Genomic DNA, 72089 nt, shown 5'->3' with positions numbered 1-72089 from the left:
GAGAACAATGGTGTAGGTTACATAATTGCCGAATGTTCTAGAGAAAGTTAAAACTCATGGAATAAGTTGAATATTCAAATACCAGAGGATTTTAAATATGCTAAAGATAATTATTTTATTATAGAAAAAAGTTTATATTCTAAATATTTAATATTTATGGTCAAGAAGAGGACATAATTATAATATACCATAATGATTTTAAGAGCGTAAACTAGGCATTATAATATTCAATTTTTAAAAGAATGTTAACATCATATAGCGTGAGAGAACGGGCGACACTAATTTATTAGCTAAACTATTTATTTTTGTGATCATTATCAATTTTAGCATACTGAGCCGATTATCTATACAATTATTTGAGCATACTATTTTTATACTGTTGCTACTTTGTTTAATTTGAATACATGTTTAATTTGGGTACATGTTTAATTTGAATACATGTTTAATTTAAGTACATGTTTAATTTGAGTACGTATTTGAGTACATGTTGGATTTGAGTACATATTTAATTTGAGCGCGTGTTTAATTTGAATACATGTTTAATTTGAGTAAATATTTAATTTGAGTATATCTTTAATTAGAGTATATCTTTAATTTGAGTACATGTGTAATTTGAGTACAAGCTTAATTTGAGTGTCTTTAGAGTACATGTTTAATTTGAGTACACGCTTAATTTGAGTGTCTTTAATTAGAGTACATGTTTAATGTGAGAACATCTTTAATTAGAGTACATGTTTAATTTAAGTACATGTTCAGGAAATGTGGTATTGTTTTCTTCTTGTTCATGTGATATGTGTATATATGTAACAATCTTCCTCAGCTCGCGTTCTAATGTAGGCTAATCAGAGATGGTTTAACTTGCCTCCGTTTAGCAAAATGTAGTGGTTTGTGTGCTATCTTTGCTATTTCTTGTAGCTTTATTTGCTACCGTAGATGGGGGAAGGGGGGGGGCTGCTACTGTTTGCTGTGTGCTACCGTAACGAGTGGGGGGGGGGGGGGCGTTGGCTACTATTTGCTGTGTGTGACCGTTGGGTTGGTGTGGAGGGGAGGGGGGTCGTTGGCTACTATTAGCTGTGTGCTACCATTGGTGGGGGGTCTCCTACTGTTTGCATATGTGCTACCGTCGATAGGACATGTAGCCATAGGTAGCGACAGATATTACTTCTTTCAGAAAAAAAAAGATGAAGCGGGCTCGATATGCTGGCACATGATAAGAGGTAAGTTGATTCGTGGAGGGGGGGGGGGGTGTGACATGGTTCAGAAAAGTTGGGGTGTCAGAGATCTTTGACCTAACAGGAGGGTATGTCAGTGACATCAGACATCACAGGAGGGAGGAGCTGTTGGAGAACTTTAACGTCACATGAGGGAGGGGGTGTCAGACCCCCCCCTCCCCCCCCCCCCCCCCCACACACACAGCATTAATATTCGTGAGTTACAACTTAGCTAATTACCTGAACATTTACACCAATTAAGCATCCAATCATTCTCGAATAAAGCTATAGCCACGACTAATCATGTCAAATGGCAAATACCCAGTTAAGAAACATCGTGACGTAGTTAAATAGAAACAATGAAATGAGATGACCCGAACACACGTCTTTATAAAAAAAAAAAGTAAACCATTCCACTTTATACAAACTATTTCTATCAGAAAATACCTACATTGCATGCACATTAGAAATCGGCTAAGAACGATGTTTTAAAACGCTACAAGAATATTGATTAGTTTAAAGACATAATTTCCTAATTGCTAACCACCCTAATAGAACCCAGTCTTCTCATCTGCGGTCATTAGCCTTTGAGTAACTGGAATTAAATGTCTTGCGCTTAAATGTTTTTGTATTGCTAGCATTTCTTCACTAAATACACATACATAAACATAACATAATTTCTTCACTAAATACACATACATAAGTTTATCATAATGTCCTCCCTAAATACACTTCTGATATGCCCCTCCCCCCAACCCCAAAATAAAAAAGACCAACGTCAATGACCCAAGAAAACGTATTTAAAACAGAGATAAGTCAGTTTACTGAGAAAGGAATAGACATTTTTAAAACTGTTTAATTTAGTTCTTCTAATAAGAAATTCATTTTATATTTTAGTTTCTTTTAACTGTAGTAATTTTACTCATAAATTAATATGTATTAACATTTAATTAACTGTAGTATTTTTACTCATAAATTAATATGTATTAAGTAACATTTAACTTAATATGTATTAAGTAACATTTAATTAACTGAAGTATTTGACGAAAAAATTAATGAATACTTTTAAATGTAGTAAATTAACAAAAAGCTACTCCGGAAGGACAATACACCTCATACATGAAAAATTACACATAGGCCTACGTATGTCACTAGTCACCATAAATCACTCATAGTCGTAACATATGTGTACACGTTCTAAATTGCTAGAATCTACATTACGCTATGTTAAAGTGAGTTTTTGTATGTCCGAAACATTTATTTTACTAATTATTAATTAACTCAATTAAATAACTCATTCATTAGTAAATATAGTATCCTAATCTCCCCCGTCCACCCAATTGCCAACATTGTAAAGTGAAGTAAAGATATTATTTTGAATGATTCGATTTATTTAAAAAGAAATATTTTTTTGGAACTTTTTTGCATGTAGATCTATCAGAGATATTGTGTAAACAATGTGACGCACAGAATCATTGCGCTAATGAAATGGGTTGCCATATAGCAATGTAATACCACTATGAGTTGTTCTACCACACCATGAGCTACCACACCATGGACTACCACACAGTGAACTACCACACCATTAGCTACCACACCATTAACTACCACACCATCAACTACCACACCATCAACTACCACACCATCAACTACCACACCATCAACTACCACACCATCAACTACCACACCATCAACTACCACACCATCAACTACCACACCATCAGTAGTACAACTAGCCTGTGAATAAGTGTTGTTGCTGTGTAATCGTTTGTCTCTAACGACACGCCAGCCGTCTCCAGCTCCCAGCACAGAACTGATCAACGCTAACCCTAACCATCTAATTACAGTCTTCATCCCCGGGTTAATCACTACCCACCCCCTCCCCCGGGTTAATCACTACCCCCGCTGGTGGGGTCTGTGACGTATCGAGCCGAAAGTCGAGCCGCTCCAATCGATGGTGACGTGACGACACGCGGCTATTTTTAGCTTTCTCGATGTGCACAGAGGCTGGGGAGATGATATCTAAAGTACTTACACGCCAACACACATATACACACATAATCACACTAACACACACATAAACACACTAGCATAACATAAATACAATAACACACATACACATACAAACACAAACTTTAAACAACTCAACATATTCATACAGAGAATCACAGGTATACTGATCCTCATAGTAACATTAGTAAATACTCACTCGTACGCATACACATAATCATTTACTAACACACATACAAGTTCATACTTTTATAAATACTCACAATGTATCCTATACAAACATATACATACAAACATACACACTCTAACCAATACTGTTACACATCATCAACTAGGCAAAATATACACCTATTTAAGCTATACAGCAACTAACCTAACCACTTACCAAACTACACACCAACTAACCCAACCACTATCCAATCTACACACCAACTAACCCAACCACTATCCAAGCTACACACCAACTACATCATCGCCTTAGCTACACACTAGATAGCATGCATCAAACAGATAAACTCTCCATAAACTTTGGAAAATTACCTAATTCTCCGTGTTACGCTATAGCCTACGGCGTCACAACCTACCGTTAACATATTAGCGCCCCCCACCAACCTTACCCCCCACCCCCCCACCGTTTTACCTTGATACGCCTCTGGCTCCGTGATAACCTTACCTACTGAAAACCAACACGACACAAAAAAAAAACGAAACATTTTTTTTTCCGACGAATACCCTATTTGCTACTAATCGATGACATTTGAATCAACACGCTGTCATTACAATGTCATGTCCTGACATTCCGTGTGGATGTCGAACCTACACACGAAACTTAGTCAACTTTTCTCAAACAATTTTACAATTACAAATCCCCGCCTACGTTCATTAGATTGGTATATAGATGAACTATGATATACAAAAAATTATTCTATTTCGATTAAAAAAAAACACATGGAAATTGCTTGATGTTTTTTAGGGAGAAAATTGTGGTAGAAATTACTTGCTAATCGGTGGTTGTACTAGATTGTTTTCAAGAGTGACGCAAGATTAAAAAATGAACTGTTGTTATGTTCACTGTGTATAGTTCACTTTTAGATTACTCGCTATGTTTCACTTCGATGAAGCACGTTCTTAATTTAATGTAAAGTTATTTTTAGATGGTATCCGTTGGGAAAGTGGGCTAACCCACCCCCACCACATCCCATAGTGACGCCACTGGTTCCATTTTAAATTTAATGTTGGCGTCACACAAGTGGGGCGCGGGACCACACCAGGCGACTCCAGCAATGGACGACGTCAAAAGTCTGCCGTTTGACAGACAAGACTAATGTCTGTCGAGTTGGTTACGTGGCGGGTTGGAAATGAAATAACGTATGCCCCACCAACCCCCGGCGTCAGGTGGTTTATGAATGGGGTTCATGTGGTACAGGGTTTATGAATGGGGTTCATGTGGTACAGGGTTTATGAATGGGGTTCATGTGGTACAGGGTTTATGAATGGGGTTCATGTGGTACAGGGTTTATGAATGGGGTTCATGTGGTACAGGGTTTATGAATGGGGTTCATGTGGTACAGGGTTTATGAATGGGGTTCATGTGGTACAGGGTTTATGAATGGGGTTCATGTGGTACAGGGTTTATGAATGGGGTTCATGTGGTACAGGGTTTATGAATGGGGTTCATGTGGTACAGGGTTTATGAATGGGGTTCATGTGGTACAGGGTTTATGAATGGGGTTCATGTGGTACAGGGTTTATGAATGGGGTTCATGTGGTACTGGGTTTATTTCTGGGGGAAGCAGCTGGCGCTCTGTCATTGAATAGGCGTCAGTGATTGTCTATGCGTCAGTGATTGTCTATGCGTCAGTGATTGTCTATGTGTCAATGATTGTCTAAGTGTCTAGAATTGTCTACATGATAATAACTAAACCAATGACGGGCTTAGTGTCGATGATTCTCTATGGATGATAAAGCTCAATAAACAATTTATTCGTACCCAATGTACCCCACCCCACCTAATAAACTATTTGTACCTAATTCACTCCACTCCACTCCCCTCCCTCCCCCTCCCCCCACAAGTTTTTTTTATTATTGCCCCCCCCCCCCCCCTCGTCACTCTTCCACATATACCAATGAAACATGTTATAAATTCTACTTTTATTACATAAACTGTCACTTTCGTTAACTGGTTCTTGTATATCTATCTGCAGTGTTTCTTCTTGAATTTTTTCTCAGGGGGAGTAGGGGTACTTGATATTTCCGGGGGGGGGGGGGGGGGACACTAGTAAAAGTATATGTTTACATCTCGTTCGGGGTGGATGATGGGGCGGTAGACTTTCTTCGCGGGGGGGGGGGGGGGGGACGAGCCAAGAGATGCCTGGAAGAAACTCTGTCTATCTGTCACCTATTTTACCCTTTTAAGCTTGAGTTGTATGCTTTTTAGTAAACTTTATGAGAATTAACTGGGTATGATGCTAAACTTCATGAGAATTAACTGGTATGATGCTAAACTTTAGGGCAACAAGTTGTATATGGTACTAAACTTTAGGAGAACTGTGTATGCTGCTAAACTTTAGAATTAACTGTGCATAATACTAACCTTTAGGAGAACTAACTGTGTGTGATGCTAAACTTTAAAATAACTAACTGTGTGTGATGCTAAACTTTAGGTCAGTTTAGGAGAACTAACTGTGTTTGATACTAAACTTTAGGAGAACTGTGTATGATGTTAAACTTTAGGAGAACTAACTGTGTACGCTTGCCATTCATCAGAAGACAGCTCATCCCATATACCCATTGTGTGCTGATGTGCCTAAGAACATCACCAAAGCGGTGATGTTGTCAACGACGCCGACATGATATCTCATTACATCGGCCACCGACTGCCGAGTTCATTACAACCCTGACTCATTTAACTAATTAACTGCTCTTCAAATCGATTAGTCGCTCGTGTAATCTATTTTTTAAGCCACGAAACAATTCACATTTCGTTGTTTGATTTCGTTGCCAATTTAAAAGATCGAAATTCAGTAAAATAATTTTTTTAGATAATTTAATTGTTTGATTTTTTAAACGTTATATTAACGTTTTTTATATGTTGAACAAAATTTAGAATGATTAGCTTTATTTATATCGTAGGACTTTCAGTAATATCGTTAGTTATAAGTTAATGCCATTATGTTTGAATGTCTAAAAACATTGTAATAAGATTAATTACTATTTTTCTGTTTCAGTTTTAGTGTTGAATAATACTTCTGCCAAATTTTTGCAGATACAAAAGTATTTTGTTTTTAATGTCGACTTGATTTATTAAATTAATTACTTAATTAAATTAGATCTAGACTTGCTGAAAATATGTTGCCGTATTATGTACTATGTCCGCTGACCGTTCGAGTTTATACCCCCATCGCCATGGGATGGCTTAGTTTTAGTATTCTTATCTTGGTTAGCATTCGAAACTATAGTAGTTAAAAGTTGAGACAAAATTAATTAAAAGTAATTAGGACGATATAATTGTAGAGATTGATTTTGAAAGATCGGTCAAAGATTTTAATGACACCTCAATGTCTTAGTGTAGGTCTATATCAAACTGGGATTAGTACTAATTGAATTATTGAAAGTTACTGACGTCTATACGTACATGTTATATCAAACTGTGATTTTTAATATTGTAATTAAAAGTTAATGGCATCTCAATGTCTATTTATATTTAACTGTAATATGTTAATTGAAAGTTAATTAATATATTTTTGTCTCTGTTATAGATGCACACTTAAATGTGTAATAATTTAATTATAAATTAATAACATTTGACTGTTTTTTTTACATAAAATTGCAATTTAATTAAAAGTTAATGACATTTCAATGTCTCCCTGAAAGTTAGTGACATCTTAATGTCTTTTTATATTAAACTGTAATAATTTAATTGAAAGTTAATGACATCTATATATGGCCTACCTGTATAATCTCGTGCTGTGTTTAAATATGTAAATTTAATGATAATGATAATTCAATGTCTGTATTGTTTGAAAGTGTAATAATCAAATTAAATGATAAGGATTTTCAATGTCTGTGGTATATGAAAGTGTAATAATTAAATTACAAGTTAATGAGATCTATGTAACGAAGCTGTCTTGTAGGCCTATATCATATCGTGGTTTTAGCACAGTGACAACATTATGTTTTATTTCTAGTGATATTCAAGTGTTATTGCTGTATTTAGTAGGTACCCTGCAACTTTCTCCAGTAAGAAGCTGGTCAGATGATCAAATATTGTAATCGTAGAATAATCAGCTATGAAGAAAAGTAAATGGTGGTAAATCTATTTTTTTTAATGGTGGGGTAACCTGTTATAATAATTAATTAGTGAGATAATGAGTTCTATTTAAAGTCACAAAATGCTGTATTAATTATCTGTGGTCAGGTACTGGCGGTGGTCTTCTAACGGTTTGGTAAGGTCTAAGTTCATTGAATTAAAATGGTGGGATTCATCAATGTAATTTTAAAAAATCATTACGGTACATTGCTGAAATTCGTTACATTTAAATTATAAAAACCTTTACGCTTACACCACGGTATCAATTCCACTGTTTACTAGAACTTTACCAAAGTCTGGGGTCATGGGATATTTAATTGAGGAGATTCCACAAAAGTCATGTAGTGAGTAACATTTAACTTAAGGGGTGGTGGGGGCTATAGAACTGCGGTTTGTCCTCAAAATGTGGGATTTAAAGATGGTGTTGTAGGCTTGGGATGTTCAATGGCATATCCGTGTCTCATTTTGTGATGTGTCTCATATATCCGTGCCGCATATATATCTGTGTCGCATTTGTATAGGTATCATCTGTGTCGCATATTTGTCTGTGTCTCATATGTGATTGTCTCATGATATATCTGTGTCGCATTTGTATCTGTATCTTATTATAAATGTCTCTCGCATGTGTCTTTGTCTCATAATATATCTGTCACATATGTGTCTTTATCTCAAAATATATGTGTCGCATATGTGTCTCCATCTCATATGTGTCGCATTATAAATGTGTCGCATATGTGTCTATGTCTCATGATATATCTGTGTCGCATTTGTATTAGTATTTCATCTGTGTCGCCAAAGTGTTTGTGTCTCATTGTAAATGTGTCTCGCATGTGTCTTTGTCTCATTATGTATCGCGTCACATGTGTCTGTCTGATTTTATATATATATATATATATATATATATATATATATATATATATATATATATATATATATATATATATCATTATGTATCTTGGTGGCGAGTGTCTCTCATTATGTGTTGTCTTCATTGATGTTTAGTTAAAATATGTTTTACTAATAGTGAATACGTTAAAACAGTTTTATTTCCAAATTATGTCAACTTTAAAAAGCATAGAAATATACAAACACACAAATCGACAGACAAACCTACAAAAGAAAACATACCTTCGGTGTAATCTAATTATCCGTGGCGAGAATAGTTAGTGTAGTTACAGGGTGCATTTTCTGATCATTAAATTAAAATCCACGATAATTAGCAGCAATTGACAATCAAATTTCTTGAAATATTTCTTGAATTTTTTTTCACGGATTTCGAAAAAGATAAACGCATCTAAAACCTGGCGCTTAAACACAACTTAAACACAACACAATTTATAAGTTATCCGTCCGTGTCTTGACTGAAACACGAATCAATTAAAATTTAATCAAACACGTACTATGCTATAGCACAGACTCCGATCTCCGCCCCTCCTCCTGTGGTTATAAGTTCCGACCGTCCCGATAGCCGAATAATTGAATTAGCCGGGTGGTTTACCCTGGGTGGGTATTGTACCAGCCCGTGGGGCACGGAATCAGGAGCGTGCCCGCGCGCCGAATGGCTGGGGGTCCACCCCGTGGGTAGGCTGTGGTCGTGGACGGTATCCAGGCGCCGTCAAGCTTGTAGCAGACGTCTGCTACACTGGACGCCGCTGGTGATGTCGTCTGCACGTTCTAAATATAACACAAATCTCGGTACGGAAATTATGAAAAAAAAACTATACCGACGATAAAACTGTTTCTGTAGTGGTCGTTTAAAAAATGAAGAATATCCCGATGATAAGTGAAAGTGTATTGTTCTATTTTAATATATATTTTTTTCCTTTAACAAACAGATAGTATCGTGTTCGCGAGGTTGAAAAAAAGTCCGACTGAAAAATTTTCCGACGCCATTATTTCGCGTCGAAGGCGGCCATTCTTGTCTGCTTTTTATAAACCTGTCGGTGATTGGCTGCGCGGGGGCTTTGTGACCAATCAGGCGCGAAGTGGGCGGGGATTTCTTTGCCTTCACCGCGAGCCCGACCGCTGAAGGTGTTTGTGAACGGTGAAGTCTTAGGTTGTGGGGAGGATTGACGGTGGGGGTGGTGTCGGGGGGAGGGTGGGGGTGTAATACTTGAGGGAGGAGACACGTTCGGCAATGTACGGAGGGGGGGGGGGGGGGGAGTTAGGGAAGGAGGGGGAGGGGGAAGGGGAGGTAAAAAAAATTAAGACTGATTAAGCCACGGGGCATAAGGAAGTATGACAGAGCTAATGATATGGAAATATGGGGGGGGGGGGGGGGACAGCGAGGAAATATGGGGGGGGGGGGGGGGGGACAGCGAGGATTGCCTGGGTGATCGAAGACGGGGGTTGAACGGGGGGTTGAACGGGTAGCTTGAGCAAAAGCGAGGGCCGCGCCGTCGTCTGCTGCGTGGTCGCAAATCTGTCGACAGGCAGGGAAACGATCCCCTATCTTGCCGTGTTTGCCCGGGAGGGTGGGGGAAGGTGGGGGTGTCAGTAGCGAAAGTAGGCAAATCGATAGCCAAGCTAGTCGAAAAGATTTGGTCGTGTTCTTCTACTTTCTCTTTACAGTATTTCTCTCCGGCTGATTTAGAACGGTTCGTGATTCGTGAACAGTTGGTTGGTTCTTTTCCGTAAGGGGTACCAAAATGGCCGTTGCTGTATACCGATAGGTTTCAGTTAACATTAGTGGCACCTTTGAGAGAGTAGAAATGACATGCCGAGGTTGGTGTTTTTCTAGCTTTCACTGTTTAAACCCAGCCCTAGCCCTAGCCCTAGCCCTGGATAACCATAACCATAACCCAAACTTTATTCCACTATCCCTAGAACTATCCTTAACCAAGAGATTTGTAATCTTAATTCTAATCCAGACCCTAGCCATACATACATTACACCTAAACGAAATCTCAATAATGTGTGTGTAGTTTTCCACACAATGTTCATAGAACAACTTCATTTGTTTCAAGTTTTTGATTGGTTGACCACCATACAGCGATCGATGTGTATGATGGGGAGCAATGGCCGACTGGTCCCCTCTAACGGAAAAGTTGTGTTTCAAGCTGGTCGTGTCGGGTTGTAGATTTAATCAGGCCATTAAAGTGTAGCATAAACATGGGTGACTTTAAAAAATGGGCAGATTAGATGTAGGCAGGGGCAGATGAATGGATAGTGTGATTGTAGGTAGACTCTGGATTCCATCCGTTGACACGCTATCCACTACGTCCATCCATCCAAAGGGCCCGGATGATAAACGCCCAAGTTACGCCGGTAGGTCGCGATATGCGCCCTGTTAGATGAATGGCGAACTTATGAAGTGGGAATTCCCGCTCATTTCATGGAAAGCGGGGTCAAGACCTGCGGTAGTTTATGGCCACTTTTACTTGGTGGGGGGGGGGGGGGGGGGCATTGGTACTATTGCACGTAACAGGGTTATGGTCGGATTCAAGTGTTTAAATTTGGTTAAGGGTTAAAATAAAATTATAATTTGATGTTATTGCTTTGAGGGTTGCTTGATAGATGTGATATGTGATAGTTTGGTTCAGAATAAAGGATTTTAGCTTTTTTTATATTTTAAACTGTTTTTTTAATCATTAACGACGAAATAATTTTAAAAATTCGTTTAGATAATGTATCCCTATTCCAATCTTGCACTAGTTATAGCACTATTACAATCTTGCACTATTAATAGCACTATTTCAATCTTGCACTAGTTATAGCACTAGTCCAATCTTGCACTAGTTATTGCACTAGTCAAATCGTGCACTAGTTATTGCACTAGTCAAATCGTGCACTAGTTATTGCACTAGTCAAATCGTGCACTAGTTATTGCACTAGTCAAATCGTGCACTAGTTATTGCACTAGTCAAATCGTGCACTAGTTATAACACTATTCCAATCTTGCACTAGTTATAACACTAGCCCAATCTTGCACTAGTTATAACACTAGCCCAATCTTGCACTAGTTATAACACTATTCCAATCTCGCATTAGACCTTGACCTATTCCGATATTGCACTAGACCCAGCCATGGTCTAATATTGCATTCGTGAGTAACGTACCTATCAGAGCTGGGTGGACTCAGGGATGACCTAAATCCCAACTCGAGGCTTTTGAGTTAGTAGTCGAAAGCTCTAGCACACTGCCCAGCCTAATTAAATTAATTAATAATCTTCACACATGTCAGATAATTGTATTTAAATAGTAACATCAAGACAGCTCCAAGAATATAAAAATTTAGCAATTATAAGCAATTGAAGAACTGTATGTTAATATGGCGAAAAATAAAATTCTTCTACGCAAAATCGTATAGATAAGCATACAATAAAATTACAACTAAAGTTATTTAAATATTTCGTAATCGTTACTTTACCTGTTCAGAACATTTAAAGTCTGACTTTATTCCTAGCTACTCTCTAACCCTAAACCTAACATAAAACCAGTAATTTTCCAAGCCCAAACTTTATGTTGAGATAATCGAATCAGTGAGTAGAGTTATCCTAACAGCAACAAGTTGTCTACCTTTGTTTAAAAGTTCTCTTTATACAAGACATGATCACCTCCACCCAAGTATACCCGCAGTTACCCCTCTTTAATTGGCGACACCTAGTTGCCGCCCCTGATTAACTCGGCCATTATGTCTTACTCTACTGACCGTTAATGATACGAATGAGGTCTTAACCTGTGAGGAAGAAATCATACAGTACTGATAGTTATTGTATGGGTGTGGTGGGATTTGGCGCTCGTGGGGTGTATGGAGGTGGTGGGAGGTGTAGAGAGGTGTAGGGGGTGTCAGTGAGTGTAGAGAGGTGTAAGGAGGTGTCGGTGAGTGTAGAGAGGTGTAGGGAGGTGGTGGGCGGTTAGGGAAGTTTAGGGAGGTGCAGGGAGGTGAAGGGAGGTGTCGATGGGTGTATGGAGGTGGAATGAGGTTGGGGGGGGGGTGTTGGGAAATTCCATGACTACGTAGCTAATATCGTCCATATTTTTAGCCTCATTTTCTTGAGAGATTTATCCAACGGAATCGAACGGAAAACGATTGTAGGAAAAAAAGTCACAGGAAAAAAAAACACAGGAAAAAAAAACACAGAAAAAAAGTCACAGGAAAAAAAGTCACAGGAAAAAAAGTCACAGGAAAAAAAGTCACAAATATATATTTGCATGATATTTGTTAATTCTTTTATGTATTAAATATTTAGAGAGTGCAAATTAACTTAGGATTAATTAAATGTAATGTAATGTGTGTAGGCTGTATACGCATAGGAATTTTTATAATTCATATACAAATATTTATTATGAAGCATGTAGATAGTAATTATTTTAAACTTAAGATTAGTAGCATTTAATAGAATGCTCCAAAGTCCACGTTTTTCATCGTGTTTTTTTTTTTTAAATACCAATATTAAATTAACGTGAAATTGTAAGTTCATCTGACTTGCTGCCCTCAACTCATGGCAACAATAGTTATGTTTAGTTCAACCACCTTTACTGCCCACATTTATCACGCTCATTACATAACAAAACTTAGGATCAAAACAGAAAGCCGACAAGGTTCAAAGGCTGTCATTGACGCATAACGTCAGCAACACAAAATATGTTCGGACAATGCCTACTGAGGAGAGGCCGACCAGAGAATAGCCTACGGCAAAATGTGCCAAAATTTCTTTTATAATTAACTTTTCTACCGCGTATTTAACTAAATATGTAACAAAAGTTGAGATTGTTGTGTTAATTATCTTAGAGTATTTTTACTTACAATTGTTATAAATCATAATGCTTTTAACGTCTATAAATATTTATGCCATCAAAAAATACAACCCACAACAATAAACATACAAAATTTTACAATTCTTAACAAATTAATAAAAATATTTCTAAACAGATTTTTGTGACTTTTTTTCTGTGACTTAATTTCTGTGACTTTTTTTCCGATAAAATTTTTCCACTGTGACTTTTTTTCTGTGACTTTTTTTCCTAGCAAAAACTGTGACTTTTTTTCTGTGTTTTTTTTTCCTGTGACTTTTTTTCCGTTTACCCGGAAAACATCGGGTTAAAACTGGGTCTCTCAAACACTCGACCACACCCCACATTAAACAACATTGACAGTTACAAAATCTTGGTGAAAAGTAATGACTACAAATATAGCGATACTGAGGCTTAAAGATAGTTTCCTGTTAATATATTTACAAGATCATAATTTCTGTGATTTGACTATAAATATAATTTTGTGCTAGTCACATGGCCAGACTGTGTCATGATTTAGTCACATAACTGTATGTAGGCCTATATGATGTGCTAGTCACGTGATTAGATCGTGTATGTGGTGAGTCAAATGGCCAGACTGCGTCGTGATTTAGTCACATAGCTGTATGTAGGCCTATATGATGTGCTAGTCACGTGATTACATCGTGTATGTTGTGAGTCACGTGACCTGCTATCCCACACAGAATGTCGGCGTCGGTACAACAACTGTCAGACACCATCAGCTGTGTGTTCACATTACTACACATTACTACACATATGTATGGCCAGATTAAGGACGCCATTGCACGCATGTACCACATACAGCATACACATGCATACACACACCCGTGCATACAACTATTGACACACGCATTCAAGAACACATGCATGCTCACACTAAGTGAACCCTCAATATGAACAAACATACACAACCAAGTGTTGTTTATAAATGCTAAACCACAAACAAAGCACTCAATCTAATATACACACGTTTAAATAATTCATCAAATTTTGAATAAAAACATCTTTAAGGAACAAAGTATCAATTTTTTTAGATTAAGATTTCTAAAAAGAATAAATGAGACGGCGGTAGAGCGCTAGACTGCTAACCCATAAGGTCTCGAGTTCGAATTCGGGCTCAGATCCGTAGAACGTCCCTGAGTCCACCCAGCTCTGATGGGTACCTAATTCATATTAGGGAAAATGAAGTGCATAGTGCTGACCACATTATCCCTATGCTGTAGTAAAATTAAAACATGAACTTTACTTGCCCCATGAACCGTACGGTTCGAAAATGGCACTTTACATTTATAAGAATTAACATTGAAATTGGTTTTCGATTTTAAAAAAACAAATTCGACAAATGAAACAAAGCTAACACCAACATTAGTTTACCGGGATAAGGCTTAATTTAGCACAAGTTTAGAATAAAATACTTACATAGGTTTGTTAATTCCAACAAATCCTTCAAGTCGGCTGGGTTGCGTGTTGTAGTGTTTTCTGCTAGAGATGGCACAAGACATAGACTGGTACCGTCATGATACGTCGAACAATCAGTCGGACAGTCAGACAGTACTCGACATCCAGCACTGTCCAGCAGTACAGTACCAACCCGCGGCTCACAGAAACAATAAAGTGCCAGACTTCAGTACCAGTGACGTCAGCTTTATGGCTCTACTCAAACGGGGAATCATATCAGTGGCGCTGGGCCGGACCCCCACTGGCAGACGATATACTTTATTCCCACGCCGGGTCGGGCCTACCCAGCGGTCTGACGACACGATTATAACCCTAACCCGACGCCCTCACCCTAACCCCTGCAGTCTATCAACGTGGAGTCAACTACGCCCCAAAAAATGACGCGATGGTCTAGTATTGGCCAATGCTGAGAGAGAAAAACAGGAAAAATGAAAGGAAAAAAAACAACAGAAATACTTGAGGCGCCAGGGGTTGCAAAACATTGGCTTGCGTGTGGGGTTGGGGACAGTGGGTGTGGGGGTGGGGAGGGGTGGGGGAGGGGTGTCCCACTGCCCCCTTTTGTACGAGAGTAGGTTGTTGGTATTGTCACGCCACAGCCAAGTAGTTGTTACATGGGCGACGGCTGGTTCGCTGTCGGGATGTCGTGGTAGCCATTGTGGTTGGTGTGGGCAACCCGGTCTTTAGTCCCCCGTCCCCACTCCTCCAACCCATCATAAACAAGTCTAGACTTCTGTCAAGATATGGCGAAAGGTGGGTCACCAGGTAAGTGAACTAGAGAAGATAACTGCTCATAACATAGTGAATGTTTGGGGTCAATATTTTACTTACTCGTTATTTTTCTTTGTTTTGTGCAGATTAAGTTATTTGAAAGTTTAGCTGTACTTCTTTTGTTCTTATATTTGTGTCTCTGTTTGCAGCCAAAAGCTTTTTAAAAAGTTATATTCGTACAATTATTCGTACTTTTATTCGTACTTGTATTCGTACTTTTATTCGTACTTTTATTCGTACTTTTATTCGTACTTTTATTGTACCATTATAAATGTATTTTTCCCCCTTTAAATTTGAATCAAAGTGTTTCATTATTGTCCTGAACACAATTATTTTTAGCTTATGAGCAGTTCAACTCCCCTTCTCTACCCTCCCACACTTATTCAGCCCCCCCCCCCCTCCCCCGACCCCCTAACCAATAAGCCCTCGACTGCAAGCACTTAGTGTCGTAGACATGCAGTATTGCTCCCGTCTGTGTCTAGGTCTAGAGTCAACACAGGGGTCACAGGTCAAGACATCAGGCACTGCCTACGTCACAACTGACGAGTCGGAAATTATGACCAACCATTTGCAACAGACGTCGTCTGTCGCCATTGCTGCAAGACTTTGACAAAACCCCGTAAATAACAAAACGTGAAGTCAAGATGGCGCCGAGTGTTTGAAGTTTACAGCAGCAACTGGTTCTCTTTGATGTGGATGAAAGACTTTTTTTCTGCTCATCAATTTCAAATGGGAGGTTTTTAAAATCATGGGCATAGAATAAATTTGTTCGTTTAAATCCCCATTGATTTTTACAAGCAACGCTTTTTTTAAACTGTCTGTCCCTCTGTCTGCTTGCCTAAATCTGTCTCTCCGTCTCTGTGTCTGCCTGTCTGCCTGCCTGCCTGCCTGCCCGCCCGCCAGACCGTCCGTCCGTCCATCTGCCTGCCTGCCTGCCTGCCTGCCTGCCTGCCTGCCTGCCTGCCTGTCTGCCTGCCTGCCTGCCTGCCTGCCTGCCTGCCTGTCTGCCTGTCTGCCTGTCTGTCTGTCTGTCTGTCTGTCTGTCTGTCTGTCTGTCTGTCTGTCTGTCTGTCTGTCTGTCTGTCTGTCTGTCTGTCTGTCTGTCTGTCTGTCTGTCTGTCTGTCTGTCTGTCTGTCTGTCTGTCTGTCTGTCTGTCTGTCTGTCTGTCTGTCTGTCTGTCTGTCTGTCTGTCTGTCTGTCTGTCTGTCTGTCTGTCTGTCTGTCTGTCTGTCTGTCTGTCTGTCTGTCTGTCTGTCTGTCTGTCTGTCTGTCTGTCTGTCTGTCTGTCTGTCTGTCTGTCTGTTGGTCTGTCTGTCTGTTGGTCTGTCTGTCTGTTGGTCTGTCGGTCGGTCTGTTTATTTGCTGAACATCAAACCCCACACAGATCCCTTTAAATGAAAGCGACCAAATGGGAGGGTCGCAATTTTGAAGCATCAACCAAAACCCACTACACCGACTCTTTCCAGCGGTAACCACGCCCCTCTTTGTCTACATGCAACAACGAATAAAATAAATAAAAGCCTGATTTGTATTCAAAGACGGTTTATTTAAATTGCTCCAAGAATCTAAACTGCAATGGTTTAGCTCCACCCCCACCCCCATATCCCCCAGCTCCCAACCCACCCCTTCTTGCCCCAAACAAGAACATGAACAAACATCTGATTGACTTGTATTGTCTTTAAATGGCCTGGCACACAACCACGCCGATTCTACTCCACCTACAAAACGTCACCTTAAACACACACACACCAGTTATTTCATTTACTCCCCCCCCACCCCTGTCCCCATCAGCCACTACAACCCTTAACAGGCAACTTATATTGATACCACCCCCATCTCCCACACCACATTCCCAACCCCCACCCTAACCCCGTCTTACACCCCCACCCCCCAACCCCCGTCTCACACCCCCACCCCACCCCCTCTTCCCCCCCCTCACACACGCCCATGTAAACTCGGCAATAGACACCTCCACCCCAACCCCCATCTCCAACCTCCCCCCCACCTCCCCAACCCCCACCCCACACACGCCCATGTAAACTCGGCAATAGACACCTCCACCCCAACCCCCACCTCACACCCCCACCCCCCATCCCCTCTCCCCACCCCACACACGCCCATGTAAACTCAGCAATAGACACCTCCGCCACAGCGATGCTGACGTTAACTGACGTGTTGAATTTGGCACCGGCTCCTTAGAACACAACATTCCATACCAGCCTCAAACAGCCCACAAAGACCCCGTCCATTCCACAGACAACCCACCGACCCCCGGGGGATTCGGGATGGAAGACATTTTAAGGACTGGAATAAAATGAAATATTAGTCCGGCCTTAACATCACGGATGTCTCCTAAACATCGCTCACCTTCCAAGGTCGCTCTATCTGTCTCAACGTTTTCTTTACCATCTAAAAGTGAGTACCGCTTTATGTGACAATAGCAAACACACACGAACATTTATGTTGTCATTTTCGTGTTCGGTCTCAATAGGGATACAAAAAAAAATGTTCACGTAGGATACTTGTTGATGTATGTTACAAAGTATTTGTATCTTATAAGTAATGGTCATGGCCAATGTTCCATCTGGGAAACGTTAATGTGCAACGTGTATTTTGTGTGCGCGGTGTTCTAAAAGTTTAATACAAGGATATGTGTATTTAACAAAACTAATGCGCGGCAGGATTAAAACTGATGTGCGGCCGCGCAAACGCGTAGCTCAGAGTGAACATGGCGAGTTTAACGAAACACGTAAAGTCTACTGCATCTTTGCTATGGAGCGTCACAACTGAAACGGTACTAATGTGATGATGGGAAGAAGTGGTCGTGTGATAGAGCACATAACTGCGTACATGGATATCACCAGTTCGAAACCAACATTGCGTCTTACACGACCAGATGTTTGTCTAATTCACGGGGAGATGTAATGGGGCTCTGGTAGTCAACGTGGAACACCGTCTTTACAGGAGAGGGGGATGGAAGTATGCTTGTCGGAATAATATCGCAATATTTGACTGATGTTCTACATACATGTATTTGAAAACTTTGAAAAGTTAATAATGAAACCTACATTATAACACTATACTGAAAAATTACTGAAATGAAATGTTTCATTTGCTTTATTTAAATTATTTCTTTAAAATTACATACAAGTGTGTTTGTATCGAAACAAAATGAATTTTATTACAAAATTTTATTTAACTCACTGTCTCTGTCTGTCTGTCTAGATAGAAACGGCCGAGCGAAATTGCAGGCAATTCCGACAGATACGGTTCGTAATTGGTACGTTGGTCAAGACATGAAGACAATGCATCGTGACGTTAAATTTGACTTAATTGGTCGCCTGATTAATTTTTTATGAATTAATTAAAATTGAGTTTATTTGCCGTTGGTTTCTTCTTCTTTCTTAATCGTACTGTTAGACGATAGTCCCTCCAACACAAATAAGTATTACATGACAAGCCGTCATGCGCCATTGGTTTCTAATTATAGGATGTAGTCGATAGAACATTTGACTGGCTTTGGGTGAATCGCTTTGGGGAAATCATGGTAGAGAGACTCTACTTCATCTGCTCTTCAACCTCCAAGTTCGATAAGGTAAATTACTTTCTGATAGAATCTTTTTCCAGGTTAATTCACGACAACTGCCCATCAATTAGCGGGTAGATCACAAGCAACAGGACGGCATATGACGATACAGTGCTAGTTTGTGCATCGCTCTACTAACTAAAACATGACAACACCATAACGTTAAGAATTTGCTTTCAGTTATACAGTACGGGCGTGTTAAGACCCAGACAGTTTAATTTTGTCAGACTTGGCTTCCAATCCTAGACTTTGTTTTAGTGTAGGCCAGTCGCCAGTAGTCCACTTGTTTATTGCTGTATTTGTTTATTCAAGGAATACGTTTCAATTGAATTAACATAATTTATGACGTACATATATATGTGAATAATAGTTGTGTAAATGTCTTGATTTCTGTGACATATCTGGATTGAGAGGTTTGATATGGAGGTTATACGTTGTGAGGCTAGGTTTTAATGTCAAAACATATAATAGTGTGAGGCTAGATTTGTTGGTCAAAACGGTGGATAGTGTCAGTCTGAGGCTAGGTTTGTTGGTCAAAACATATAATAGTGTGAGGTTAATTAACGTATTTTTACTTAAGCAATACGAATAACAATAACAGAAGAAGATGGTGGTAATGGTCGTGGTATTTGTGTTCCTGATAAAACCCAGGTATTATGGTTTGATTATTTCATTAATATCATAACTTAAACTTCTTTTCTTCATCTTTTTTTAATTGTAACATTTGAAGGGATCTCTTCCATTGACTTCGTCATTAGCATGATTTTCTTTCTTCATTTAATTCGATGACGTATGTCCGCCCAAGAAAAGTCTACAAGGCAGAAGTAATGTTTATGTTGGAATTTTATTTAATAGATGAGTTGCTGTTCCCAGCTCGCAAGCCTCATCTGCCCGAGGTTGGAACTCGGAACTTTCCAGTTGGCAAACATGGACTCCGAGGCAACAAGAAAAATGAGATTAGACAAAGAGAGTGGTGCATCGGTGGTTGCTAGATAAAGAGAATGGTGGTTGCAGTGGTTGCTGGATGAACAAAATGTTGGTTGCAGTGTTTAGTAGATGAAGAGAATGGTGGTTGCAGTGGTTGCTAGATGAAGAGAATGTGTGTGCAGTGGTTGGTAGATGAAGAGAATGTGTTTGCAGTGGTTTCTATGTGTGCTTGTGTTATAACTCTGATAGTATGGTTTCATTAATTCATTGATATAACGACGGTATTCGAGTCGTGTAATGATTTAACGACGTTGTTAGAGTAATGATTTAACGACGCTGTTCGAGTAATGATTTAAGGCAAGGAAGCCCCGCCTTCGTGATGTTGGTTTTTGATGGGTATGGGGGAGGGATGTGAATTAGATTTATAGATGTAGACCCCCCCCCCCTGAGGGTAGCGGAATAAAATGTTTGTCAACAAGACTCAATGATGTGAGCCGGGGGTTTACGGCCAGTTCTGTAGTTTTTAGATTCGCCTAACGGACCTGCTGAGAGGTAAATTACAACCGTGGAATTACAGGTAACCTGCCCAGATTGTCACGTGATGAGGCAGTGGTCGCACGGAGGGGGGGGGGGGGGGGGTTCGTGGGGTCTACCGGTATAGGTAATCACGAGGACAGGGGTCTGAGGTCTACTGGAATGGATAGACATGCAACTCCGAAATGTGGACGTGGATGTACATTGGTCAAATTAAACAAAAGTCTTGAATTATCTGATACGACCGATACAATTCTAAGAGTCATGCGTAATTTTTTAAATGGTAACATGAAATCAAATAAACCATAACTTGAGCCATTTTTTTTTTAGTTTTTACATTTGGAGAATTTAAAAAAAAAAATGGTTATTTCTTAAGAAGTAGCCTATGTCTTAGTTTGGAAAAAAAAAAAAAACATTAGATATCAATACAGTAGATGGAAGAAGCATAAGATTGTTTAATTTTAACTCCGTTCATTGAGTATAACCCTTTTCTGGACTATATTAAACGTAATTTAAAACAAGACATGATTCCAAGTTGGAGAGAAGCAAAAACAAACAACCCAGTCGCCTCCCTTTCTACTTGATCCAACGGAAAATTAGACTGCCAAGTATAAGGGAGGGGGGGGGGGGGGCTTGACATTGAATAGCACTTGAGTCTTCTCTTGTTATCAAGAGGTAGTTTAAGTATGAAGACAGCTGACAATACAATCGTCAGTTGGGGAAAAACCCAGGTCTGTCTAACCTTGAGTCATCGGCTGTCTGCTAAAACAATGCACGAAATCTGTATCAAGGATCTAGTCTAAGCCAAGTTTAATACACGTGGAACGATAGTTTAAGCATAGATGGTAAAATGCTATCAAGTTAACCAATAATGGCTTTACTTAACCGAACCGATAGTGTTCAAAAATAAGGATTTAATTGACCTCCGACCTATTAAGATGAAGGATAAAACCTTTGTTTTGCCGTGATACACCTGTAAGATGTAGTATTGTTCAGGTAGAATAGAATAAAGACGATGACTGTCTAGACAATTTTGTTTCTCCACAACAGACCAGCGCTATCCATTGTATGGCAGATCAAACCATTGTACATATCTTTAAGTCACAGACACAATGCTAACAACCAGACATGATTCGTTTCAACAGTGCAGGTTTTACATGTTATAACTACCTTAACGGCTCCTCGTTAACCATTGATTGTAATCAGCAAACCAACCTTGACCTTTGATTGTAATCAGCGAACCAACCTTGACCTGTCACCTTCATGACCATCCCGTCATGCTGTGTGCCTAAGAATGGCCATTCACTTTTCCATGTTGTTCACTTAATTACCTATTATCGATATCCCCCCCCCCCGTTGTTGAAAGGCTGCCATGGAGCATAGCGGCGCCACTAAGCTTACACTGTTAGGGTTTAGGACACTTGGGTCATGATTACACCCCCTTACATTGGCTAGGGTCATGATAACATCCCCTTACAGTGACTAGGGTCATGATTACACCCCCTTACATTGGCTAGGGTCATGATTACACCCCCTTACATTAGCTAGGGTCATGATTACACCCCCTTACATTAGCTAGGGTCATGATTACACCCACTTACAGTGACTATGGTCATGATTACATCCCCTTACATTGACATGATTACGTAATAAAAAGTGGATATGGAGTAGACAGTGAGTGGATACTAGGTGGATATCGTTTACATGCATCCACAATTCACCAACAAAAAGTTGATTTGTAAAAAAAAAATGTTCTGGATAAAAGGATGCACGCTTATGTCCTCAATTAATTAGGTCTCGCTAATTCAGCCAGTAATTAACCTATTTATACCAGAGGATTGGTAGCCTGGCAACGGTTGAGCCCGCTTTTAGCGGTTCCAATTTTATGGTCCGTGGTGTAAGCAGACGTCAGGTATTGTAGGTCGGTGGCATGCACGGTAGGGGATGGGGGTGGCAGGGGGGTCGTGTTACACGTCACGTGATACGTCATGGATGGTTGGGTCACGGCATCACAGATCTGCTAGTCCTAGCAGTTAACTCTGTGGTGCAGTTTTCTGTTAAGAGATGGTTTACACCCATGTGTATATATATATATATATATATATATATATATATATATATATATATATATATATATATATATATATATATATATATATATATATATATATATATATATATATATATATATATATATATATATATATATATATATATATATATGTATATATATGTACAGGGCATTACCCCCCCCCGTCCCCCCTGACATATTACCCCCCGGAGTAATTACATTTATTTATTTATATACTTCCCAATGTGACAAGGTATTTTTTACGCACTATACATTTCCGTATTACTTGAACGCAAATAAAACCACTGCACTAAACATGCTTCAAATTGAACGGATTAGGTCTGTGTTCTTTCTTTCTTTAGTTAATGTTGACAGAATCTTCGGATATAGAAATCACCAGTGTGAGATCTAGATTTTATTCTGCATAGAGCTAATAATTACATCTAAAAACTGGAAATATTTAATTATAGAGTTAATAATTACATCTAAAAATTGGAAATCTTTAATTATAGTGTTAATAATTAGAGTCTATATTTTAAAAACTAAGAAAGTTTTTTATGTATCTTGGCGGAACTGTGTAGGAAGTATTCTACACACTGTAGAATCTAGTTACACACCTCGGTAGATTCTCACTGCCATAGTAGTATCTGTTCTGTTTTGTTCTATTTACTTACTCGAGTAGACTTTAGAAACTAGTAGGAATTAGTTAAGTGTAGAATCTGCTTATGCACCTATATAGATTCTCAGTTCTATTTGATTATAATCTACTCACTCAAATAGACTTTAGAATCCAGTAGGGATTAGTGAGGTGGAAGTAGAGCAAGGCTTAGATGTAAGTTAGGGGTAATGTGTAAGTAAAGCATAGGTTCAGTTAGGTAATTCGTAAGGGGTAGGTGTAAGTAAAACCAGGTACGTTTGGTGGTCTGTAGTGTAGTAAAAGTAGATTTGAGCTCACTCTTTTTATCTTTGCGTAGTGTACAATATGCGGCCAGAGCTATTTTTAGCCAGGTACGCATTATTGCTGAGTTCACACTGGAACTTCAACTTTCTTGTGCAGTTATCAAGTCCTTTATTCTTCACAATAGGAAACAAAAATAAGCTAATAACTACTTAACCAAAATTTAATCCGATTTTTAATTAGGTTTTTATCTACAGACCGTATTGAGCATGTCGCTAGAGATCGGAATAAACTTAACTAGTGGTCATATATAAGGGCTGGGATTAATTTTAGACTTCTAAGTTTTAGACGATGATTAGGATAGCAATAAAGCACAAAAATTTAGCATTGATAACTTAACTTCATTTTCTTCACTCTGCTTGCGGAGCAGAAAACCTCAAACATTCTCTTCCAATTTATCTGGTCCATGGCTGTGATGTTTACCTAACGTTTTGATATACCTCACCTTAACTCATCTCAACCAAACGTTTTATATTTTCAGCTCAGTATATAACACGATCAGATTATAACCAGAAATCTTCACCAAAAGTACACGGATCAAATGAACGTCTTCTCATTTCGATGTCTAGAGACTGGTCAGTCTTCTTGCGTATCATAGCGCAAGCCACGCTACTATTGGTTGTCGGGTCGACCCCCGAACCCAACCCCTGCAGCGACAGGGCAGGGGTCAAGACCTGGGGGTGGGGATGTACGAACTTGTGCCGGTGCCTCAACAGCACGGGGTGTTACTACGACGGTCACTGTCCTGCAGGCTGTGAGCCAGGGTACACTCCCCGTACCCCGGGAGGTCCGTGTTCGAATCCCAGCGAGGACGAGCAGTCGATTCAGCTTAGAACCGCGACCCATGAGTCTGGTACCGATGACGAAAACACACTTTCAAATTCACATAAGTATGTGTTTTTTCCGACAGGGCAATGCATTCACACAGCGAGAAACACCACCTTCATAAAGTGGTCAATCCAGTCGAAAATTCACGTGTTAATTCACAGAATTTATATTCATTTAGTCAGTGGAAATGGTTCGATAATTCATTTCTATGTCACTTTTCAAGGTGGAGATAAACATGAAGAAAAAACATTAAGAAAAGCGACATTTGTCGATGTGTTAAAAAGTAAATTATTTTCTCTACCCGCGGGCCAGTCGACTGTTTATGATTCGGTTACCTTAGAAACGGAAACTCAGAACTGCTCTGACGTCAACATCAGCGCTGTTTTCATCCACGGGGTCCCCGTCTGTGAGTACCGCAAGTGGGGCAGTAACTGTAACAAAGTTTGCGCCTGTCCGTGCGAGGTCAAAGAGTGCCACCCCATTTCCGGTGAATGCGACATGCCAGGTTTTAGCTGCCCTTCTGGGAAACACGGCCCGTCTTGCCAGAAAAACTGCTCGCAGTCTTGTTCCGGAGACCCACGTGACTGCCACGTCATTTCCGCTGTTTGTAAACAATGCCCGGACCTGAACCACACCGGCGTGAACTGTGAAACGGAGTTGTCGCCAGTGGAACTCGAACTCCGGTCCACGGCGTGTGAGGATTTTACAGGCGGTTTTGGCCAGGTACGTGTCAGTAACAGACGACATGACAGGCGGACGGCGCGAGACGCCAAGCTGCCGGACGGGAACGACAACCAGCGCCACGGCACCACCAACTACATGTTCATCGTGGCAGTCGTTGTTGTGGTCGTCGCCTTTCTCTTCGCGTGCAGCATCTACGTCATGATCATACGTCACTGCATCCGGGAGAAGCGGAAGAAGCTGGTGGAGATAGAGAAGGAGAGGATTAGGAGGATCAGCATGATGTCATACACAGAACTGCAGGGGGAGTATGATGTAAGAGCCAACATTTTATCAACTTTTTATGACGTCATTTATTTGTGTGTACTTTTCATGTATCTAAAATGTGCCTTGCGGCGTTTTTTGCTAAAGAGATGCTATCAAAACACGCATCGCCGCTTAGCAAAGATGACAGACGTCAATTAAAATCATATTTGAAGATTGGGATTGTGTGTAAAAATATTAAAGTACATGTTGATAAACCATACCTAAACTATAACTTGCCAAATGAGATGCTGAATATCTCAAGGTTATTCTATATTGGTGTAGAATTAGGTTATGAAGTATAGTTATGAAGAATGGTTATGAAGTATGGTTATGAAGTATAATTATCAAATATAATGCCTGTAGGCAAAACTTATGCTAATGAGTAATTATTAAGAAATAGTGTGATAGTGTGGAACGTTCCACTGATTTGAACCCGGATTCGATCTCGCGACTCTCGGGTTAGCAGTTTAGCTCTCTACCGCTAGACCATGCCGTCCCTAATGGTTCAATTAAGTTGTATTATTAATCAACTATGTGTGTTTTTAGACTTTGAAACATGTACTGAATATATTTTTTATATCTTTAATTCTATTTAATTAATTAATTAATTAATTTTTCTGTCAGGAAAGGGCAGCTAACTGGGACGTGCACAGTCTGGGCGCCAATAGGGACAAGAGCCACAGTGGGCCATCAGAGAGGAGCCGTCACAGCTCCGTCAAGTCGGAGAAGGTCAAGCAGGCCACCACATTCCACTTTTAGCTGGGGGTAAATCCACAATCCACTTTTAGCTGGGGGTAAATCCACAATCCACTTTTAGCTGGGGGTAAATCCAAAATCCACTTTTAGCTGGGGGTAAATCCAAAATCCACTTTTAGCTGGGGGTAAATCCACAATCCACTTTTAGCTGGGGTAAATCCACAATCCACTTTTAGCTGGGGGTAAATCCACAATCCACTTTTAGCTGGGGGTAAATCCACAATCCACAATCCACTTTTATCATTTTGTATCCGGTGTTAAATCCTCCTAATAGCTGATACTAATCCTAGATCACTCTCCACTGGTTGGTAAATCCCTACAATTGATTACATAGAGAATTAAACCACCACTGACCACTCATTAGAGAAAATCACCCAAGGGTCAGACAATAAGGCATACAAAAACCACCGACCACTTAGAAAAATGGTGACACCACCACATTTCACACCGGACTGTCTAAAACTGACATCGGCTGAAGTTCAGATGACATTGTCATGAGACTGACATTAGATGTCAAGACATATAGGGCCACTTATAAGATATACATTGACCGTTATTTCTACTGACTAATTATAATTATAGATTAGACGTTTTAATGTATTTAGTTCTATTGGTAAATTGAAATTGGCATTTTTTGTATGATTGTTAAAATTACGACTCCGTTGGTTAAAATTTACACAATTTAATTTTCTGGTTTTTATTAATAAAATCAAAATTTAAATTAAATTAAAATAAATTCATATTATATTTCCGTCAAAATTTGCTTCGTTGATTGTATTTGTGATTTTCTCTTTGTATAGCAGTTGCTTTATCAAGTGGCCTGAATGTGGCTCCTGAGCCGTGTATAATATACCCTACCTCTTCAACAAGTCTTATGAGGTGTATGTTAATTATTCCTACTGTACGGACATACCTGTAACGTAATCAGCCAGATTTTGACGGGGTTGTGTTTTATCATGTTTTTGGTATCACCTATCCTGGGCGAGTATCACAGATCAGAAGGTCAAGGAGCCAGGGCCGACGGCTCTGAGACGACATCCGTGAGCGGCCATTAGCGAGAGAGCGCGGGCAAGGAGCTGTGAAGCAGTTATCTGCCCTTGTGTCGTGCCGTGTTTACAAACTTTCCAGCGCGGCTCCAGACATGAAAGGGGTAGCGTCCCTTGCTGATGATATTTTGAACTTTCAGCGCCCACGGGAAGTGATGACAGTGATGGGGAGGAAAGAGAGTGGGGGGGGGGGGGGGGTTCCCCGTGTAGCGAGTGACGTCATTGCCGCTACATTTCCTGACACGGCAAAAAAGGCGGGTCTGGTTTTTTTTATGATGGTGCTGTACATTTATGTAAGGTTGTGCTGCAATGTAGGGGTGCTGGTACTGATGAGGTGTACTGCAGGGAAGTGCTAGCAGAGGTGTGCGAGTACTACAGGGGTGTGCGGGTACTATAGAGGTGTGATGGTACTACAGAGATGTGATGGTACTACAGAGGTGTGTGAGTACTACAGGGGTGTGATGGTACTACAGAGGTGTTATGGTACTATAGGGGTGTGATGTCAGTGGTGTGCGGGTGCCAACAGAGGTGTGGTACTCATGAGTTGTGCTAAAAAGGGGCGTAGTGGCGCTAAAAACTGTACTGGGAATACCCAGAATTTCGCCTAAAACATAGGTTGCGACGATGCACAAATAAAATATTCCGTCTACTCCACTCTCAGGCTTTTTATAATAACACTCACTAAATACTTGAATCAGAACCTTTTTTTTTCTGTGTTAATCTCTAATTGTTTATTAACCAGTTTTGAAAAATGATATGATTTGAAGAATTTCGCAATCGAATTACTTTACAAGTAATTATTGTCAAGAATCCGTTTAGCTCCTGGGGGCAGCAAGAATGATTAAAATGTAATTAAAATTGTGTAGTATTACATTTGTGTAGACTATAGCTTTCAATGCTGCTCATTACACGTGAAATAAACTATACAATGGTTCGTCACTCAAAAGATACAGCGGTCCTAAGATACGGATGTGTCAGTAAATGTTTGAACCTTGGGTTAAGTTGATCTCTAATTGACAGGCAGTTGTCGGTGTCAAGTCAAAACTTTGACAAGGTGTGTCATCTCAAACTGACAGCTTCTAGATGTGTCACCACATCCCCTATATACATAAACATGTCACAACCACGTACTACCGCCACATAGATGTGTCACCACTCCAATATATACCTAAACATGTCACCACGCGTCACCTAGATGTGTCACCACTTGTACGAAGGGTGGATCACAAAAAAAAACAGTAGCACACAAACATTAGTAAGCAATCAATTATCAAGACAATTATCGTTATCAAATTTTTAAATAAAACCTTTGACAAACAACAATAAAGAAAAATAATAACAGATTTCATCAATTATTGAACTGGAATGTACTTTTCCAATTTAAAATGCAAATTAAATAAAATTATATATATATATATATATATATATATATATATATATATATATATATATATATATATATATATATATATATATATATATGTAGGATAAAATGAGTAGATAGTTCCTTTTCTTTGTCGGTTTTCATCCTTTTGAACCTCAATTGCTACTTAAAACATTATGAATCAACCAACAGCTATCCCCATGCTTTCTATCCCAGCGTACCTCACATTGCATGTAACAATCACAACATGCTATTAATAGTTGTTTTGTTACGCGCCAGCTAGACAAATGTAATGCGCACCATCGGTGCCTCAAGAGGTGCGCAGCGTCGCGTTTTTGAGTCGCTGCTAGCCCAAGTTTTTGTCATCCTCGGCTGCATACGGTGCAATTTTCACCTTTTTTGTCCAATCGCGAATTCACACACTAGACAAAAGACAAGACAGCGCCAAGCTAAGTCGACATGTAACAAAAAAAAATAATCTTTTGTTCCGAAGAATATTGAATATTTTTCTCAATCTAAAACTTACACAAATGTAATTTCGCTAATTGTCGGTGGGGATAAAAAGATGGCGACATGCACGCAGTGGGGGAACATAAAGAACGCGCGCCATGAAGAAAAAAGCATTCATGACTTCAAATACATACTAAGTACGGAAACAGGTGCAACATTTGGGTGAAGCACAATGATTACTTTTTAACGCAAGAGTTCTCTATCCATGTTTATTAATAGTTATCTTCCCTTGCCAAGCGCATTAACCTTGTAATCAGTTTTTTTATGTTGATAAAAAATGTTGGAGATTGAAACATGTGAAAATATATAATCATAACTATTACCACACTAATTGTGTGAAATTGGGGGATTGAAAGAAAGCACGAGCGAGGCTAATTGATAGATTTCTATTGGCTAGGTGTGCGCATGTCGAGAAGAATGCAATGCTTGTCTCACTGTTACTGGCGTCAGTCAACCGGAACGAAAGATAATTTTTTTTTCTGCGTTAATTTTTGTAGTAATATTTTTTTTACTTCCCTGAAAGATGTGTGGTAAAAAGTAGTGTTTTTATTATTTTTTTTTTAAATTTTATTAGCCATCTTGCTTTGTCTTTATTTAGCATCAGTCTTTTGACCATTAGAGAAAAGCGCTCTACATACCGCAGGCGGTAAGCTTTTTGTACAAAACCTCTGCTGTGCCGGTAAACGGAAAAAAAGTCACAGGAAAAAAAAACACAGAAAAAAAGTCACAGTTTTTGCTAGGAAAAAAAGTCACAGAAAAAAAGTCACAGTGGAAAAATTTTATCGGAAAAAAAGCCACAGAAATAAAGTCACAGAAAAAAAGTCACAAAAATATTTTTAAAATATTTTTATTTATTTGTTTAGAATTGTAAAATTGTGTATGTTTATTGTTGTGGGTTGTATTTTTTATAGCATAAATTATTTATAGACGTTAAAAGCATTATGGTTTATAACAATTGTAAGTAAAAATATTCTAATATAATTTACACAACAATCTCAACATTTGTTACGTATTTAGTTAAAAACGCGGTAGAAAATTTAATTATAAAAGAAATTTAGGCAAATTTTGCCGTAGGCTATTCTCTGGTCGGCCTCTCCTCAGTAGGCATTGTCCGAACATATTTTGTGTTGTTGTCGTCATGCGTCAATGACAGCCTTTCAACCTTGCCGGCTTTCTGTTTTGATCCTAAGTTTTGTTATGTAATGACTCTGAAAAATGTGGGCAGTAAAGGTGGTTGAACTAAACATCTAAACATAACTATTGTTGCCATGAGTTGAGGGCAGCAAGTCAGATGAACTTACCATTTCACGGTAATTTAATGTTGGTAAAAAAAAAACAGGATTAAAACCGTGGACTTTGGAGCATTCTATTAAACGCTACTAATCTTAGGTTTAACATAATTACAATCTACATACTTCATACTAAATATTTTTAGATGAATTATAAAAATTACTATGCGTATACAGCCTACACACATTACATTTAATTAATCCTAAGTTAATTTGCACTCTCTAAATATTTAATATACATAAAAGTATTAACAAGTATCATGCAAATATATATTTGTGACTTTTTTTCCTGTGACTTTTTTTCCTGTGACTTTTTTTCCTGTGACTTTTTTTCTGTGTTTTTTTTTCCTGTGTTTTTTTTTCCTGTGACTTTTTTTCCTACAATCGCTGTGCCAGCTCATATACAGGGGACTGTATCAGTCTATCTACAGAGGACTGTACCAGTACATATACAGGGGACTGTACCAGTCCATCTACAGGGGACTGTACTAGTCCATCTACAGGGGACAGGAGACTGTACCAGTCATATACAGGGGACTGTACTAGTCTATCTACAGGGGACTGTATTAGCAATGAATAATGCAAACTTTTGGTACTTTCTGTTCATACGTTGTAAAACTAAATAAAAATTTTTCACTTTTCTTCTACATAGAATGAATTTTTAAAATTACACACTGCTCTTAAAAACATACTCACTTAACACTCCCTTCTCTTAAAAACATACTCACTGCATGTGATTTATAACGTACTATTGGTCAGCATTTAAAAATACCCCCCCCCCCCCCGCCCCAGGTGACAGGTGCAAGGTGTGCCCCCCCCCCCCCCCCCTGAAAACTCCGGCGCTTCTCCAACAGTCCGCCGGCGTCAGCGTGTCCAGCGGGGGTACAGTTCTTCATATCAAAGGGCCCGGGATTAGGGACCTTAGGCCAGCAAAAAGGACCCGGATTAACGTTAAACAAACTCCGGGAGCACTTAGGCAGCAGGACGGGGGGGGGGGGGGGGGTGAATGCTGACGGAAAACGTGGTCGGCGCGACTGGCGACGGTCGGAAGGGGGGGGGGAGTTGTGTTTGGTTTTCTTACGGTGGGGAGTCAAGGATCTGGAGACACTGGCAGGGCTAGACAGTTGGGTGACTGTAGGAGTGACGACAGTTGGGTGACTGTAGGAGTGACGACAGTTTTGCCGGATCTAGGTACATCATGTAACATGAATTAGGTGGTCTAGGACGACGGCGACACATTGAAAGAGTTGGCAAGGGCATGAGGGTCGGGGATTACAGCTGACGTAAGAAGTCAAGCACTTCTACTTTATAGTCAAGCAGTCCTACTTTATAGTCAAAAGATTGTTTTAAGTTGTTTAGGGTTTTCTTCAATTTCAACCCCCCCCCCCCCCCCCCCTAACGAACGAAGAGATCTAAAGATGTACCAGCATGTACCAATGTAGTATTGTCACCACCACACACCAATATACGTGTGTCACCACTACGCCCCATTGCAATATTGTCACCTATACACTCCAATTCGTTTATCAACGAACATAAATCAGTAAATTATTGAATTTCTTCAAAAGGTTTTGAAGGAGACAGTTTCTTATATATTTTTTATAACCAAGCCAAATTAGAGTTGGACGTTAGCATTCGAATGCTACTAATCGATCTTCTAGGTGTGGATCTTATCACAGTGTTCGAACCCACGCCGCTCAGGCTATAGACGACACCTTTTACCATACGACCATACTGCACCCCCCTCCCTCCACCTCCTGTCAGTGTGTCGTCACCTGGAGAGTTTCTTTGTTTGCCCACTCCGTACTTCAATCACTCGGTCTAAGACAAAGTTAAACATCGGTTTCCATAGCATCAAGCGTCAAAGACGCGGCTAGTTTATGGGCCTAGACAGACCCCAGCCTCAGTACTGTGTCCAGTTAATTACCGACTCAGGAACTGTTGGCAACAATAACTTGAAAGCTCGCGCCGTATGGACACGCGCTGGACAGCCCCGACTGACCAGTACCTTGGTCAAATACAGCGTGGGGGTGTGGGGAGGTGGCGTGCTGGAAGAATGGGGCTGGGTAAGGAGCTGGCTCATTGCGGGATTAGAGTCTTACTATTAGATGATATCTGTGTTAAGCCGGGCGTGGACAGGAGGTGTGCCGCGACGGTCAGCGGCGTACCCCCCCCCCCCCGGGGATGGCTTAATTTGTGGCCGCTGTTGTCAGGGTCAAATCCCCCGGGGTCATCAAAGTCTGCATACCTTGTGTGGCGGGGGTCAGCGGGGTGCTGTCGTCATACGACACCGGGGTGTGGGGATTAGGGGTCGGGCGACGTATGCTGGACGGTTGTTGGACGCTGCTGGACGGTTGCTGGACGCTGGTTGGCTTATGTTAGACGGTTCATTTACTGACCCTGGTCAGGTTTCACGTTTAGATATACATTTATGGAGGGGCTAAGAAGGGCTAAAAACAAAGACTATATCAAGATTATATTTTTAAAGGTAATACGGAGCAGTATACTGATCTTAAAAATAAAAGAAAGCTATGCAATTCTAAGTTCGTGGTTGATATAAAATCAAGCTACAAAATGTAGATAAACTAAGAGAATAAAAGATGAGTTCGTTACTTTTTTAAAAATGCTCCTGATTAATCCAAATATAAATAGTAACGTTTAAGTCTGCAATCAAACTGAAGGAGTAGTCTATACACCTCAAGTAAGTAAAGTAAATGCAACCGCGCAGTTTAGAGTATAGTAGCAAACGTCGAAAAGACTGGACTTAGACCGAGGCATTTAAAGCACATAAGATCTACACAGCTATCATAATCACGTAACACAGAGGGGGAAAATTATAATATCCACATGGATAATTAAGGAAAACAGAAGTGACAAACCGACATCGTGAAATACAAATGTACAAGAAGCAAGCGATTCATATGGATCACACAAGGGCAGACTTATAATAGGTGGACAAATATATAGGAGATCTAGAACATACAGAAGACTGTGAGAACACACATAAGACACGCAGAACACGGAAAGAACACGTAAAGAAGACAGAAAGAACACAAACATGACTCACAAAGAACCCAAACAGAACATACAAAGAACCCACAAAGAAGACAGAAAGAGCACAGAGAACACGCAAAGAACACAAGCAAGACTCACAAAGAACCCACAAAGAACCCACAAAGAACCCACAAAGAAGACAGAAAGAGCACAGAGAACACGCAAAGAACACAAGCAAGACTCACAAATAACCCACAAAGAACCCACAAAGAACCCACAAAGAAGACAGAAAGAGCACAGAGAACACGCAAAGAACACAAGCAAGATTCACAAAGAACCCACAAAGAACCCACAAAGAACCCACAAAGAACCCAAAAAGAACCCACAAAGAACCCACAAAGAACCTACAAAGAACCCACAAAGAACCCACAAAGAACCCACAAAGAACCCACAAAGAACCCACAAAGAACCCACAAAGAACCCACAAAGAACCCACAAAGAACCCAGAAGAACGCTGTAGAAGAGACCAGTAACAACCCCACCCAGCGCTACAGTGCTACTCTATCCACGGGAAAATTGAAATATGTCCAGGACGGAGTGAGGAAGGTTTGGGAGGAAACACAGACATTACTCTCTATACCCGTCACGTGACTAAGCCATATTCCACGAGCAGGGGCGATCCTGTTACCCTCCACTCCCCCCCTCCCCCCGTCCCCTAAACATATGTCCCGGGCCGGGGCGTAATACGACTCAATTAGCGCTGAGACACGGGCGTATCGAATACTACTCAATTAGACGACTCGCTCGTATCGAATACGCTGTTTGCTATATGGCAGTATCTAATACAAGCCAGGGTTAGAATTATTAGTTGTATCGATACCATTGAAACAACCCTAGTTATATATACACACATTTAGAAATAAATAAACGGTGTTTTTTTTTTTTAATTTGAAGCAATATTAAAGGTAAAAATGATCGATTCTGTAAAAGAAAAGTATCGAAAGAGTCCAGCGTAGTCTGAAATCCCCTCACCGTTAAGAAAGGTCATATTAAAAAAACTTTTTTTTTTTACGGAGCGCCACTCAACAACAGCTTCTGCAGCCAGGCGGCACGTGCCGGGGTGAGCTCTTCTTCACGAGCAAGAAATTGATGCCCCACACGCGAAGCCTCTATCCTGTTTCACTCGCGGCTCCGCGTTTTTCCCGCAAGATTTCGTCCCTGGCACCGGCACCGAACGTGGGAGATTTGAGAGAGCAGGCGGTTCGGGGTGAACCATAATCTACCGTTTCCTCCACGGCGCATGCGTGATGTTGTCCTGTCAGGTGATGCCAACATTTAAGGCCAAGCTAAGATATGGAGCCTGTGATCGTATCCCCCCACCCCCGGTCTCTGTGTATCATGTCCCCCCCCCCCCTCCTGGAGTTGGCGGTGTTCATTAAGGGCCATAACACGGGCTTAATGCGCCCCTCCAACGACATATCAGCGTCATCAGACGCCATCGACCTGATCACGCGCTGCGCTGATCGCATGGCGTCAAATTAACGCCTGTTGGGGACAATGCGAGTCACCTTTGTCTGACCTTGATATCCATCTCACCCCTAGCATCCAGTGGCAGATTAATCCAGTTTCTTTGTTGCGTTCTTGATCCACTGGACAATTTATTTGAAAATTTGTTGTATTAGTGATGTCGTGTAAAATTGAGTACCTTTCGTTGTTGGATGGCTAATCCACTGGATACTTTATTGCTTCGTTGTTGTATCGCTAATCTAGTGTTCATTGATTAACAATTTGCTCTCAATATGGGATCTTTGCTTGACTGTGAACATAAATTTAGGAATGAAATACATGCGGTTTTGATCTAATGGAAAGCTTAAGACTGTTGCTGTTTTTGAACAAGGTCTTCTTTAGCAGCAGAAATTGTGTTAACCCATTTTCTAGATGACTACAAGTATTAAGAGACAATAGATTTGTTAATGTATGTATGTGTATGTACGTATGTTTATGTATGTGTGTGTATATTTGTATGTGTATGTATGTGTGTATGTATATCTCAGTATGTATGTATGTGTATATGTGTATTTGTGTGTATCAGTACAATACTAAAAGAACGTCTTTTTTATCGTGATTGCCATTTTGAACCTATCATTTTCCTGTGTGTTTTCCTGTGTGTACACCAGAAGACTCATCAGAATCTGAGGTCTAAATATAATGTGATACATACTGTTCATCAAAAAATTACCAATTTTATAATGTGATACAAACTAAACATCATAAAACTAACAATTTTATAATCTGATACACACTGTTCATCATAAAGCTACCGACTGTAGCAAATGATTTGAAAACATGCTGATGTTTTCTCGATTGTAGGAAAAAAAGTCACAGGAAAAAAAAACACAGGAAAAAAAAACACAGAAAAAAAGTCACAGGAAAAAAAGTCACAGGAAAAAAAGTCACAGGAAAAAAAGTCACAAATATATATTTGCATGATACTTGTTAATACTTTTATGTATTAAATATTCAGAGAGTGCAAATTAACTTAGGATTAATTAAATGTAATGTAATGCGTGTAGGCTGTATATGCATAGGAATTTTTATAATTCATCTAAAAATATTTAGTATGAAGTATGTAGATTGTAATTATTTTAAACTTAAGATTAGTAGCGTTTAATAGAATGCTCCAAACTCCACGGTTTTAATACTGTTTTTTTTTAAATACCAACATTAAATTACCGTGAAATGGTAAGTTCGTCTGACTTGCTGCCCTCAACTCAAGGCCACAATAGTTATGTTTAGATGTTTAGTTCAACCACCTTTACTGCCCACATTTATCACGCTCATTACATAACAACACTTAGGATCAAAAAAGAAAGCCGACAAGGTTCAAATGCTGTCATTGACGCATGACGTCAACAACACAAAATATGTTCGGACAATGCCTACTGAGGAGAGGCCGACCAGAGAATAGCCTACGGCAAAATGTGCCTAAATTTTTTTTATAGTTAAATTTTCTACCGCGTTTTTAACTAAATACGTAACAAAAGTTGAGATTGTTGTGTAAATTATATTAGAGTATTTTTACTTACAATTGTTATAAACCATAATGCTTTTAACGTCTATAAATAATTTATGCTATAAAAAAAATACAACCCACAACAAGAAACATACAAAATTTTACAATTCTAAACAAATAAAAAAAATATTTCTAAAAATATTTTTGTGACTTTTTTTCTGTGACTTTATTTCTGTGACTTTTTTTCCAAAAATTTTTTTCCACTGTGACTTTTTTTCTGTGACTTTTTTTCCTAGCAAAAACTGTGACTTTTTTTCTGTGTTTTTTTTTCCTGTGACTTTTTTTCCGTTTACCGTTTTCTCACATAGCAAAATAAATTTTGTGTTTCCTTCTGTAAAACGCGGCCAATGATAAAGAAGAAATTATTCCCTGGGCCTTCGTGTGACGGTGGGGAGGGGACGGGTGTGTGAGATAGGAGGTAGGGGGTGGGGGTGGAGGGGGGGGGGGGTGAATCTTCCTGAAATAAACGGTGACAAAACGGTTGAGGGTCAAGTTTACACGGCGTTGAGTGGATAGTTTGGTAGTTTCAACGTGAATGGCGGTCTGGCACCAAGTGATTGATCGTCTGCTGGCACCCATAGACGGAGGTCACGGAACGGACGGTCCCCGCGGAGTCTCCGGACTTGGAGGAGACGTTTAGGGTTTCCCCGCCCGGGACTGTGGGGCTGGTCTTGTACCGAGGGTAGGAGTTTGGGATATGGACGGTGGTTGTTCTTCAACACACAAGGGACGCAACCTCTTGATGGTAAAATGGGGGGATAATCGTGGCTGGGAGTGGTCTCGCCTGTCGGAGGTGTGAGAAGTCATCACCGGGTTTGAGAAAAGCTTTTAGGGAAGACATGGAACGGAACTCACAGGGGCGTAGACGGTCTGTTCACTTCATGAACATGGGGAAACAAAGACCGCCTTCAGGGGCGGATGGGCAACGATTTTTTGTGTTGTTATCTTTTCGACAATTTGCACAAAAAATAATAAAGCAATCTATTTCTGGGGTTATATTTTGTTTCTGAATCTTGGGGGAGTTTAGTCGGTGTTAAAGACCAATTACATTAGTATGCATGAAATATCAGTCACCTTTTACACTGATTTAATTCTTTATTAGGGCCTTATTCCCATCCTTTGAGTTATCACCAAAAGCAAATTTAAACAAAACATGAAAATATAGCACCTAAAAGGGTGAGCGATTTTGTATGATTTTTTAAAAGTCTGACGAAGACTTTTGGTCTAAACAATGATTACAATTTATGAAATACAATATATGTATAAATGCCAACAATTTTGATTGCCTCAATATCAAAGATTTTAATTATTCAATTAACATAACACTATTTCTAGTTATGATGCTTAAGAAATAAATTACTAGTTTCTTTAAATTTTTGATACTTTTGTAAAGACGATCAAAGTTCAGACCGTTCTCCAACATTTTATCCAGTATTTTGCTGTATCGAAATTTCACCTTTCTGTCCATCATCAAAATATCCAACATCTGTATCTCTATCTATCCAACTTTTTAATCCCTATTACTACAATATGTGTATCTCTATTCAACATTAGTATCTCTATCCAATATGTGTATCTCTATCCAACATTTGTATCTCTATCTATCCAACATTTGTATCTCTATCCAACATGTGTATCTCTATCCAACATTTGTATCTCTATCCAACATTTGTATCTCTATCCAACATTTGTATCTCTGTCTATCCAACATTTGTATCTCTATCCAACATTTGTATCTCTACCTATCCAACATTTGTATCTCTATCCAACATTTGTATCTCTATCCAACATTTGTATCTCTATCCAACATTTGTATTTCTATCCAACATTTTTATCTCTTAGAATCGTGCACCGTGTCACTCCCCTCCCCCCAGGGGCGAATGTCCCCCTCTGATCAGATACCAAGGTCACTTCATCACCAGCGGTCAGTGTCCACTTAATGTCCGGCTAGATACATCGTAATGGCCGGCTAGATACATCGTAATGGCCGGCGTTGTCACTTAAGCACGTCCTAGATCACGCTGTCGTGTCACGTTGATTGCGACTTGTGTCTGCGTCTTGTCTGCGTCTTGTCTGTGTCTTGCCCACGTCCGCGCCGCTGATTTACGTCAGCCTGCTACGTCATAAAACAAACACCGAGAGCTGAAGTGATCTAAGCCTTTTAATTTTATAAACATTCTTAGCTTACTCTTGCTTAGAGTGTAATTTTACGTTGTTAATATTGATAGAATGGCGTTGGGCTGACCACATTGAATGCCTTATGTCAGAAGAACGGTATTTTGATCGTAGCTCAACAACAGTTCTGCTTAACTGAAGTGACAGGACGCATATTGTCCAGTTTACGACTTGCTGTACTGTATTAGTGTGTAGTTTGGTCCCTTTAAACTAACATCAAACGTAGAAATAAAACACGGTATTGTATCTTCGCCGATTTAGCGAAAGATGAATAGATTTGGTGGAGCGGTATTAGACTTAGAAGCTGGGTTCTGAATACTGAATTATCGTATATATTTTACCTGTGGTGAAGTTGATTATAAAAGAAGTTAGAGGAAAACATATTTTTTTTTTGCATTTGGTTAAATATACTTAATACAATCAAGTATTTAAACTTTAATTTTAGTGCGGTTTAAAAAAGATGGGTTTTTTTTGTTTGTGGGGATCATGTGTGAAAATGTTTGTTTTTTTTTAAAACTCGTATGCGATTGTCTAGAGATGGTGGATCACAACAAGCTTCATGGTACCACAGTAATTTGGGGTCTGGTAGACTGCAATAGATGTGGTGGATTAGATACAATGTGGGTTAATGTTGACTACAATCAGACTTGGTAGCACCACGTACAAGTTGTGTTAGCACAGCATGAAGATGGTGCTAGTGTAAGCAACTACTGGGCAACTTGGGGTTTCAGGACAGGGTTGGGGTTTGGGGTTTCAGGACAGGGTTGGGTTTCAGGACAGGGTTGGGGTTTGAGGTTTAAGGACAGGGTTGGGGTTTGGGGTTTCAGGACAGGGTTGGGGTTTGGGGTTTCAGGACAGGGTTGGGGTTTTTAGGACAGGGTTGTGGTTTGGGATTTCAGGACAGGGTTGGGGTTTTAGGACAGGGTTGGGGTTTGGGGTTTCAGGACAGGGTTGGGGTTTTAGGACAGGGTTGGGGTTTGGGGTTTCAGGACTGGGTTGGGGTTTGGGGTTTCAGAACAGGGTTGGGGTTTTTAGTTTTCAGGGCAGGTTTGGGGTTTGGGGTTTCAGGGCAGGGTTTGGGTTTGGGGTTTCCGAAGAGTGCTGTTGACTTAACAAGATAATATTGATGGGACCGTCACATAACTGGGTATCGTGCTGGGTACAGTCCGAGGGTACCGTGCGGGTGTACCAGTGGGGTGTTCGGGACACCAGTGGGGTGTTCGGGACACCAGTGGGGTGTTCGGGACACCAATATAGAGTGGAGACACCAGCCAGATGACACTAACAGTGTCTACCAACAGGGGGAGAGGAAGGAGAGAGAGGGGAGGAAGTCTATGGAGAACCAAGGAGAGTCGTGAGTACTGAAACTGAGAAGTCTGCCAATAAAGAAGGTAACAGGACAGACTAAGAAGTCTGTCAATAAAGAAGGTAACAGGACAGACTGAGAAGTCTGCCAATAAAGAAGCTAACAGGACAAACTGAGAAGTCTGCCAATGAAGAAGCTAACAGGACAGACTGAGAAGTCTGCCAATGAAGAAGCTAACAGGACAGACCCTCGCACCGGACCAAACTGAGAAGTCTGCCAGCAGACGCCGTGTTTGTTGCCAAGTAAAACTTGTGGGGCCCGAGCAAACACCGGCGTTGTTCTCGTCTGGCCGCCCGCCCCCTGGCCAAACAAACCAAGGGACGCTAATCGTTAACACAACCTAACAAGGACGGCCAGTTAACTCCTCTTGGACTTGGCCAAAACCTTTTTGCCTTCGTTGTTTGATTGTAACCATTTCATCTTCATTGCATTCATAATAAATGTATACAGTACCGTCTGTCATAAATGTATTGGTTACTGTCATAAGGCAACGCTTTTGAATATAATTCATTATCTTGTTGTAGCAAAGATTTAGGTTTTATTTAAAACTATAACAACATCACAAACGTCACGACATACACGTTAACCATATCATCAAAATATTATGAGATATACATCATACAACATATCATTAAAATATTATGAGATATATATCATACAACATATCATCAAAATATTATGAGATATATATCATACAACATATCATCAAAATATTATGAGATATATATCATACAACATATCATCAAAATATTATGAGATATACATCATACAACATATCATTAAAATATTATGAGATATATATCATACAACATATCATCAAAATATTATGAGATAGACATCATACAACATATCATCAAAATATTATGAGATTTACATCAAACAACATATCATCAAAATATTATGAGATAGAGATATATCTATGGTAGATCACTTGATTAAAGATACTGATAAAACATCATTCTATATTCAAGCATTTGGTCAAAATCTATTTTTACAAGCTTTTATTTAACTCACTTCCTCGTCAGTCGTCAGTCGTCAGTCGTCAGTCTGTCTAGACGGAAACGCAGGAGTGAAAATTCGGACAGTTCTACTTGACCGACACGATTCACAGTTGGCACGTGGGTCAAGACATGAAGACAATGCAATCTGAAACTAAATTTGACTTAATTGGATGCCTAATTGATTTTTTATGAATTAATTAAAATTTGGACCGAATTAGTAGGCATGTCTAGCCAACCACACCACACGCGTCATCAATAGCTGCGCCATCACGACCACGTAATGGCTGCGTTCAAAAACAATTGCTCGCCTACTGAACGTGATATTCAGTAGGCGCGCAATGGTTTTTAGTCATGTAACTCTATTGTAGATAAAACATGTAAAGTACTGAAAAAAAATTCATAAAAAACGTTTTAATAACAAGCTTTTATGTAATAATGCACTAAAAAGTAGAAAATAAATTATAGACTACTATTTAAATAACTATAAAGAAAAGCGTGGGTGTCTTCCTTAACATTTGTAAAGGTATCCAATAGATACTAAAGTGACCCACGCTTTTCTTTATAGTTATTTAAATAGTAGTCTATAATTTATTTTCTACTTTTTAGTGCATTATTACATAAAAGCTTGTTATTAAAACGTTTTTTATGAATTTTTTTTTTAAAATGTATTTCCTTATAATTCTTCCACAGTGAGGTCTATACTCTTCACTATACTTTTGGGTTTTGGGTAGAAATTACAAACACAACAAATTCAAATGTAATTTTTTACTTCGTTTTCCGCAAACTTTCACGAACTGCTTTTTAAAAGGTTAAAAATATATAAACATCCAGATTTCGTTTTTTGTGTCCCTACCCTTATACGTTCAACAACCCCTAACGCAATTTTAGACCTAAAAAGGGGAGGGGATCAATAATCGCAAATAGCGCGGGAAATGATGAGACATATTTTATGTTGCAAAAACTAATTTTTCCGTTTGAAATGCATCACGACTTGGAGTCGTTTATCTGGCAATCCAAACAATTAACTGCTTGCCTGCGTGCGCCCCTGTACGGGCGCAGGGTTGGGGGGAGCTGTAGCTTCTAAAGGGGAAAACCCCTCGGCGCTTGAGGCATCGAACAGCGGCATTACGAACAATAAAACACCAAGAGAATCAATGGGACTTTCAGCCTTTTGCTTGTCCCCCAACAAGGGAAGCGACTGTTTAAAGTGATATATGTCAGAGTTACCGATCGTGGGATGACTTCAAGACTGTAACAAGATAAGGAAGAAAAAACTCCAGTTTTTTTTATGTCTTTCAATCTCGGTATGGATTAGTTAATGTAGTCAATTACATCCAACGTTCGAATGCCTCTTTCAGCAATAGCTTTAAAGCTAGCTTAGTCTCGATATGAAACGGGCGTTTGCTCTTTGTAATAGGCTTTTCTGTTTCCTTGATTTGTAATTTATTTTCAAAACAACACAAACACACTTCTGTTATAGAAATGGTTAACAGTTGGGTTAGTGTTATGAATTAGGAACCTAGTTAGCGCAGGCAAACGTCTGGTTAATTAAAAAACCGTTACCACTCTGCGGTAATTTACGGTAATGTCTACACTATGTTGGGAGCGTTCGAAGCGTGCATCACGTTGTTGTGGTACTGGGACTCGTGTAGAAAAATAATTTTCATCTCCGGGCAATAATTGTGACTTGCCGAGAAGATTTATGGCCGACCCGACGTCTTCACCGTAAAGGTTAGGCCGAATTTGTCAAACATGACCAGTTCGGTAAACCGTACTTTCAGCTTTACACAAAGCAACCTTGCATCCTTGCTCTTTGAAATACAATTATACAGCAGTTTGTGTGGCAATGTTTGTGTTTTATGAGGAAGAGTTAAATAATGTGGACTTTTGGTTCGCCATTTAGATAACTTACAACGACGTCCAAACAGCTAAAGCAACCAATTATCGATAAGCTAGACAAATACGAGGTAGGAGATGCAACACGACATGGACATTTGAAAATACGACAAAAGTTGAAATAAAAACATTGCGAAATAAAGCGTAATCACAAGCAAAGACATAATAGTTTGGCTTAATAACAAAAATAAATAGACAATAGACCGGGTATATTGATTGGGCGTGCTAAGACAGCTATACGTAACGTTTGGCTGGGGAAAATTGGGCTATAAATGTGCCGGCAAAAGATGGTAACCCTCAAGGTGCCGGCGAAAAAAAATATCTTGTCATTGTGCCGGCAAAAGATGGTAGCCGGTCAATGTGCCGGCAAAAGATGGTAGCCCTCATGTGCAGTGTGTGTGCTTGAGTTTGTACGTATGTGTGAGTTATGGATGTTCCTCTATCGATGATAACGTGGAGGGCAAGAGCAATAACAACAAAGGAAGTGACGTAGAGAGCATGAGCAAGGGAAGCAACGTTTACCATCACCAGATGGGGGCGTGACCCGGCAAGATGGCGTTGCGTGACTCTGGCGTCAGAGGGTGACTTTCCGTTGTGGCGATAGTTTGGTTAGGAGTTTGTCAAGGGTATTGGTGTCAAAGCTATCTTAATCTTTGTGCTGTTGTAGTTATGTTAGGGATGTTGTAGTTATCTGGGGAAAAAGACATGGGGTGTTTGGGTTTGTTAATGTCGCATAATTGTTTTGTCATTCGTCGCATTTTTATTCTCCAAATTGTCGCATATCTTTCTTTTCTGGAATATGTCGCATTATTATTCTAGAATATGTCTGGTAGGTCGTCAGATTCTAGGATTTTTACATACTTGGTCTAAGATCTTTGGCTATTTGTATTTTTTAGTATAAGATCTTCGTTCATCTCATCTGAATTGTTTGAAGTAAGACCTTTGGACTTGTGTTTTAATTGATGATTGATCTTGAAATATTAATGTTTGTGGATCATCTTGAGATATTAATGTTGGTGGATCATTCGACGCGCTTCTATTTTAATTAATAGATGTAAATTACTCTTCATTTTGATTACGTTACTCATGCAGTTGTAATCTCAGCTATGCTACAACGCTGTTGTTATAGCTGTTGATATCTCATGTCATTAGCTGCACATTTCATGGTTTTTCAAATGTCACTAGCAGCTATGTCATGGTTATCAAAAGATATAGAGCTTACAAAACTATACATGAATAATGGAAGCAAATAGGGAGCTTTTGTGTATGAGATGAAGACATATTGTATTACCATATCTAGTGTTATTTTTTCCCTACACGAATACCAATATCTATCCTAACATCTACCCATACACCATACACTTATCCACACATCATATCAACACATCTTATTATACACCAATCCTTACATGTATACGTACACTTATCCATACACTTATCCATACGCCTATTTTTACTTTTATCCATAAACCTATGACCTACTTACACATCCATCAACACCCCTACCCCTACACATATCCCTACCCCTACACACACCCCTACCCCTACACATATCCCTACCCCTACGCACACCCCTACCCCTACACATATCCCTACCCCTACACATATCCCTACCCCTACACACACACCTACCCCTACACACACCCCGACCCCTACACACACCCCTACCCTACACACACCCCTACCCCTACACATATCCCTACGCCTATCCGTACACCTAAATCGGTTAACGTTATCCTCTTCAAACATCAAAGATGAATCAATGATTAAGATTTCCACTCGGCTAAAGCTATAGATTATCGAGCTGCTTCTTCCGTTTTTAGTTGAAAAGCTTGGATGAATTTAATCTGAACTGTTATAAAATTACAATTAAAACTACACAAACATGAGCCGAAACGAAACAAAATCAAATCCCCTCTTTGGTTTTCTTCCACACAGGCCACACACCTGTAACAGGTGGTTCAAATGTGGGGTGGGGGTGAGGCAGAGGACGGGTGGGGGTGGGGAGGGGGTATTGAGTAGAAAACAAAGAAGACAGACGGACGATAAAAGGGGCGTGTCCCTGTCAACCCTAACAAGTCTATTAACCCGGGATGGAGTACCGGGTTGTTTACGGTCTACATAATAGTCCGGCATCGATTTCAACATTTCTTTCTTTTACTTTACGGTAAAACTCCGTGTGGTTGTTTTCAAGTAGGGAGGGAGTATAGAGTTGCGGGGGTGTTGTTGGGAGGGAACAGAGAGGTGGGAGGGATGAGGTCTTGACCCCTACTTGGGTCTCGACCCCTACCGATAGATGTGACCTTAACGGGTTCTTCAACATGGGATTAACGATGACGTAAAGGGATTTAAATAGATTAAATATATGTGGTCGGCGTGTAGAGCTCGCTACCACTAACACGAGAGTCTAAAGCTCAAACCCCAGATTTGATTGGGGAAATAATATGGCTATCTTAAAGCAATGCAGGACATGTTTATAACCCGTGGTTGGTGCTAAACAAGGATTCACTCACGCGTAACAATGTTAATACTGTTACCTTTTATCTCTCTAGTTAGCGAACTAAACCTCACTGAACATAACTGAACATGCATACTACTATACAATTATTTGTAACTTTACATTAATTTCCGCAGTCATTTTTCTTCCAATGGTCATTGCTTTTTTTTTTTCGCCAAGCTTTATTTACTTATCTCACTTTCAACCCGAGGTTTCTCGTGATTCAATTTTTTTTCTCGTATTTTACAGCTCAGTGACTTGTATTTCGAAAATTTCGTGTGTTAAGGCACTCGTATGTCGATGTACCACTGTGCGCTTGTTGTGGTGACGCAAAATTTGACAAGATAGGTCCAACAGAAAGGAGAAAATATAGAGGTTAGGCAATAGCCTTAGATCAAGCAGTTGAGAATAGGTAGGCACTAATGAGATGCGAGATGATGACTGGTCACGTGAGACGGTCAGCTGACCAAGTGTAAGGATTTAACAGCTGTTCAGAGTTAGGTAGACGGTCAAAGATAGAGAAAGGTGTTGGTCGAGTATTAGAAGGGAGTTGAAAATAGATATAGTTAAGACTAGGAGAGAGTCAACGTCAACCCTCCACCACCACACTTAAGTCAACCCTCCACCACCACACTTGTCTTAAGTCAACCCTCCACCACCACACTTAAGTCAACCCTCCACCACCACACTTGTCTTAAGTCAACCCTCCACCACCACACTTGTCTTAAGTCAACCCTCCACCACCACACTTGACTTAAGTCAACCCACCACCACCACACTTGTCTTAAGTCAACCCTCCACCACCACACTTGTCTTAAGTCAACCCTCCACCACCACACTTGACTTAAGTCAACCCTCCACCACCACCCTTGTCTTAAGTCAATACGATATCAAAACCTGTTCACATAAATTAACAGAGGTTAAAAAACGTGAGTTTTACCGTAGAGCATCTACACCGTTAAGTCCCCTCTGTCTCAAGTTAAGATATTGACGCCGTTCTAATAGAAGCGTCTTATGATTCAATTAGTTCTCAATTTATGGCGGCGGTTGGGTTTAGACTTTGTATGGGGGCTTTCATCAGGGGAAATTTATATGGATAAACTAGACAATGCATTTTCCTTTAAATATGTCTTAAAGCCTTATACGTTAGGCCCATATATTTGTAAGAATTGTATCTATATTTACTCGTATATATATATATATATGTATATATATATATATATATATATATATATATATATATAAATATATATATATATATATATATATATATATATATATATATATATATATATATATATATATATATATATATATATATATGATAATATAAGTGATATTTTTCAAGCCTATAGACTATATATATAATTCATATGTTTCAAGCCTATAGACTACAAGATATTTCCTGTACTTGTGTGTGTGTATGTTTATGTTTACATGTACTGTACAACGTGTCACAAGTCCAAGTCCCAAGTTTACACCCTGACCTACTGGCTCAGGTCGTAGTAGTGCCGTACGTCCCCACTTCCCTCCCCCCCCACTCCCCCCCCCCCCCCCCCCCCGCCGCTTGTGTACACGGTTCCATAGCCTGGATGTAGTTAAATGGGCAGACGACTTGGGCTACGATATAAAACCATCTCGCCCCAGGGTGCCCATCATCGCATTCCGCCTCCGCCACTGGGTGCCCAACAACTGGCACCTGGATGCCGACCATCTCCCCCTGGGTGCCTACCATCTCCCCCTATTTGCCTACCATCTCCCCTTAGGTGCCTACCATCTCCCCCTGGGTACTTACCATCTCCCCCTGGGTGCCTACCATCTCCCCCTGGGTGCCTACCATCTCCCCCTGGGTGCCTACCATCTCCCCCTGGGTGCCTACCATCTCCCCCTGAGTGCCTACCATCTCGCCCTGGGTGCCTACCATCTCCCCCTGGGTGCCTACGGGTGCCTACCATCTCCCCCTGTGTGTCTACCATCTCCCCCTGGGTGCCTACCATCTCCCCCTGGGTGCCTACCATCTCCCCCTGGGTGCCTACCATCTCCCCCTGGGTGCCTACCATCTCCCCCTGGGTGCCTACCATCTCGCCCTGGGTGCCTACCATCTCCCCCTGGGTGCCTACGGGTGCCTACCATCTCCCCCTGGGTGCCTACCATCTCGCCCTGGGTGCCTACCATCTCCCCCTGGGTGCCTACGGGTGCCTACCATCTCCCCCTATTTGCCTACCATCTCCCCCTATTTGCCTACCATCTCCCCCTGTGTGTCTACCATCTCCCCCTGTGTGTCTACCATCTCCCCCTGTGTGTCTACCATCTCCCCCTGGGTGCCTACCATCTCCCCCTGTGTGTCTACCATCTCCCCCTGGGTGCCTACGGGTGCCTACCATCTCCCCCTGGGTGCCTACCATCTCCCCCTGGGTGCTTACCATCTCTCCCTGGGTGCCTACCATCTCTCCCTGGGTGCCTACCATCTCCCCCTGGGTGCCTACCATCTCCCCCTGGGTGCCTACCATCTCCCCCTGGGTGCCTACCATCTCCCCCTGGGTGCCTACCATCTCCCTCTGCGGAGCTACCATCTCCCTCTGGGTGCCTATGGGTGCCTACCATCTCCCCTGTGGTCCACTATCTCGCGCGAGACTGTTCCTTGTCACACGAACATATGCCACTGATGAAAAATGATAATTTTATCGGTTTATAATAAAAGATGGTTATTTCAACATCGCCTGTATCATGTGATCTCCCTCAATAAAACTTGTGCGGAGAGGGGGTGAATTGAGAATCAGTTTTTTTTAGGTCTCCTGTTTCACGCATGCGCAATGAAGAAGCGAATTTAATTTTCTAAACAATTAATTTTGACGGTTTTAAATAGGCGTAATTTGATTTCAATATGATCCTAAAAATGTTGACAAAGTTTGATCCAAGAGTTCGCTAGACGCTAAAGTTGATGTTAGTTTAGATGCTGTTTCTCTGCCTACAGAAGTGGATGGAACAAAACCTCTACGGATGGGTCTGTATACATTCGTAATTGCTCTTTAAATTAATTATTGTCTTACAAGAGGAGCATTGTGTCTGTGTGTTTGTTTGTGTGTCTGTGTGTCTTACTTAACACCTTACAAACACAGTGATTACAGAATATTTGAATTAGAAATAAACACAACCTACCTCCCCCCAATTAAAGTTTTAAGGTACGAGATTTTTTTCTTCACGACCTGCACGATACAGCAGATGAAGTAGAGTTCATCTGTTTCTGTGACCAAGACATATAAAAGGATAATGTGGTCAGGCTAACCTACTTAGATTTCCCTACCGTGGGTCAGACACACACCTTAGAGAAGGGTTTGAGCAGTGGTGTAGGCAGGGGGGGGTTAGGGGGGGTCATAACCCTCCCCCCCCCATAGACCCCTCGGTATATATAAAAAGTATGAGGGGGGGTGCAAATCGAAAGTTTGAGGGGGGGGGGGGGTGCAAATCGAAAGTTTGAGGGGGGGTGCAAATCGAAAGTTTGTCCCCGGGTAAAAATTGGAACCCCCCCCCTCTTGAGACGATCCTGGCTACGCCACTGGGTTTGAGAAATGGTAGTTAAACAAAGTATCTGAAGGCGTAACTTGGATTAGCTTCCGACAGTCTTGATGAATCTCACTATGTTGATGAATCTCATTATGTTGATGATTCTCAATATGTTGATGAATCTCAGTATGTTGATGAATCTCAATATGTTGATGAATCTCAGTATGTTGATGAATCTCACTATGTTAAGTTGCCTAACCCGGAGCTATGTACTCGAGGGGACACCTCAAGCACACATGTAGGCACCCTCACGTCATCCCCGCCCTCAAACTCTTCTTATCCCTTGTCCCTACCCTGGACTAGAACCTCCACTACATCAAAACACCTCCACCGTAATATCCTACTACTGTAAGACTACCCCCTTCCCTCCTGCACACATCTGGTCTATTTTCTCTACATGACACACCCATTAAACTATTAGTAACCCCCTACCCACCCTCACTAACCCCTGCACGCTCCCCCACCCCTTTCCATAATCCGGACAACCCCCATCCTCCCTGTTACCCCCCCCCCCCTACCCCTATATCCCCTTAACATAACCCCTTACACTCCGTAAACCCCTTGTCGCATGAACCACTTATCTAAGTCGATGTGAAGTCAACTATCTCACAAGAAAATCATTTTTCTACTCAGCGGTTCTCGCGCTATTTTACTCTAAGTTTTGGTCACATACCCGTAAAGGTAAAGTTCTTTTTTGAACCTGACGGTCCCTGAAGCTAGTGAAATAGAGTTCACCTGTTTCTGTGACCTCGGCGTATAGAGGGTTAGTGTGGTCAGCACTATTCCAGATCGCCTTTACTTTCCCTAGCTTTGACTCGGGCACTTACTGTGGACTTGAACCTGGATTTGAACTCAGGACATTGGGTTAGCTCTACCATTCGGCCAAGCCGTCCCACAACTACCCATACGACGTCATAATTTTTTTTTCTTGGAACACTGTCTATCTGACGTCTTTTGCTTTGTGTCCGTACCTGACATCCGCTGTCGACGTCCATTTCTTGACGTCCATTTCTTGACGTCTATCAGGTACAGTCTAATTTCTCTACGCAAAAAGTGAACCATACCCCAAGCTAAAAATAGCACTATGTTAATCATAATCCTATCCATAACCAAACACACATAACGTGAGCCTTATCCCTAACTCATATTGGACATTAGCTTTATGCTAACTTCATTTATGCAATTAATTAACTATTTGATTAAAATTGTACATACATAATATGTATTTTTGTGACATGAATTCGACAGCTCCCTTTGCCAGGAAGATGAGAATCCCTGTAGTTTGTGATCCACGTAGTGCTGTAAGAATGAAGGTCTCCAAACATAATCTGACAAATTCAACTCCGATTTGAGTACAACACTTCAAAAAATATCTTCAATTGTTGCCATCCTTGCGATAAATGAACGTACGTTCGGGGGTGGGGACGGGGGTCGAGGGGTCGTTTATAAAGCCATTTTTTTTACATCCACAAATCCAACAAGATAGTCACCCGAACAATCAGACACGCTTAGCAACCACGCTTAGCAGCGAAATCGAGATCGACGCACGCGCCGCTAGTAAAATAAATTGCTTGTTACCAATTATTAGAAAATGACGACGGTTTATTTCGCTATTAAATTCAAAAGTCTCTTTAGCGTGTGTCAGATACGAGGCGCATCCTATTGAGAAACAGCGCCGCACTGAGGAAAAACATATTGATAAAGACAGTGCCAATTAACTTTTGTCCCTGTCAACATCGGAAGTGATTACCGCGCCATCTTGGCCGCACTGCGCGCGCACGACTGAAACAATCCAACCCCGGAGTCGGCGAACTCAGGGACTTAAATGGCGGGAAGTTTAACGACCGAAAGTTAGCGTCGAGTGATCTTGAACAGAAATGTCGCAGAAGAGGACAAAAATGTCGTGTTTCAAAAACACGCGGGAGCCAGCCGACGAGATCGTATGATTATCTCACTTGATTTTTCAAGGCTATTAACTCAGTTTATTACTCAAGATTTTTGTCGAAAATTGATTTTTTTTAATTTTCTACAAAGGGAGAGTCCAGGAGTATAAAAAAACGAAAACAAAAATACACGCGTTGGGTTAGCAGGCGTAGCGACATCCTTACCTTGGGTTTGAAGACGGTTGGACCACTTGTCTCCACTTGATCTGTTTTTTCGCGGTAATTTTCGCGTCGATTGTCGGGGGTGTAGCATCGCTGCCACCACTGGTAGAGAGGGGATACAAGGGCGGCGATAATTTGTACCCACTTAAACAATTAGCCTGGAGTTATTTTAGTTTTGTCAAGCAGGAGCAGCCGTTTGTAGAAGAAAAATAAAACGGCATTGAAATTACGAGTCTTGAAAAATAATGCCGTTTTCGCTACGTATCATGGAAAAATGGAATAGGTGTAACCTAGGGTATTCGGACCACAGGTGTCGTCTGCTAAATAAAGAGGCGGTTACGATCATTTGTTCTAGACACACCCGCACTGAAGTAGCCAAACCAGAATCAGAGCACAAAATGTGCGACATCAAACCGAGGTCTTCTTAAAATGTTAATAGAATTCGCAAAACTTTGCAGTTGAAAATGATAAAGTTAAAATAATTATATTTAATAATTTAAATTTAAATAATTGATATTTATCATTTTTCCGAGAAAATTATGGTTTATACTTTTAAAAAAAAACTATTAAAAAACAAAACTAATGATTTAAAAAAGCTCACATCGACTTTAAATCGAACTGTTTCCGTTGGTTTGTAAAGTGGTTTCAGTTGGAATCACGAAAAAAAAAATGCTTGGGACTGTGTTGATATTGACCTAAGTTTTAAAATAAAATAACTGAATGGTCCTTTATTAAGTATTTAAACCACCAGAGGGAAAATGTACATTTAACTCCAACAAAATGTCAGCAATCTTTCGTGTACAAACTTATCAACTTCAAGACTTCAAGCTAAACTTGATGTAGGTTAACTTTCTTAACTTTCTAACAAGATTATATTCTTTTCTAATAGTCAAACTTCACTTTTCAAAACAACGATAGTATTCTACAATAAGGGTCATTTTTTTTTTTTTTTACAATTCTCGCAGTTGTTCCCTATAAAACTGACACCAAAGGCAACAACTTGGCAGAAATGTGTTTTATTTCTTTGGTTTAACAACAAAAAAAAAAGGAATCCCGGTGCCGCACACAAAAAAAGATTGGAGTCTTTAACTTGAGTCGCAGACGACCAACAGCTAATCATGGCGGATCAGTGTTTACATCTGGCTTACCGGAAGTGTGCTGACGGCGCCATCCCGAGTCACGAGCGCCAAACATGCGAGTGTCCTTAGTTCCAGGAGGGAGTGGGCAGCGTGGAGGAAGTCGTGTGATCGCCGCGCCAGACTCGGATCTGCTGCGGCGAGCAGACGATTGGGTTGTCGCGCTCGCCTGCAAATATTAGCCGAGCTGGAACTGTGGGCTGGAGCTAAGACCACCAGAAATTAGTCATTTGCTTCGGGGAGCGGCAACGTCGGCCTGAGCTCAACGACTAAGCTCCCAATCTTCTGAGTTTCGTATCTGAATCTCTCCAGGCCCATTAGGGTGTGCAAGACTCACGTCTGCTGTTTGGTGGGTCTTACTGGCGCGGTACGGGGGAGAGGAATGGAGTTAAGCCCGGGGGGGGGGGGGGAGTGAGGAACGATACTTTGTTAGTGATGTAACCTTTGACTGGGCGGGTGGAGGCGGAGTCAGGGGGGGTGGAGAACAAAAAGTGGGATATTATCTTAAGAAACTCGCTACATCAGGGTTAATAAATGGTCAGAAAAGGGTTAATAGATGATAGTCAAATATGAAGGAAATATTCAGTTGAAAGACGAACTATTTCCTGTCAAGTTGATAAATAAAAAAAATGTGGGTAAGTTGACAAGATGATGAAAATCGATAGCATGTGGTTATGACTTTAGTTGTTAAGTTCAAGAGTTTTAAAGATGGACCATTTAATATATATATAAGATCTAATGAAATAACAAACATGACGCTAAAGGAGTACAAATAACACAGGAAAGGCCAAGGTTGACTTGGAGGCGCAGGGCACACACAAAATAATATATACAACTGATAAAAGCCGGATTGTCTGCAAAAGAAAGTTGTCAAAAAATGACAAAAGTGGAAAGATTATTTTGCGACGGGCTCCGGAAGGAAAATATTATGATGGTGATCAGATAACACAGCGATACCCACAAAACGATAATCCAATCATACAACGATATCGCCATAGAACGATACCTTCAAACAACGATGCCAAGTCACAACGATACAACCATACAACGATACCACCAAACAATAATACCATTAAAAAAAACCACCATAGAAAGATACCACCTTAGAACAAAAACACCGTACAACGATAGCACCATACAACGATACCACCATAGAACAATATCCCCATAGAATGATACCACCATACAACCATAGTACGATACCACCATACAACGTTTCACTATACGACGATACCACCATACAACGATACCACCATACAACGATAGCACCATACAACGATACCATCGCATAGCGATACCACCATAGAACGATACCACCTTACAACGATACCACCATACAACCATAGAACGATACCACCATACATCGTTACCACTATACAACGATACCACCATACATCGATACCGCCATACGACATCACCATGGAACGATATTCTCAAACGACGTTTATGAACCTCATGCCTGAGAAAATACCCACCTGAATAGCTGCGACCCCATAAAAGTTCATCAAAAATACTTTTCAGTTTTTGATTTATCTCTATACCAGTAAAACTTGATTGGAAGACCTAACCAGCTGTAAATTACCCACGGGCGGGGCACCCAGGGGCATTGAATTGTGCTTGAACAGATATCTCCACGGGAATGGGGAGGGGGGGGGGCAAGTCAATCATTTTTTAAGTTTCTCCCATACCACTAAATAACCGGATGGTTAGTGGTTGGATGGTTAGTGTCAAGAGGGTTTCTTGGAGGATGGTTAGTGTCAGGAGGGTTTGTTGGAGGATGGTTAGTTAGTGGTTGGATGGAGAGAGGCAGAATGGTTAGTGACGAGGTTTTTTATTGCTAATATGGATAATGCACAGATGAACTATTGTCAAAATGTTTAAATTTCTATGTTTAATTCTGAACGCAACTTCAAAAATTAATCTGTGTTTTTTTTATATCAACGTTTATATTAAAAATATTCCTTAACTCAATTGTAATATGTTAGAATGGAGAGGTTTTGACTATTTCAGACTAGACAGTCTACACCAAAATTACCCCACCAAATGGCAGACTGCAACCCCAGTTAAAAAAAAAAAGCAACCCATCCCTCCCCCCTCCACTCACGGAGTTTCCATTCGCAAAAAAAAGTGTTGATGAAATACAACAGGGGAAGACAACTGAAACATCACCCTCGATGGCAACAGTAAACAACTTCTGGGTGAGTAAACAGCGGCCAGGCAGGGTCTATCCCCCCCTTCCCCCCCCCCCCACCCCCAGACGTCGACGGTCCTGATACACCTGGCGTCACCACATGTTGTCCTGGCTCCCTCACCCCTGTCGTGTCATTGGCCAACTTCTGGTTCAAGTATGCACAAACTTTGCGCACCAGCCCGTGCGCACAAATACTGCGCACCAGTGTTGCGCACCAGCTCATGCGCACCGGCGATTGTTTTACAGGTCCGCCATCGCGCCAATCGGGCCGTCAGACATCCGGCAAATGTAGCCGGTCTCCGCACCTGATTGGCTCACCTGATGGGGGAGAGGGGGGGTGAAGGTCAGATTGGCGCGGCCACAGTGGTCGAGTTGAAATTGTGTGTGGGTGGGTCTGACGTCATGTGGGTGTTACATGGGATGAGTCGTGACGTCAGCACGTGTATAGGTGGAGTTGTATATGAAATTGGTGGTGTATTACATGTGTACTCGTGGTATATGAGCGCATACTTCACTCTTATTGCTTTTGTTTTTACACAAAAAATTGTTTTATAACTTGCATAACAGTAAGTATTTAACACATTTTTTCTCCTCTTGATTAGTTCCATATTTACACCCCAGCCACAAGTAAAAGTACTTTAATTTACACAGCAGTCTCAAATTTTATTACATATTTATTTGAATAGCTGGTGTTTTATAAGGTTTTTTTTCTAATCAAATCACTTTAACTGCGAGCTACTAAGAACCCCAAGCAGGCGAATCTGTGAATTTCTAATCAAACATCACCTCTTTAACATCGAACATCACATCTTTAAGACCAAACATCACATCTTCAAAACCAAACATCACATCTTCAAAACCATACATCACATCTTCAAAACCAAACATCACATCTTCAAAACCATACATCACATATTCAAAACCAAACATCACATATTCAAAACCAAACATCACATCTTCAAAACCAAACATCACATCTTCAAAACCAAACATCACATCTTCAAAAACAATCATCACATCTTTAAGACAAAACCACACATTTAACATAAAAATCACAACTTTAACATCAAATATCACATCTTCTTTACATCCTTCCACAACCTTATAACCAAACTCTACATCTCATACTTAAAGTCACAATTTAAAAAAAAAATCATACCTTTAGACCTAACTGGTATCTTTTTATACACCTAAAATAGCATAAATACTCGCATACTGCCCTACATACACCGCATTCTTCTAACTAGACCAGACACCTCTACCAAAAGACACCCCATCTTTAACCTTTGACCCCAGATCCCTAACCCCAAACACCTTCAAATAAACCCCCTCGCTGTATCCTCGCCCACTGATAAGCAATTTGCCAAAAGACTGGTCGAGTTGTTTCCCTTTAATCACAAAAACAAGCACCGTTCATATTTGTATTATCTTATAATTATCCCCCTTATAACTCGTTACTCTCTCGCCTTCTCCAAAAACCTGTACCTTGATCTCCCCGCCCCCACCTTTCTCCATCCCATCCCCCACCCTAAGCACCACTACGATGAACTTTAACCCCCACGGTCACAAGCCAACTTACCGGTCACCCCCGGGGTTAAGATTAATTATTTTTTTCCCCAAATTGTAAGTCCGTCTCTCCGAGGTGCCATTTATTATCGCAGTGAAGTTTATCCAACGACGCTGGAAGGGTCCCTCTCGTGCGCACGCTTGTTTATGTAATGTGACAACGAAAAAAACAAAAACCGCAACCTTGAGCTACAAAACATCACCACCACCACCATCATCACCACCACCAACAACAACAAAAAAAAAAAAAACGCAATGGTTTAAAAAAAACCGTAACCGTAACGAAAAAGTCAAAAGTCAGAACATTTTTTAATTTTATTTTTTACATTAATTTCTTCATCTGCTTACTTTTAGGGAATTCCCGTTTCTTTTTTTAGCTCCTTTTATCTGCGAATTATCACCCAGTTATCTCCGCTTGCTTCAGTCCGAGGGACGGGGAATCGGGAGAGGGTGGAGGGCCAGTGAGGGCCTTTCATTTTGAGTGAAGAATGTGTGTCCTGCTTAGCGAGTTTGATTAATTAGAAATGAAGAAAGTTGTTAAGTATACATTTTGTGTTTTTTTTTATTCAGGATTAATTGGTTGTCAAGATTAAATTTGGGGCGTTAAAGTTTCTTTAGACAGTTCTTTGAGATCCACGCCTCCCCCCACACTCTCTCCTAGCGCGGTAGACACTCCCCACCACCAACACTAGCACTCAGTCTATACACGTCAGTTAAAAAGTAATACCTAGTGTGTAAATGTATCTTAGTCTTTTCAAAAGTTCCCATTTAAGAGCTAAGGATCGATAGGGCAGATGACGAGTTCATGATTCCTAGCTTCAGCGCATGAAGGGGTGGTCAGTGGTCAGCACTATGTCCAGCAGCCTTGTACTTCCCCTAACCTGAACCACGTACCGACCAGAGCTGGGTGGACTCAGCCACGTCCTGTAGACTGGGATCCGAACTCTAGTTTATCGGTTAAAAACGTACTCTATTTACGAGAGCACCCTAACCACATTCAACGACTAGTCGCGGCTACAAAGGCGTCATTTTGTTATATAACTACACACGGAATTATCTTGGGGATGAGATGGAGGGGTAGGGGGTGAAGATAATTTAGACAATAATTAGTACAGTAAGTCAAGTTCATTTAAAGTAAAAGATTTTCCATGCCAATGTAAGTAATTTGAGTTTAGATTTTATTGAGGTTAACTAAAAAAAAAAATGTAATGAAAAACATAACATCACATTCTTCTCGCTATCTCGCGTCTGGCGAGACTTGGGACGAGATCAAAAACTGTGACAATTCGCAGGCGCATGCGTGTTGTGGGATGCTTCAGTCAACGCCGGGTTCCCATCAAAAGCTCAACTTGGAAAAGGCAGCGAAAAAATGTGTATACACCCGAACATGACCCCAGCTTGTTCATAACATTAACCGCGTCTACACATTAAAATAGTTACATTTTTACACGTGCGTCACTTCCGCTGTCATCAACTACGGTGATGAAGTTACTTACCAGATTTATCTTTAAAATCAACTAAATTATCATTAACTACTTTAAAATATTTTTTTTCATAAACAAAACATTCTAAAAATAACAGAAAACTTAGTTTTTCTCATGGTATTAAAATACATACATTAAATTTTAAAAAGAGTAATTACGAAAACTATTGTTTTTAAATATTCGGGCGTGGCTAAACGGATTTTTTAAAATTAAATTTAAATGTGGTTCTTTTTGCACACAAAAAATAAAACTTCTGAAATTGTTTTTTTTTAATAATTTCCTTTCATTTGAGCCGAGAAAGAAAACCAACCTAAAACAATTTTTTTCTATAGAAAACGAACATAATTTAATTACAGCCACCGGTCTAAGAAAATACAGCAGCAACTCTAATTTCGGCAGTAATCAAGTGGTCTAATCGTTCTCCTCCTAACCACAGATTGAAAGGTTTCTGGTTCGATCCCCCATGAGACCCGTTAAGTCGAGCTTGACCCTGAGACCCGTGTCTTTAATAATTAAACCAGTTGGTTCACCACAAACCGCAGTTAAAGGGTTAATAAATTTTAAATGGTTGCGTATCATGTTTGTCGGATGCGGTTTTCTTAACGGAACACCGATACTCCTGGCCCGGGGATTATAGGGCGAACCGTGGGCCCGGGGGAGAGGGTGGTTCGTTTTGTTTAGGCTTTCAGGCTCCGGTGTACTGTTACATAATCGGCTTAGCCTAGAGGAGTCAGGTAGGCTCATGTTTCTAGTAGTCCACACGCGAGGTACGTAATGTTGCTGGGGTCGGGTGGGGGGGGGGGGAGGTATAGGTGGGGGAGATGGGGGTGTCTTCAGTGTGTGGTAGGTGTGTTGTCATCAGGGTGGGGTAGGTGTGACGTCATCAGATGGGTGTCTTGTCACCAGTAACAGGCTGTAATTTCTGTGAGCCGCAGGTAAAATAAGAAGTGAAAAATATGAGATGTTGGTCCTCCTACAATATGTTAGGACAATGGTCCTCCTACAATATGTAAGGACAATGGTCCTCCTACAATATGTAAGGACAATGGTCCTCCTACAATATGTAAGGACAATGGTCCTCCTACAATATGTAAGGACAATGGTCCTCCTACAATATGTAAGGACAATGGTCCTCCTACAATAGGTAAGGACAATGGTCCCCCAAGAGTATGGAAGGGCGTTGGTCCTCGCAATATAGGGATGTATTGTGGAGGATAGCAATACGACACTTAGACCCACACAGATACCTCCTTGACGGTAGTCGCCGTGGTGTAGTGGCCGTGGTGTAGTGGCCGTGGTGTAGTGGCCGTGGTGTAGTGGCCGTGTTGTAGTGGCCGTGGTGTAGTGGCCGTGGTGTAGTGGCCGTGGTGTAGTGGCCGTGGTGTAGTGGCCGTGGTGTAGTGGCCGTGGTGTAGTGGCCGTGGTGTAGTGGCCGTGGTGTAGTGGCCGTGGTGTAGTGGCCGTGTTGTAGTGGCCGTGGTGTAGTGGCCGTGGTGTAGTGGCCGTGGTGTAGTGGCCGTGGTGTAGTGGCCGTGGTGTAGTGGCCGTGGTGTAGTGGCCGTGTTGTAGTGGCCGTGTTGTAGTGGCCGTGTTGTAGTGGCCGTGGTGTAGTGGCCGTGGTGTAGTGGCCGTGGTGTAGTGGCCGTGGTGTTGTGGCCGTGGTGTAGTGGCCGTGGTGTAGTGGCCGTGGTGTAGTGGCCGTGGTGTAGTGGCCGTAGTGTAGTGGCCGTGGTGTAGTGGCCGTGGTGTAGTGGCCGTGGTGTAGTGGCCGTGGTGTAGTGGCCGTGGTGTAGTGGCCGTGTTGTAGTGGCCGTGTTGTAGTGGCCGTGGTGTAGTGGCCGTGGTGTAGTGGCCGTGGTGTAGTGGCCGTGGTGTAGTGGCCGTGGTGTAGTGGCCGTGGTGTAGTGGCCGTGGTGTAGTGGCCGTGGTGTAGTGGCCGTGGTGTAGTGGCCGTGGTGTAGTGGCCGTGGTGTGGTGGCCGTGTTGTAGTGGCCGTGTTGTAATGGACGACTAAACATCCACGCCCCTCTGGTGAATAAAAAAATATTGTAACAATATCTATAAACACCCACTAGCGGAAGTTTCAAGTCCCCCCCCCCCCTACTATACAGCGAAATGTCTATAAAACTCTTCTTTTAATTTTGATTTAGGGGGATAATTAGAAGCTTCTATTTATAATTAATATGCTTATATAAATCACAAGCGCTACCGGAAGTTTCAAGAATGAAACCATGTTTATACTTTTGATTCAGTGAAATAATATAAAGCCTATATTGTATAACTAATATACTCATTTTTGTCCTAATTTACTTACGCAACATTAGTTAAAACTAATTAAATTACAATTTTACACAGATATGCATGCTTTAAAAAAAAAGCCCACTATTTTAAAAAGTAATTCAAAAGTTTTCTAAATATGTTAAGAAAAAATTAATTAATTTTTTTTTATATTCACTTTACATTCTTTAGACCCCATCCTCATTTTTTACACACCTCCCCCCAAAAAAACCAATCCATCCTCACACCCCCGCCCTCACCTCACCCCTACTCTGACAACGACCGACCCCCCTCCCCTGCCCTATATACATTTACCGTAGAGCGTGAAATAAATGAGCCAACTCATCAGAGGTGAAACAAGAACTGCTCCTGCCGTCATCACCACAACCTTGATCTACCAGCATAGAGAGTACGCTGGTATACGTGACGTACAACACGACGTCTCATGGGACGTCTAAACCTGGGCACAGTGTGAACATTTTGTTCTTCAGCAATCCAAAAGGAGGCTGGTGGTAAGTATAGGGTTAATCTCGTGACGTCATTTTTTTTTTTAAAAAAAGGTGATGTATGGATAATTTTTTTTTTATTATTGAAATGGAGTTAAGCTGTATGTTATAGGTTTATGGATTAAGATAGGGGGAGACAAGCGGATGGATTATGTGACATAGTGACAAATGTCGTGGAGAGGGGAGCGCAGGTGAGTACTTGATAAAAGAGAACACGTGACTTTATGTGTGCTGTTAAATTTTTTCATTAGAGCCTCACTGTCGGTACCATGTGTAACCTTGACCTTTAAATGTCACCGCGATTGTCGTGTGGCAGTGACAGTGACTGACACTACTGATGACAGTTGTTGTTGTAGTGACAGACACGTCAGTCGGTGAGTGACTTGAACGTCAACAGACATGGCTACTAGACATCGAGGTGACGAGAAGGTGTCCGGTACCCACAAACCATGGCGCCGTACACTGGTTCTATTCTTACCTAGTTCTACTATTACCTTGATTAGTACTACCATTACCTTGGATAAAACGCTTTTTTCTGTAGCCAAATATAACAGTATTAAAATAACTTAGTTGTGAACTACTTATAAACTAAAACAGGCTTGAGTAACTTATAGACAGTATTTGATAGGTGAAGGAAAAAAAAATATATTGTTATCCTTTTTTACTTTCTCGTATATACGTAGTATAGAGAAAGTATTGTAATCGTGCAAAAAAAAAAAAAATCGAGATTTTTACAAATCTCGCCGTTTTACACCTCACTGATACGGAAAAACATAATTTTGCAATCTTGTCCGCGTGTCTGTGTGTGTGTGTGTCTGTCTGTCTGTCTGTCTGTGTGTGTGTAAACACGATAACTTAAGTACCGTTACAGCTAGGTTGATGAAATTTCATATATAAGTATCTTATAAAAATCGTAGAGCCGTATCATTTTTTGAGCGATTTCCGATAACCGGAAGTGGTACTTTTTCTACTTTGAATTTTTCAAATGCCTATAACTTGAGTACTATTTCAGATAGATAAATGAAATTTCACATGTACGTAAGAGATCTAATTCTCTACCTTCTGTCAAATTTTGAGTAATTTCCGTAGACCGGAAGTACTAATTTACGCTACTTTCGATTTCTCAAAAAACGCATGTAAATTTATAAAGTACTAATAATAACCCGCACTATTATGCACATTTTATTAGGCGTTCACTTGGTGCGCAATTCTTTTTTTTTTTACTTTCTCGTATATACGTAGTATAGAGAAAGTATTGTAATCGTGCAAAAAAAAAAATCGAGATTTTTACAAATCTCGACGTTTTACACCTCACTGATACGGAAAAAAATAATTTTGCAATCTTGTCCGTATGTCTGTGTGTGTGTGTGTGTGTGCGTGTGTGTGTCTGTGTGTCTGTCTGTGTGTAAACACGATTACTTGAGTACCGTTACAGCTAGGTTGATGAAATTTCATATATAAGTATTATATCAAAATCGTAGATCCGTATCAACTTTTGAGCGATTTCCGATAACCGGAAGTGGTACTTTTTCTACTTTGAATTTTTCAAACGCCTATAACTTGAGTACTAGTTCAGATAGATAAATGAAATTTCATATGTAAGTAAAAGATCTAATTCTCTACCTTCTGTAAAATTTTGACTAATTTCCGTTGACCGGAAGTACTAATTTACGCTATTTCCGATTTCTCAAAAAACGCATGTAAATTTATAAAGTACTAATAATATTGCGCACTATTACGCACATTTGGTTTTGGTGCTCGCTTGGTGCGCAATTTTTTTTTCTACTAGATTTTATTCTATTTTTAAAAGTTTAAGTAAACAAAAATCATGTCTATATTCCGAGTTGACATCCCACGTAGTGTTATATTAGAATATTCGAGAAAGTTTAGGGGAGATCACTCCCGGTTTATTTTTTTACGAGATTCTATTCTAGTAGTACTAGTATAAAAAGTTTTAGTAATTAAAAATGGATTACAAATGTTGTCTATGTCCTGAGTTGCCATCCCTCGTAGTTTTATATTAGAATATTCGAGAAAGTTTAGGGGAGATCACTCCCGGTTTAGTACTTTCTCATATTGAAGTAATTAAAAATGGATTATAATCCATCATCCGTAGTGTTATAGAAGAATATTCGACAAAGTTTAGGCGAGATCATTACCGCTTTATTCAAAAGAATGTTGCTTTACTTGGTCTCCTAAACAGACAAATACTTTCTACTTCAAAAATAGTTTTACAGTACACAGCTATAAGATTCACCTGTTTGACTAAAAGCCTGATCGTATTACCACAAAAACTGTTTTCCCCAAAATGCGACCCTTGGTCTCTGTATTGGATCCGAACCCCGGCCTCTTTTATCCACTGTGTTGACCAAGACTCCAGAAAACACTGAACACAATGACAGCCCTTGTGGTCACCAAACAGTTGCCTCCACTGGCCTTCACATGCCGGGCCAACAATGGGCCCTTTGAGGCCGGGCCGCGCCGGACACTGGCGCTAATGCAGTGGTCAGTGGCGAGAAGTCGAGCTGCCTTTGAACGCCTCTCTTTGATAAACTTCTCGAGCTTGGTCAAGTGTCCACTCGGGGTTTGACTCTTACCTGGACACTCGTACCTGTCAATACCCCGAGCGTGGGGCTGTCAATGGTGCAAGGGTTGACCCACCGGATGATGTTTGCTTATTTTAAACTGAGTATCCGCCCACCTCGACCCCCCCTCCAAATTCCAGTTTTTCAAAACAAGCCATTTTAGGCATTATTATTTTTTCTTTAGAAAGGAGCGAAGGGCCATAAAGGCAATTTCAGTTAGATAATTTATAATAGATAATTAGATAATTAATATTTTAAAACATTGTTAAACAAATGTTAGATTTCTTTAAGTACTAGAATGTTTTCAGGCTTTTACACTAGTTTAAAAGAGAAACGCCAGCTATTTTTATTTAACCAATGTCCTAGAAACCACAGAAACACAAATTCTCTGTATTTAACCTATGTCCTACCTATATCAGTGGTATACAAATCTCCCAGTATTTCTAGCATACACCCCATAAACGCCAGCTCGCTGTATTGAACCAACGTTCTATATCACTGAAGTACATACCCTACAGTATTGCTAGCACACACCCGACATAGTAAACAATATACACCTCTAGTTTTTCTAGTCCAAGTATTCCAGTCATCTTTTAATAAGTTCGAGCTTGTACAGTTATTCAGTTTGTTCCAATTTGCTTCTTTGTTATTTCCTTAGTTCCTGTTAGTGTCTTGATTATTCCATTATTTCCAGGTACTCAGTTACTGTTCCATTACTTCTAGGTATTACAGTAATTAAGCTACTTCGTTAGTTTCAGATAGTCCCATTACTATTACAGTAGTTTGGCTAGTTCCGTTATATTACATCAGTTTTTAATAACCTATTTATTGTTTTGTTCATGATATTTACTAATTGCTATTTTGTGAACAGTTTCTCCGTTTCTATTGTATACATTCATCTGAAATTAACTGCCATTGTCTCAACATAACAGTAGCGACGATTGTCTTGTCACAGTGTCACCGTGGCAATAACTGCCATTGTCGTCATGACAACCACTGCCGTTGTATCAAAACTACAACTGCCAACGCCCACAACGTTCTCAACTAATTTCACACAATGAAAATGTTTCAAATGAATCCACTATCTCCTCCTATCTCTACATCTAGTCAAATATTTCCTCGCGTTAAAAAAACCTGGCCATAATTTTTGTTTTAATTCTCCATGATGTACAGACCCATCGCCTAGTGCTGTATCACTTACCCATCATTACTAGCGAAAATCCGGCTCCGACGCCGGCGCACGAGCCGTTGTCCGCCATTATCCTGATCCGGGGGTCTTTGTCAGAGGCGTGTCCCGGGCGTAGGTCCCATCTCTCAATTTACGCCCCACCGCCCCGGTCTACCCCTGATGTAGGCTGACAGTAGTTAGGCGTATCGTTCACACAGGCGGCATGCGGCGGGAGGCGGTGAATGGAAGATGCGTCGGTGCGTACGTTTCCATACGATGCGAGCGGATGGTGCGTAAATCATCAAAGCAAATGGTGCGCACCATGCTGCACTTAGGCTCGTGTTTCCACGAACAGAAAGAAGAGAAATTCGCGTCTCTATTAGAGGCTCGTGTTCGTTCCTCGTGTGGATGTAAATATAATTCACATTTTTTTCGTACTTTTGTCTATGGTAGGGTTTAACTACGCAAAAAAAAAAATGGGTTTACACAATGTATAGGTTCACAAAATGTGAACATAAAAGTTCACACAATTTCAAAATACACAAAATTTGTGAAAATTGTGAAAATAAAAATTTTCAATATTTTCAGAAATTAGAAAGTTCAGAAAAATGAACTTCAATAACTTTGAAAATAGATCTAAACGTTAAATATAAATAGCTAACAGTTCAGAATTTGAGCTCCCTTGCAGTCAAATACAGATTAGGATTCACTTTCTTTGTTTTAAGTCGACCGGATATGTGGCATTGGTTTTGTTGTCACAAACCGGCTTTACTGCCACGTACCAATGTGATTACCATATAATGGTGTCACTGACAAATGTAGGTTTCAGTACCACATAACGATGTCAATGTCCCATAGTGGTGTAACCAACACATACAAATGTCCATGACTAGCTAGGATGAAAACAGGATTATACATTTTTTATCCACAAGTGCCCTCATTTGAAACCCGGGGATATTAAGTTATTTTATTATAATTAACTCATGTCTTTTATTTTTAAAAAATAACTTTATCATACAAAGGCACGACAAATCAAACTTTTCAGCCTCTACTTATACCAGTGTTTCTTCCAGACTTTTTCCTGGGGGTGCACTTGAAATTTTCGGGGGGGGGGGGGGGCGGACGGGGGGGGGGGGGCGGAGCGGACACTGTCAAAAGTATATATTTTCTATATAAATTCCATTTCGTTCGGGGGGGGGGGGGGCGGTAGACTTTCTTTGGGGGGCACGAAGAGATGCCTTTCACGATGGAGTGTGTATTTCTGTTCCAACTGAACAACAGTTTCAAACATTTTAAAAACCCCGAAACGAAGTCGTGATCAGTGGCCTAACTTCAACGTTAATTAATTAATTAATTAAACCACAGTCAACCAGTTTGACAAACCATATTTGCATCAGATTTTGTTTTTCCAGCTACAAGTTTTAAAAAATTTGACCAATGACCATCCAGGGAGAAAACTAATTTAAGATGTTTTTATAATAGGAAAGGTAATTAACGATCTTACAACACGGCGTATGGCCAGGTACCGTGTCACGTGGTATCTGAGTCTGGGGCGTGTCCTGGTCCAGACAAAGACGGTGCTGTCCTCATGTCCTGCTGTCCTGATGTCCTGCTGGACGCAGTAATCAATGATACCCCCGGGGGCGGGGAAGGTCACCGAGGTCACTTACCACTAACAGTAGGTATCAGGGTTTTCTTTTCACCCCCCCAGTGAAAGGATGAATTTAACACTTTACTTAGTCGACTGGAAACAGTTTAAAGGGGCGGGGTCGAATTCAACTACGGAAGAATATACAGTCGCGTGGCGGTAGTGCGCATGACTAAGACGTGACCGGAAAGGACGCGGATATTCCCGGAAGTAGATTGTGGACATTGACCCAGGTGCTGAGGTCGGCTTGGGTTTACTCACTAGCAGCAAGACGCGGTCGTCTGCTAGCAATATCAGACAAGACACGGTCGTCTGCTGTCTAACATCGCGACTTTCTCATTCACTGCTCGCTCCGCGGGATTACATACCGCAGTTTGTGTAACAACAGCTTCATTATAAGGTTAACTAACGAACCCTCGGTTAATTAGTTTCTAGCATCCATCATTTCCCCACCCCCGTCCCTACCCTCACAGTCGGCTAGTTATCCTCCCCAGAACGTCTTTCGGTTCCTACCTCGATCATAAAGAGCGATAACTCACCCCTGACAATGGCAAGATGGCGCCTGTATTGTTCCAAATCCGCTAGGGGACGCCACTCTCCGCCCACATCATTATCTTCCCCTATTTCAAGAGAGACAATTGTAGTTTAAAATCAGGGGAAGATAATCGATGTCGTCCCCACAGATGGTAAAAAATATTGTGCTCTGTAGCCCCTGTTGGTTTTCTCCCCTCAAACTTTCAGACATTTAATCTTCGGGAAAAAATTGTGGACGTCATTGTCTAGACAGACGTAATTCAACTGTTTTACTCCGGTTACACGTGTAAGTACAAACGGGTCAAAATCCGGAACTCTCCTATTCAATAAATAGACACATCTACTTATACCCCCGTCTCCACACACCAACCTCAACACAACACCACACTGTCATCAACAAACTACAACAAGTAAATTTTAACAATCGTTTTGTAAAAAAAAAGTCCCAGGTTGTTAACCCTGAACTATCGAAATTAACAATATCTACAGCAGTAGAGCTCAAAACCTAACACTTAAGGTCAGAGTCTCACAGCTATAACCGAGCCTGCCACCTCGCCATCATCGACTGTATAAAATAAGGTACTAAATTAAGCAATTTGATATCCCCCCTCCCTCCAACTCTAATGGTGTCACCCAATGTCTATTGATGTAAATAACATTATTGTTTTGGTGTCACCATATTGGGTGGTATCACCTGGTGAAGTACTCACCCCAATCACCTTATGGTGCCAATGTTAAAGATTCCAATTCTATGAAATTGATTTTCTAAGTATACGTAACTTCAAGATATTATACAAACAACTCACATTAAATGATATTGAAATACCATTTTCAACAATTATAACCCCCCCCCCCCGCCCACGGGGGATACGCTACTGGACACTAATGTAAAGTCGTGGTCAGGTTACCTTGACAACGGCTGGAGGCTACACCCAACCCTCGGGCTGTAGATGTGGGTATCCCATAGACCAGCGCACCCTACAGCTCCCACCCCTCACCGTCCCCTACCGATTGTAATCGAGCTATAATCTACCGTGTGATTATAAATTAATGTGGGTATAATTAGGGTGTGTGATTATAAATTTCACACCACTGCGGCCGGTGAAAGGGGAGCGTGGGGGTACCGTGAGGGTGAAATTGAGCAGAAGGGGGGACCGTCAGGGTGAGGGGGTTCCGTGAGCGGGTTTTGGTGTCAATTAGCATAAATATTTCTGGTAATGACAGGGGCGGTGTCTGGTTTAATAGCGTCAGGTCGCGCATGGCTGGACACTGGGTGGGGGGGGGGGGGGTGACCCCGTCCCCCACACTTCTTCCCATATGTCCATTTGGTTCCATGAAGGATCGAACCATGAAGGATCGAACCATGAAGGATCGAACCATGAAGGATCGAACCATGAAGGATCGAACCATGAAGGATCGAAACATGAAGGATCGAACCATGAAGGATCGAACCACTGTCTATAAATATCACGACTTCTGACTCGGCAGTAAACACAATATCACTTCCCCCCCCCCCCTATACACAACAGGTCCTCCTATAATCCACAATTCCACATTCCACTGTGAAACAAGAAACCAACCAGACAACCCAAATCTTGTCCAACCCCAATCTCGTCCAACCCCAATCTCGTCCAACCCCAATCTCGTCCAACCCCAATCTTGTCCAACCCCAATCTCGTCCAACCCCAATCTCGTCCAACCCCAATCTTGTCCAACCCCAATCTCGTCCAACCCCAATCTCGTCCAACCCCAATCTCGTCCAACCCCAATCTCGTCCAACCCCAATCTCGTCCAACCCCAATCTCGTCCAACCCCAATCTCGTCCAACCCCAATCTTGTCCAACCCCAATCTCGTCCAACCCCAATCTCGTCCAACCCCAATCTCGTCCAACCCCAATCTTGTCCAACCCCAATCTTGTCCAACCCCATTCTCGTCCAACCCCAATCTTGTCCAACCCCATTCTCGTCCAACCACAATCTTGTCCAATCACAATCTCATCCAATCACAATCCCGTCCAACCCCAAGGCCACACAAGTCAACCCCAGATATCCCAGGTTTTATCCACCTTCTCTCAAACTAGACAACTCTAAAAACAAAAATTGATAAACACCCAGTTACCTCCCCTAGGTAAAGAAATAAACATTACCTCCCTTAACAATCCACCCTGATATAGAAATTTAAAAAAAAACAGCAAAAAACAAATACATATTCCTAAAGTTTATCAGGGTTGACTGTAATGTTTAACACACAAATGCTGTTCCCCGGCAGTTAAACCCGCGGGTACATAAAACCTGAGCACAGACTGAGGATTTGCGCTCATCAAACTGTTGGTGCCCCCGTCAGTATTGCAGGTTTATTCCCCCAGTAAACGTCGCAGCCGTCAGTGCTTGGTTTTTTTTGGCCATAAAAGAACACATGAATTCGATCCTAATGTTGTGTGTAGGCCAGGGTGTGCTGGGCTGACACACGGCGAGATGTGCTGGCCTGGTTTTATACGGCCGTTAAACGTCATCAGATTTGTGTTCAGTTCCGGCGTGTATGTGTAACCCCCCCCCCCCCTACCCCTACATTACCCCCTGGTGTCAGATAGATCCCCCCCCCCCTCTTATTTCCCCACAATGTTGTAAGTTAAGTAAGAATGTACGTTTGCAGGCGAAAATTTATTTTAGAAACAATTTAAATCTTAATTGGTAGTAAAGGTATTTTTAGTATCAAAGATAAATGTTAATTTTTTTAAAAAATATCTTTTTTTCACTAAGTAAAAATTGTTAAAAAGATAATTTTTTAACATAAATAAAGTACTTAGCCTAACCTTTTTTTTTTTTAAATACCGTTTCAGATATGGCAATGTAGATGAAATAGAGTTCATACCTTGTGTTTCCAAATTTCGACATACTTTTGGATTGAGGGGTAAGTTGCCTTTACTTCCCCAACTTAAGTCAGGTACTCGTTAGAGCTGAGTGTCTTAGGGGACGTGCTACGGACTGGGATCCGAACTGGAAACATACGGGTTGGTAATCAACTCCCCGATTTCTTGTACCATGTTAGTGGTTTCACTTTTCTGAAAGGTGTCCTTTTGTTTGGGCAGATGAAGTAGAGTTCATCTATGTCCAGGTAAGTCAGGTACCCATCAGAGCTGGGTGGACTCAATTACATCCGATCTTGAGAGCCTCGGCTTAGCAGTGGTAGTCTCTACCGTCCCACCACGCCATCCCACTGTGTATGAGTGATGGCGACTTACATCTGGGGAATAGGGCTTGTAAGTAGGTCACTGATTTCTCGTTCTTGTAGTGGCCAGCTGGTATGTTTTCAAACTAAATGTAAATCGGTAAAAATAAATAAAAAACTTTCTTCCGCTATTGTTAAGTTTTTTGAAATCCTAAACAATGATAATAATAGACTACAAAATGTAGACTAGCTTAAAAATAATATTGCCTACGTTAAATTATGATTTTTTAAACGAAATAGTTTGTTAATATTTATTCTACACCATAACAAGTTGACCTAAACGTAGTTTAAATATTGATATAATTTTAATAGCCAAGGCCTACCTGTACTTAATTTGATTATACTATAATATAAAAAAATATAATTGCTACATTTTGAGTAGCCTACTCTTGGTTCAAAAAGTCTCTCCCTGACCAAGGAGATTCGAATTTTATGCGAGGAAGACCGAGACTTATACGCCCTTTCGCTGTTTGAGTTCATTTATTTAATATTAGGCATCATATCTCCGTGTTATGAAGTTATGAAACTAACGGCATTTATAAAACAAAGACTAGCTAAACTAGCATGTTAGGGAAAATTATCGGTTAAAAAAATTACTAACGCCTTGTTTGGATTCGAACTCATCACGTGTGTGTTAATCAAAGTGAACTAACGCACCACTGCTTCAGCCAGGAACAAGACAAGATTATAGCTTTGTTTTGTTTCCAAATGTACATAAACCGTCTGGAGGGGGGGGGGGGGGCAAAGAAAAAAAAACAGTGGTTCAAAAAATGACCTACCGCATCGGTGATCTAAATCCCTGGGGAGAGAGGGGGGAGGGGCTGGGGGGTGTTGGCAAGCTTTGTGCACTGGGGCATGACGACAGGTTGACTTTGGTGTCTAAACGATGTCAATATATCCAGGTGTTTGGTGTCTAAACGATGTCAATATATCAAGGTGTTTCGTTTTAGGAGAGGGGGAGACTATGTTTTATAGTTATTGTTATTGTTAACATGGGGGGGGGGGGGGGTGTGAAAATGGGCGGGCGTCATGTTGCGACACTAAAATTTACCGTGATGTCATGGAGATGCTCTTTAGATCGATGATATGAGGGTGCTTGAATTGGGTAATGATTTAATTTGTTAATAGCAGAAGCGTTCGACGTTTTTGAAACCTCCACCCTTCCCCCACAAGATGTACACTGCTGAGAACTGCTATCGTCAACACGTGATGTAAGGAGGTACAAGCAAGAGACAATCGAAGCTTGTCGTTTGTGTAAGTCGCTATTGTTTCTTTACGTGTTAGTGGCCCTCTCATCTCCCCACCCCCATCTCCCTCCCCCTTCACACACACACATTTCCGACCTGCTAATAGATTTATAAATAAATGTAAATCTCACCAAAGATCTTAACCGGAGCCTACACCACGGACCGAATGGCAATGTAATCTTTAGGTTAATAGATGGATCCTCGTCATATATCGAGGAGTCATCTCACACTTAGTACGCCTGACTTATGCCGGGTACACACATGGTCTGAGCTTACTCAGACTCCCCAAAAGTCAATCTCGAGACTCGAACCCCTGTCTTTCATACACTCGATCCCATCAGCCCCATATGTTAACACTTTTTAATAGCATGGCCACTACCATCGCCTCTACCATCGCCTCTACCATCGCCTCTACCATCGTCACTACCATGTTGATCTACCATGCTAGATCCGACATTTGAAAGGGATAGATATTGATTGTATATTGGGAATAAGATCTGGTTATTTATATAGTACCGGGGAGGGGTGGGGGGGGGGGGGGACGATAAAAAGCATCCGTGAACAATTGTGTAACAGTTATTGAAATGGAATTTCTTGTTACAAATAAGTTTTTAAAATATAATATTTATTTGATGGATGGCGACATATAATAAGCAGTTTTTCGTCGGTAACTTCATTCTCATACCTCGTGTCTTTGTAGCCATCATTACTTTCAATTGTCTGTCAGCGGCTCTTTGGTCTTGATTTCTATCTTTTATTACGTGTCTTTAGCCCTTACCTCTTCATTTCTGTCTTTAGCCCTTACCTCTTCATGACGTGTGTGTAGCCCCTTACCTCTTCATGACGTGTGTGTAGCCCTTACCTCTTCATGACGTGTGTGTAGCCCTTACCTCTTCATGACGTGTGTGTAGCCCCTTACTCTGCAGTAATGCCTTATGACGTGTGTGTAGCCCTTACCTCTGCAGTAATGCCTTATGACGTGTGTAGCCCCTTACCTCTTCATGACGTGTGTGTAGCCCCTTACCTCTGAAGTAATGCCTAATGACGTGTGTGTAGCCCTTACCTCTTCATGACGTGTGTGTAGCCCTTACCTCTTCATGACGTGTGTGTAGCCCTTACCTCTTCATGACGTGTGTGTAGCCCTTACCTCTTCATGACGTGTGTGTAGCCCTTACCTCTTCATGACGTGTGTGTAGCCCTTACCTCTTCATGACGTGTGTGTAGCCCCTTACCTCTGCAGTAATGCCTTATGACGTGTGTGTAGCCCTTTACCTCTGCAGTAATGCCTTATGACGTGTGTGTAGCCCCTTACCTCTGCAGTAATGCCTTATGACGTGTGTGTAGCCCTTTACCTCTGCAGTAATGCCTTATGACGTGTGTGTAGCCCTTACCTCTGTAGTAATGCCTTATGACGTGTGTGTAGCCCTTACCTCTTCATGACGTGTGTGTAGCCCTTA

General features: G+C 40.8%; 3 protein-coding genes across 4 annotated transcripts in view; 2 read left to right on the top strand and 1 right to left on the bottom strand.

The window, feature by feature from the left end:
• LOC131951952 (uncharacterized) overlaps positions 1-14796 on the bottom strand; it is a 25662-nt gene extending 10866 nt beyond the window's left edge. Inside the window, exon 1 of one of the 2 annotated variants that reach the window (XM_059314422.1) lies at positions 14707-14796. The gene's annotated coding sequence lies outside the window, so the exon portion shown is untranslated. Of the gene's footprint in view, positions 1-8658; positions 9181-14706 lie in introns of those variants that run through there. The other variant, XM_059314421.1, reaches the window with a different exon arrangement.
• Positions 14797-24761: 9965 nt separating this feature from the next.
• On the top strand, positions 24762-26857 carry LOC131951977 (uncharacterized). The gene is made up of 2 exons (XM_059314448.1): positions 24762-25414; positions 26030-26857. Exons 1-2 carry the CDS (start codon positions 24917-24919, stop codon positions 26162-26164), a joined length of 633 nt encoding a protein of 210 aa, XP_059170431.1. The 5' UTR covers positions 24762-24916; the 3' UTR covers positions 26165-26857.
• Positions 26858-46994: 20137 nt separating this feature from the next.
• Positions 46995-48068, top strand: LOC131951967 (uncharacterized). The gene has a single exon (XM_059314436.1). The coding sequence runs from the start codon at positions 46995-46997 to the stop codon at positions 48066-48068; it is 1074 nt and encodes a 357-aa protein (XP_059170419.1).
• The last annotated feature ends 24021 nt before the right edge of the window (positions 48069-72089 follow it).

This window comes from Physella acuta, unplaced genomic scaffold, assembly GCF_028476545.2.
Source record: "Physella acuta isolate Inbredline_101_S28 unplaced genomic scaffold, ASM2847654v3 ptg000841l, whole genome shotgun sequence".
NCBI lineage: Eukaryota > Metazoa > Mollusca > Gastropoda > Physidae > Physella > Physella acuta.
This window is presented reverse-complemented; position numbering and strand designations above follow the sequence as displayed.

Bases quoted from the DNA above. Each gene is read 5' to 3' on its own strand.
- LOC131951977 (XM_059314448.1), top strand. From the start codon at position 24,917: ATGCCAGGTTTTAGCTGCCCTTCTGGGAAACACGGCCCGTCTTGCCAG. The intron at 25,415-26,029 runs GTAAGAGCCAAC...TTTTTCTGTCAG, and splicing joins AACTGCAGGGGGAGTATGAT to GAAAGGGCAGCTAACTGGGA.
- LOC131951967 (XM_059314436.1), top strand. From the start codon at position 46,995: ATGGGCAGACGACTTGGGCTACGATATAAAACCATCTCGCCCCAGGGT.